The sequence below is a fragment of the Schistocerca cancellata genome, chromosome 1 (assembly GCF_023864275.1).
Source record: "Schistocerca cancellata isolate TAMUIC-IGC-003103 chromosome 1, iqSchCanc2.1, whole genome shotgun sequence".
In the NCBI taxonomy this organism is placed as follows: domain Eukaryota; kingdom Metazoa; phylum Arthropoda; class Insecta; order Orthoptera; family Acrididae; genus Schistocerca; species Schistocerca cancellata.
In genome coordinates, this window is record NC_064626.1 from 753,761,481 (window position 1) to 753,833,569 (window position 72,089).

The 72,089-nt window shown below is 43.0% G+C and overlaps 1 pseudogene; it reads left to right on the forward strand.

Moving 5' to 3' along the window:
- The first annotated feature begins 6,338 nt into the window (after positions 1-6,338).
- Positions 6,339-45,740, forward strand: LOC126100656 (uncharacterized; annotated as a pseudogene).
- Positions 45,741-72,089: the final 26,349 nt, after the last annotated feature.

A 72,089-nucleotide genomic window follows, 5' to 3' on the forward strand; every position in this document is an offset into this window, starting at 1 on the left:
CGAGGGAGACAAAAATGGGCTGATTTGGTGGTGTAGGAGATGAATGAGGTACAAGAGTTGGTCATTGGAGGAGAAATTTGGACGGAAGCCTAATTGATGGACAGGAATGCGTAGGTTGAGCACTTACTGCGAAATAATTCTTGTAAATTAGAACCCTGTTGATAAAATGTGAGAGAACGCACCTCAAACAAACTTTTTTCACAATTAATGAACACGTCCAGTTTTCTTTTTTCGATCCAATGCATTTTTTCTTGAGATAATACCGTTTTGGAACTCAATATTGTGCCACTTGTCGGTTACAGCGCTGACTGTTGCACAACGAAAAAAGTGTTACATACAAAAGTTACGTATTATTTCTCACAGAATCGGAACCTACAACAAAAATGAGACTTTCAACTAAAGATTTAAAAGCTGCTCTCTGTTGCCAGGTGCCAGGGGAGGGGGGGGGGGGGCAACATTGGTATGCCGGATAGCATTTTAAAAAATATTGAATATGTATTTTTCCACTTTTTATTCCGATACATAGGTTTTGAGATATTTCGTTGTCTCGAGATAAAAAATTCATTTGCATATTATAAAAATAGTTGTATATATGAATGTTCCACATCTCCTCCTAAACCACTGGATCGCTTTCAGTCAAACTTGGCATACATGCTGCTTATTGTCTCGAAAGAAGTACTGTTCCGCTAAGAATCACCTCCCTTTGGGGTGGGTGTGAAAATGGGGTGACGTTCGAGATGGATAGAGAGACTGTAACGAGGAGGCGATGGACAAAGTGTGGTGAGGAGGATATGGAGAGAGAGAGGAAGGAGGAGGAAGTGGACAGAGAGAGGGGGACAAGAGGATGGACAGGTAGAGGGGGAAGAGGAGATGTGTGCAATATATGTGACATATCTATATGCGGCCGAAGCTGCGGGTAAAACACTAGTCCAGGAATAAACTGCAGCCCCGTAAGAACCACGAAGACAAGATTAGACAAGTTACAGCAGGCACGGTGGCATCTAAACAGCCGTTCTTCCCGCGCTCAACAATCGAATGGAATGGGAGGAAACCTCAATATGTCATACAATAGGAAGTGCGTTTTTCTATGGACTTCAAAACTGTTTCAAAAGTAGTGACTTGGATGTAAATGGACTCGAAAATTGGTTGCCTGAGTGCAACAGCGCAGTGCTACATTAGCGACTGCGGACGTAGATATTTCCTGCGTGAAAACTCCAGTAACTGGGGGGTTCGTTGGCCACTTTTCCTGTTGTAGCTGTTGTCTTCAGCCGTCCACAATATCCTAGCTTGTGCAAGACTCTTCATCTCTGCATAATTATAGCAACCTACATCCACCGCAATCTGCTTCAATCCTTGGACTCCCTCTACCCAAGCTTACCCTCATTATCATATCGACGACTTCTTGACCACAGGATATGTCCTATCAAACGATCCCTTCTTTTAGTGAACTCGTGCCACAAATTTCTTTTGTTTCCCAGTTCGATTCACTGTGTTTTAACTACACTCCTGGAAATTGAAATAAGAACACCGTGAATTCATTGTCCCAGGAAGGGGAAACTTTATTGACACATTCCTGGGGTCAGATACATCACATGATCACACTGACAGAACCACAGGCACATAGACACAGGCAACAATGTCGGCACTAGTACAGTGTATATCCACCTTTCGCAGCAATGCAGGCTGCTATTCTCCCATGGAGACGATCGTAGAGATGCTGGATGTAGTCCTGTGGAACGGCTTGCCATGCCATTTCCACCTGGCGCCTCAGTTGGACCAGCGTTCGTGCTGGACGTGCAGACTGCGTGAGACGACGCTTCATCCAGTCCCAAACATGCTCAATGGGGGACAGATCCGGAGATCTTGCTGGCCAGGGTAGTTGACTTACACCTTCTAGAGCACGTTGGGTGGCACGGGATACATGCGGACGTGCATTGTCCTGTTGGAACAGCAAGTTCCCTTGCCGGTCTAGGAATGGTAGAACGACGGGTTCGATGACGGTTTGGATGTACCGTGCACTATTCAGTGTCCTCTCGACGATCACCAGTGGTGTACGGCCAGTGTAGGAGATCGCTCCCCACACCATGATGCCGGGTGTTGGCCCTGTGTGCCTCGGTCGTATGCAGTCCTGATTGTGGTGCTCACCTGCACGGCGCCAAACACGCATACGACCATCATTGGCACCAAGGCAGAAGCGACTCTCATCGCTGAAGACGACACGTCTCCATTCGTCCCTCCATTCACGCCTGTCGCGACACCACTGGAGGCGGGCTGCACGATGTTGGGGCGTGAGCGGAAGACGGCCTAACGGTGTGCGGGACCGTAGCCCAGCTTCATGGAGACGGTTGCGAATGGTCCTCGCCGATACCCCAGGAGCAACAGTGTCCCTAATTTGCTGGGAAGTGGCGGTGCGGTCACCTACGGCACTGCGTAGGATCCTACGGTCTTGGCGTGCATCCGTGCGTCGCTGCGGTCCGGTCCCAGGTCGACGGGCACGTGCACCTTCCGCCGACCACTGGCGACAACATCGATGTACTGTGGAGACCTCACGCCCCACGTGTTGAGCAATTCGGCGGTACGTCCACCCGGCCTCCCGCATGCCCACTATACGCCCTCGCTCAAAGTCCGTCAACTGCACATACGGTTCACGTCCACGCTGTCGCGGCATGCTACCAGTGTTAAAGACTGCGATGAATCTCCGTATGCCACGGCAAACTGGCTGACACTGACGGCGGCGGTGCACAAATGCTGCGCAGGTAGCGCCATTCGACGGCCAACACCGCGGTTCCTGGTGTGTCCGCTGTGCCGTGCGTGTGATCATTGCTTGTACAGCCCTCTCGCAGTGTCCGGAGCAAGTATGGTGGGTCTGACACACCGGTGTCAATGTGTTCTTTTTTCCATTTCCAGGAGTGTATTTATCCGCTCTACGAATCTAATCTTTCACTTCATTTCTTAGCTATTGCTGTACTGTCATAGTAACTTCGTCGCTCACTTTTCGCTTCTGTGAAAAGTTACACTCTAGACAAAAACCTTCAGAAAATACTCCCAAACATTTTGCTTTATATTCGATTACACTCGTAACAAATTTCTCTTTATCAGAAACGCTTTTTTTGCTATTATCAATCTGCTGTTTATATCCTCTCTACTTTAGCCATCTTACATCATTTTATTGTCCAAATAACAATACTAAACTACTACTGTGTTTCTTAATCTGATTCACTAGACATCGCGTGATTTAATTCGCCTGCACTACGTTACCCGTCGTTTTACTCTTCTTTTATCTTTATAAGACAGACTCTAGTCCTTACGATTGCTCTTGTAAGTCCTTTTCTGTCTCTATCAGAATTACATTATCATGGACAATCTTTAAAGATTTTTTTTTCTGACCGTTAATTCACTTTATAAATTTCTCTTTGTTTTCCTTTACTGCGTAGTCAAGGTATAGAATGAACGACATGGGGGAGGGGGAGGTAGGTTACAACCTTTGTAATTCGAAGATTCATTACTTTTTATACCTTTTTATTTGCTGGAAATGTAAAAAAAAATTCTGTTTAATTTTGTCGGAATATGAGCGCTTTAGCGTCTGCAGGGTATAGGTTCTCTGACTACTCGTATTTTTAGATACACCTGTTGCCTGCAGCCCATCCTTTCTGTCAGAACTATACAAAAATGGCTCTGAGCACTATGGGACTTAACTACTGAGGTCATCAGTCCCCTAGAACTTAGAACTACTTGAAACTAACTAACCTAAGGACATCACACACATCCATGCCCGAGGCAGGATTCGAACCTGAGACCGTAGCGGTTGCGTGGTTTCAGACTGCAGCGCCTAGACCATTTTCTTGTTGGAGTGCTATGGGATCCCTGATACGTCGACATACGACTCTGACAGGTGACACATACATAAGGATCCCGCATCCATTCATGTCCATTGTGCAATCGAACGAACTTGGGAAACTGCAGCAGGACAATGCGACACGCCACACGTCCAGAACTGCTACAGAGTGGCTCCAAGAAAACTCTTCTGAGTTTAAACACTTCCATTGGCTATCAAGCTCCCCTTGCAACTTGCTGTTCAGAAGAGATCTCCAGAACTACACATTTCGCCAGTTGTTGTAGGTTCTTGCACATTCACAAGTTCTTTGCTAATTTTGTTTGCATTTAGTGTCTAGCTTTTACGTTGGATATTTTCTTTCCTTAGTCAGTCACCTATATCTGTAAGTGATGATATCTGAAATGCGACACTAGGCATTACTGTTCTACATCCGCCCTGCATCACCGTGTCTTCCCTTATCGCCTCCAATCTACATCCTATCGCGCGCGCGCGTGTGTGTGTGTGTGTGTGTGTGTGTGTGTGTGTGTGTGTGTGTGTGTGTATGTGTGTGTGTTCATCTGTGTAAGATACTGCATACGCGCGTTTATTTTAAACTAGCTGTTCCCGATCATGCGTTGCTGTGACTCATTATGATTAAATGGAAAGAAAGAAAAGAGAAATCACGTGTTTCTAGTAAGTGTGGGAATTGGACATCCATCCTGATATTCTTCTCCTCCCCTGTGTCTGTCCATCACCTCCTCCTTCTCCCTCTCTCTCTGTCCATGTTCTCTCTCCCCCTCCCCCCCCCCCTCTCTCTGCATCTCCTCCTACCCAATCTCTCTGTCCGTCTCCTCCTTTCCACTTTTTATATCCATTTCTTCCCATCTCTCTGTCCATCTTCTCTTCCTCCTTCTCTCTCTCCTTGAGCTTTGTTTATTGTTATTGCAAATTCAGATTAAGTAGTGGTAGTAGTAGTAGTAGCAGTATTCTGATCATAAGCCAATAAGCCCGAAATACAAATTTCCTGTTTGTTAACAAAGTTTTACTATTATATACACACATCAAAAAAAGTTTTGCAGCACCTCAGTTCCCAGAACTTCTGAAGATAGACATTGACTGCGGATATTGTATCGCAGACACAGTCCCTTTTACTGTTCAGAGATGTCACTAAAACCGCCCAAAGATGTAAACAACTATGCATGAGCAGTGCCTCTCAGACGAAGGGGGTCCGACAGCCGATCAGTCATTCCACCAGGAAGGAGGTACACAGCTCCTGTTGTCTGCAGTTCAACGTGAATGCCATCCTCCAACCGATAGTCCAACCATATCGGCAGGATATTGGCGAGGCATTCGTCTTCATGGACGACAGCTCGCGTCCCCATCGTGCACATCTTGTGAATGGCTTCCTTCGCTCGGCTAGAGTGGCCAGCATGTTCTGCAGACATGAACCCTATCGAACATGCCTGGGATAGATTGAAAAGGGCTGTTGATGGACGACGTGTCCCGCCAACCACTCTGAGGGATCTACGCCGAAACGCCGTTGAGCAGTGGGACTATATGGACCAACAGTGCCTTGATGAACTTGTGGATAGTATGCCACGACGAATACAAGCATGCATCAATGCAAGAGGACGTGCTACTGGGTACTAGAGCTACTGGTGTGTACAGCAATCTGGAAAACCATCTCTGGAGGTCTCGCTGTATGGTGGTACAACATGCAATGTGTGGTTTTCATGCGCAATGAGAAGGGCGAAAATGATGTTTATGTTCATCTCTGTTCCAATTTTCTGTACACGTCCTGGAACTCTCGGAACCGAGATGATGCAAAACTTTTTATCACATATGTTAAAAATATATAGCCTACGTATGTCCAAACGTTAATTACGGTACCGTGTAAAAACTTGAAGTAAATCGGTCGAGTACTTTTTCTGATTTTTGGTAACATGTTTCTCTTTTATATATTACTTACATATTTGTATATTATATATGTTAAAGATATACAGCATTTGTACGTCCCAATGTTCATTAAAATACTGAGTAAAATTTGAAGTAAATCAGTCAAGAGCCCTTCGTGATTACGTTACATATTTATTTATATATTACACATCTTCAAAAAATGGTTATATAAACACACTCGTAATTGTGTCAAAATTTCGAAGCAACAGGTTAAGAACTTCCGTAGATTTAAGATTCTTAGCAAACGAACATTTACATTTTTATATAGATTTCCCCTGTAATCATTACATATATATTTGTATGTAAAATGTGGCTCTGCAGCAGTTGTATAAAAACGCGCACGTATTCGAATGCAACGTTGTGTCGAAATTTGAAAGCAATCGGTGAAGAACTTTCAGAGCCTTAAGATTTTGAACAAATGAACATTTACAAGTTTATTTACATAGATTATGTACGTTCAGCGTCTTTAATTCTAGTGTTTATCTGGTCATCAGCAGCTGTCCGTTGTGTGTTATTGGTCTGCGTATGCGGCTTCTGTGACGTTTTGTCGCGTAAATAGTACTGGGACATGAAGCTTGCAGGTTTGTTGGTGCAAGCTGTACTATGCACAGCCTCAGATCGCGGAGATCTCCTCCGCCCTGCGGCGCACGCCATTAATATGCAAAACAGCGCCAGCCATATCCAAGAAGCGGAGGCGGTTCTGGCAAGTGAAGCTGCGACGCGGTTCCTGCAGCAGGCTCACGTAATAAAGTATCCCAGCTACCCCGCACGACCCTCGAATAGCTCTGCTACCACATTCCGCGACCTAAATATTACAGACATCTGGTACTGATACATACTCTCTTCATTGGTCAATAGTCACAGAGGAAGAAAGAAACGTTACTTGCCAGTAAGTTCTGTGTCGTACGGATGTTCAGGTTGTTATGGATAAGTGTGGAAAAGGAAGGAAGGGAACCTTCGGGTAGTATTAATTTATTGTAAAGGCGTAGGCTTTTGCGGCTGGTGTCAATTTCAGTGAAATCCTTCTGGCTGTGTGACTGTGTAGTGATGTGATAAAACTACTAACATTGTTTCGGCTGCTATTGAAGACAGTCTTCAATAGGATGACTTTCCCTGATGAAGGTTGCTTGCGATAGCAGCAGACGTTAGCAGTTTTATTAGATATGACGCGGTCTCGTATCTACAGCAGAAAGCAGGAAAGTACTTGCAATAATGTTTTCTTATTTACAATACAGATATACGTAGTACAGTACTGTAGTACTTTTGTACCACATGTAACATTTCTACTTTATCTGCTGTAGTATACATTGCACTCACACTAATCTTCCACTGAAGAAAGTCGACTGCCCTAGTGTACATCGGCTCTGTGTACAGGAGAGTCAAAGTCAGTTTGGTATTACATACTATGATGTTTCTAACAAGTCTTGAGGAGAGTAAGTGGATTACGAAATAAAAAATTGCAAGGTGCTGCTCAAAAATGGCGAAATGCTGTTCATATCTCCATAACGAAAAAAGTTGCAAGAAAGGCAGTCACACCAGTTAATCTCTGCCTGCTAGTTAAACAACATTTGCTTGACATATTTTTATTTTGCTTCTGGGCAAAATGTTGTTTAGGTTGGTCTAGATAAATGGGACAACCTGTATATAATGGCAATCACTGAAATTTTGGGTAAAATAAGAGATGAATTAGTTTCACAAGAAATAGCTGGAATGTTGTAACAAGCAAAGCATACTACCACTATGTAATACCCTGTGCGTTTTTCTTATGAACATGGCAGCTATTACTGATAATTTAATTTGCATGACCAAATGTTGGGACACATGTTGTATTGCATCGTACACTCATGAGCCAACACACTTTTGTTTAAGTACCGTATTTCAGATTTTTCATTTTTAGTGTCACCCTAACGTTTTTGGTATATAAGGGTTAAGTCCAGCTCTGTTGTGTAAGTCATTGGATATTGTGAATATAATAATATGAGCATGTAATATAAGATTGCATAATCAAAAATAAAAATATACAAAGTAAAAAATAAATTAACATACAGAACAGAGTCACAAGTCATAGGCTATTTTAATTATTTTGTCCAGTTTTTTAGCCAGACGTGAGCGTGCTTAGATACTCATTGCCCTAGTGGGAACTTGTACACATTAAAAGCCACCATCGTCAACACAAACTACGTTAAAAGCGTCACTTGACAGCACTGTCGATACAAAGTGTTAAATGCAGCACTCACACCATCATCAAGACAAACTTGGTGAAAAACACCACTTGACACAACGCTCAACACAGAGTGTGTTAAAAACATCGTTCCACTTCTTCGTCAACACGAAGCATGTTAAGAGCTCTGCTTGACACCATCATCAACACAAGGTGCGTTAAAAGCACTAATCAACACCATCGTCAATACAAAGTCTGTTAAGGGGACCACACCGTGGTTTAGGTAAAAAAAAATGAATTTTCGGTTTTCATCATATTTCGATAGATTAAGGTTTTGTTTAAGTACTCTGAAAAAGGATTTTACTGAAAATTTTTTTTTCGAACAATTAAAGATCATTTTCCCACCACGTGTGCTTATGTGCCACGCCCACTTTTCTGTCACCCACTTTTTTGCATATATTTTAGATCTTTATATCCCCTACATTGCACGTTAGTGATTTTTTTTTTACTCCCGAGTATGTTGGCTATCCTTGGAATGCAACTGTCGGTATTGTTTTGTTTCTGCTGTTTGTAAACAACACGCTTTCAGAGAGATAACAATGTCGAAGTGTGATTTTTTTCAAGTGTGATTGCGAGTTGCTGTTATAGAAAACTTGCGGGTATACTATGGGCAGGCAATAAGGAGAAATAAAGAAAATCTGGAGGCAATGAAGAGAGATGTTTGGACCATATTCTTCCATAAGTCCTCTACTGATGATAAGCCATGTCCTGACAAACATCCAGGAAGGTGAAAAAGAAGCTGGATGACCTGCTAGAGGCCAAAGAAGGGCCATCTTATGCAGCAGGACAGTTTTAATTAACTGTAAGTAACAAATTTCAAAAGTTTTTTCCTTAAAGTCAATTTCCCACAAACTAAAATTTTCGGTACATATGTCCCATTATATCAGAAATGAAATTTTCAGAGACTCTGCAAAACATAAAAATCCACATCTGGTACTACATTCATTAATATTCCCCCATTAGGAAGTTCACAAAAAATATTTTCTGCAGCAAAAACACAATATTTTTTGTTAATAAATTTAAAAAAGTATTTCTTAAAAACTATAAAATGGATAAAGTATATTTTAGCACAGTTGACTCTATTAGCGTCATGTAACACACAGTAAAAATATTAAGGTCCTGCATCAAATAGTTTTTTTCAGTAATGGATCAAATACTTGTCTAAATTAACATGGGTTAGATAGGCAGGGTGTGGTGCCCTTAATCTCGACATCACTGTCAACACAATATGTGTTACAAATACAGCTTGACACGATCTTCAGCACAGAGTGTGTTAAAAGTACTCCTCGACGCCACTGTCAACACAAAGTTTGTTAAAAGCTCTGTTCAGCGTCATCATCAACACAAATTGTGTTAAAAACTCCACACCATCATCAAGGCAAAATATGTTAAAAGCAGTGTTCTACATCATTGTCAATACAAAGTGTGCTAAGAGCTCAACACCATCGTGAGCACAAAATGTGTTAAAAGTGCCGTCTTCAACAAAGAGTGCGTTAAGAACACCACTATCTTCAATACAAAGTGCGTTAAAAGCTCTGGTCGACACCACCTTTAACATAAAGTGTGTTAAAAGCACCATTCGATTATCAGCGCAAAATGTGTTTACAGCTTGACACTATCAACACGAGTGTGTTGAATGAATCAGTCAACACCATCTGCAACACAGAGTGTGTTAAAATCATCACTGGATACCCGAGAACACAAAGTGTGTTTAAAGTACCGTTTGACACAGTCTTCAACACAAAGTGTACTAAAAGCACCAATGGATACTCGCGTTAACACGAAGTGTGTTGGTAACGGTACTACTTTTAACTTGCAGTTTGTTGATACTAAGACAATAAATAACTGAGCATACTTACATTCGATGACTGTCACCAGTGAAAATGAATCAATTGATGCCCAACTAGTGGCTGTGTTCTCTACATTACTTAGATTGATCAGTAATCCCCCAGAGGTGATGGCCGTGTTTCTTTAAATTTATAAACCAATAACATAAATATGCATTTTGAGTATTTCCAAACTCATAGTCACATAAGAAATGGTTAGCTTAGAATTTTGTCCCTTTCTGATAAATTACTGTAGACGTCCACACCAGTACATTGTTCAGTCAGTGCTATTGATCGAGTTATTAAACTGTCTGCAACTGGCGCAGGCACATTTAGGAACGTCACGTCATGACTGCGATTTCCCTGATCGCTTTAGGTAACACATCACCGACAACATCACATACAAACAGAGTATAGAGTATAGTTTATTCTGTAGTTCTTCGAGCGAGGTGGCGCAGTGGTTAGCACACTGGACTCGCATTCGGGAGGACGACGGTTCAATCCCGTGTCCGGCCATCCTGATTTAGGTTTTCCGTGATTTCCCTAAATCGCTCCAGGCAAATGCCGGGATGGTTCCTTTGAAAGGGCACGGCCGACCTCCTTCCCCGTACATCCCTAAACCGATGAGACCGATGACCTCGCAGTTTGGTCTCTTCCCCCCAAAACAACCCAACCCAATTCTGTAGTTCTGCTGCCATTGGCCAACGTCATCATGTTATCACGAAGAGGGCAGTGTTGTCAAATACAGAATCTAGGAAGTAAAAGTGAGATCAGCGTTTAAGATACCATGGACGACAGTCATTAAATATGCAGCACCATCTCGGATAAGGGAAATAAATCGACAGTGTCGGTTTGAAAGGGACCTCATTCCGGAATTTACCTAAAACGATTCAGGGAAACCTAAATCTGAATGACCAGAATGTGAGGCTAGTGTTTTAACCCAAGTGCCACCTCGATTGCTAACAGAGGTCTGATGAATCTGCCCCCGCCCATTTCTTCTCCTCCTGCTCTTCGACATTGTTATCTCTCTGAAAATGGAAAACACTATGGAAGCGAAATTTCCCATCAGATGTTAGTTTACAGTGCATGGCGATTACTTCACACACTTTCAGTTCCCTGATGTCGTATAGAACAATATACAGTACAACTCATTTCAGAGAGAAATAATATTTTTGGGCCAAAATCGAGCCTTCTGGATCAACACGACGTTAAATCACAAAGTCCACGTAGGGCATCAGTTAACGAGCTGGTGATTCTTATACTGATATCACAGTACACAAACTCGCTTTTAAGATTTGTAATGGAAAGGAACATGTTTAAAAGGAAAGGAATACGGAGAAAAGATCATTATGTTGCATGTACACATTTAATTATTCTCCACAACATACATTTTCGATTCGCTTACACAATTGGTGACGGCTGATAGCCACAAATTGTAGGTTTCAAAACAAAATTGAAGGCTTTTCTTGTAGCAAATTCCTGAAGGAATACTATATAGTAGGTCTCTTAATTTCGTTGTGGGATGGAATTCACGGAAGTGAGTGAAATAAAATGTAAAGTAGTTTGCAACTCATTTATGTCTTTCGTAGCATTTTTTAAAAGAGAAACCTCTTTTTCAATACTGTTTGCAACAGAGACTCGGTGCAGTGGAGGTAAAACTAAACCTGCATCCTCAGAGCAGTTCAGTAGTATGCGCAGTGTCCTGTGAACGAGACACGGCGGCCTGTGTACTCTGCTGTCTGTTACTCACTCACTCTCATCTTATACTTTCCCCTCTTTGGGGAAGTGTGTGGGGCAGTTTGTAGCCTTTCGGCTTTTACTCCTCTGTGTACTTGTTTGTGTGTGATTTTATCTGTGATTTTTGAGTGTCTGTGAAATGTGAGGAATGTTCTGTATGTGTCTGGTTCTTGCCTGAGGTTGGCGAGATGATTGGTAGTATGTGGGAAGGAAAACAATTAGGGATTGGATATAGGGATTTTCTCTTCGACTTAATCTTCGAAGATCGTCATTGGGCGTTTGTGCTTATCGCGGGACATGTCCTACCGACCTAGGGAGTGGATGAGGACGTTTCCTGATGTGGAAGAGCTCTCAAAGAAAGCCCTTGCCAGATCTTTGAAACACTCTCTCAGGAGTGGGTTTTTAGCTGCTGCCTGCAGATCATCGGTAGGGAATCCGAGGGATAGGTGCAGTGCCCTCCTGAGGGCTCGGATTTGCAGCCTCTGGAGTTTGTCCAGGTGCTGCTTCGCCGCGTATCCCCAGACAGGTCGTGAATATTCCATTACTGGCCGGATCAGAGCCTGATACACGTTCACTCCTACAGAGCAGGGAAGGGAGCTGGTTGAGTTGAGGACTGGGTTCACGATGGACATTCTGACACAGAACTCAGTCTGTTAGAGGGCTGTTGAGAAAATATCGATACATTGATATGTCATTTTCCAAAAAGATATCGATAAGTGTCGGCGATATTTTATCGCCTGATATACCGATGTCAAAATTATCATAACGAGTACCGATATTCTTGTTTTATATTATATTCTTTTCACAATTTTCGGTACATGTTTTAAGCTGTTGTTTTGAAACTGTAGTAGAACATCATTTTACTTGAACTGTATGAAGCAGTCTTACTACTTTTTGAGATTTCATCATATGGAATCATTCACTTTGACCGTGTGAAGCAAGTATATGTGGTACAAAAGAAGAAGTCTGATTGCACTGGGCGGGTGAGGGGGGGGGGGCGGGGGCGGGGGCGGGGAGATGGGGATGGTGACGCTGTGAATGGAATAACAAGATTTCCGATGTGAAGATATTATTTTTCACATCGGCATTCTTCAAAAACAGTTGCTGAAAATGATAACCAAAAATCTAAATGACAAGATTTATCTTTGCGGTGGGCAGAGACGTGTGAGGGGAAATACTGACGTAATCGGCGCTTGGCGCTACCAACAGAAACTTCAACATGTACCTCCTCCACGCAAAAGTGGCGCTACAACTCCTAAGTCATTGGAGTTGGCAGAAATGAAAAAGCAGGGAAGCCAACATGAAGTGTTGTGGACAAAGCTGATATGAAACCGAGCGACAGACCCGTAGGACACCTTTCATTGTGCCACTTACATGCAGCTACCATTGTCAGCACAGTGGCTATCGCGAAGCGTGAACGTGCATCGTTTCCCTTTCAATTCTTGCCCTAAGGAGGATAAGCAGGTTTCTACTTTGTTGTGGACAGAATATCTTATCATTAATCAGTGCTTTAATCTACAGCTCTAAAACCAACAGTATATTTACAATGTGAAGCCGATATTTTTATGGGCCGAAACGTCGATAATTTTTCCGTCGATATGTCGACACCTTCTCGGTATATCGAGAAAAGTTGCACGCCAGAATTACGTACATCACACAGAAGTTATTTGAAAATTTAGTCACGGTAGTCGGACACAGACACTGAAATTGGTCGACCAGGGGCAGTGGCAAAGAAGTATCATATTACACTGGACAAAATGACTTTAGAAATCAGCGAATATATTACTTCAACAGATTCAATCATTTTTTTAATAATTATGTAGCAATATAGATTGCAATGTATTTGAAACACATTTTAACAAAAGAATAAGAGGGCAAATAGCTTACAATCTAATAAATATCATTTAACTTAAAATGGGCGTCTTATTATTTATTTATATACACTGGATGTATATTAATGTACGAGCACCACTTACAATATTCAAGAAAGCTAAATATGCCGGTATGCCTACCAACAATCAAATTGCTTACCTCAGACAAAAACTTGGAAATCGCCGGACATCTGGGTCAAATAGTATTATTGTCCTGGGCACACACATTCTGTAGACACGTTTTTACCCTGAACTCCAACACAGTTACCAAAAACTACTTGAAGCAACACCAAATTTTACCAATTTGTCGGTGGAGGACTCCATCTCTCCTTTTGTTAAGCGACAATGATGTTTAAATGCAACGGACCGAAAAAAAAACGCCTAACTGCCTTCATTCCCAGTTGGCCTACACTACCAGGTTTTAGTCAGTGAGTCGGAGCTTCGAGACCTGCATACGGCAGAGTCTCCAGCCATCTGGTAATCTTTCAGCCTCTGTGTTATTGTCTGACCATCAGAAATACGTGTGGCCTCCGTTGTGCTTCTGGAGTATAGCCGCTTCTCCATGTCTCCAGGCGTCTGCTTCAGCGTCTTCATCAAGAGTTCTACTTTCATGTTCTCTTCTAGAGTTTCCAAAAAATTCCATTTTTCCTCTCTGCTCTGCACAACATCAGCACAAAAGAAAACTCTAGCACTCTGAATGCTTTATTAAACATTGGTCAATGAGATATTTTTTTGAAACAACGATCCGACTTCCCACCTACGAAATATTTTATGAGTTCTCCAATGGGCTTCCTTCCGGGACATGCAAGTCTGAGAAATGCAAGCTCCAAACTCCCACTTTTCGGATATCTGTTTATCTCGCCCAGTATTCTATTTTCCGGAATCCAAAATTTCTAGAAAATGGCAGTCTGAACGCCGATTTACTGATATCTTTTTAAAGAACAGCCAAAGGGTTTTCCTGCCACATGTGAGAAACAGAAGTCTTTACATCACATAGAGTAGCGTCAGGTTGTTGCATTTCCTCTGTCATAAGGGGAGAAGGAGAAATGTTAACAATAAACAGCCACTGAGCTTCCCATGAGAAAGCAGGCCTGGAAATACCTCGACCAGTCTGGGGCCTTCCGTTTTTTTACGAAAGGCGTTACCAGCGAAAAACAAAGTTCCACCTGGATGCTCTTTGAGCAGAGGGACTGACTTGTAGAAATAATCTGCTCTGCACTGACTGGACATGCGACACAGTTCATTATCAACTTTTGTAGTCCTGTCTTCCTCAGTTATTGATAAAAAATTATATATATACACCACACCAAAACACACACACACACATATACATACACAAACGCACACACGAATGTATACACGAACAGATCACAGATACTTCAATAACTACACTCGAATGTTTGGCAATAACATTCGATCTTTGGCAAAACATTTGACAGTCTGCAATAGAAACCAAAACATTGCATTGAAACAAGCGTTCAGTTCATAGTGCTGTGGAATGTGGGGGAAAAAACCGCAAATTGGCATTCATAAGAAGAATAACAACACCAATAATGCAACAAGAGCGCAATATGTAAGAAATTGTCCACGAAACCTGTAAGTACCGTTCAAAACATTACTATTTAATAGGAAACACCAATCACCAGAACTGTTTATAACCTATAGGTACAGTGACAAAAATGTAAATTAAATAGTAAACGTATGTACATATTCCGGGCCACTGATGATGCCTTGCAGAAAATAAAGGCGAAACGCGTATGGCACTAAAATTGTGTTTTATTCAGTTGCTGTCAGACGGTCCATAAGTAAAAATTATCAATATACCGTAACAGTTCATTATATCAGCTTGTTTTACACAGGGTCTGCTACTCCACAGTGACCGGCTACATCCAACCCAATCTTGACTGCTGGCGCTATGCCAACGCGGGCTCGGGCAATACAGGATCTGTCAACTGCCTACGTGACGTCTATCGTCTGGGTCACTGCCCCTGTTCCCAGTGGCTCAGTTCTAATAATGTGCCTACCGTCCCTAGGAACCTCTCCGGGCTGGCCAGCAGTACCCTCTTGCTTCCCTCTTTTGTAAGGACCCAACCAAGACTTTGTCAAACTCATACAGCAGAAGAAGTATAAGTCATAGAATCAACTACAGAGACAGAGGGAAATTGAGAGATGTGTTGGCAGCTTGATCTTTCCAATTATCCATATCAGCAGCACCAAATATTCAACGACTGGGAGGAATATGATAAATGCCGATAAGATGAATCAAAAGCAATGTTATTCGAGACGTCTCATCCATCACTGACACGTTTCAGTTTTTCTTCTTCTAGGATGATTAGCGTTAACATGCGTCAGCGTTCTTACTATCCTACAATGAAGAAGATGGGAAAAAGATAACTAAGGATAGCAAGAGAGACTGAATTACTTGGTTCGGCCATCGTCTCTTGCTGGCAAGGAAAGTAAAGGGAATTGCATCTCCCACCACACACTTGATCTGACTCCTCAGCCAGGGCCTGTTCGGCATGGCTGACTCTACCAGTAGCTAAGCTCTAAGCTATCAGTTACGTAGCCCCCAGCCTCATCGGAGCAACCAAACCTCCTCGCTCGCACAGACAGTATTTCGTTCATTACATGTAACTCCATCCCCTGTCGAGGAGCATGGGACAGCGGCTGGTGGATGGTATGTAATAATGATGTACCAACAGCCATGACTGGAACGTCGAAACTGGTTGCCTAATAAAATAATATCAAAACAACGGCTGTTAGTACAGTATTCTTACGTACTTCGTTCAGGCGGTGTCCTCTTAAGAGGATTACACACTCGTGAGCCAAACATAATCACAACCCCCCGCAAGACTGAATGCCACCTGGTGGCGTTGTGGATACCTGACGGGGTATGGAAAGCTTATAAGAATGGGAAAACATTCTATTGACGATATGGGCAGCAAATGGGCAAATCGTCTGATGTAAGCGACTTTGACAAAGAGCATATGGCAGTTCATTTAGTACATCATGAGCATCTATCGAAAGTGGTTGAACGATGGTGAAACCATAAGTGACCTGACGCCTCTCCGTAGAAACTGAACGAGGTGGCGCAGTGGTTAACACACTGGACTCGGGGCGACAACGATTTGAACCCGCATCCGGCGATCCTGATTTAGGTTATCCATGATTTCCTTAAATCGCCTCAGGCAAACGCCAGGATGGTTCCTTTGAAAGGGCATGGTCGACTTCATTCCCCAAATCAACCAATCAACTCCATAGAATATGGAGGTCAGAGACTGCCCATTCTGTAATTAGCGCACGTTGTTGAACGTAGGGCTCCATTCCAGACGACCCCTACGTGTTCCCACAATGACCTAAAAACATCATCAGTTACGTTTTCATTGGGTATGGGAGCATCGAGATGGAACTGTGGATCAATGGAAACCTGACGCCTGGTCGGATAAATCAGTTTCTTGTTTTACTATATCAATGACCGTAACAGGATCGTAGTTAGCCAAGTGAATCACTGCTCGAAACATGCACTGTGATACGGATGCAGGCTGGGAAGGAGGGAGAGGACAGTATTATGCTTTTGGGGGACATTCACGTGGATTTCGTGGGACTTGTGATGGTAATCACAGATACCATAACAACTGAGGAGCTCGTAAACATTACTTCGCTTCTTGCTTGATGGCGCTGGTATCATCTGATAAGATTCATGTCACAAGGCCAGAATCGTGTTGCGGTGGATTAGGGAGCGTGATAGTGTACTTAGGTTGGTGTCTTGGTCATAAAACTCGCCTGATTTGAACCCGGTGGAACACATCTAGGTCGCTGTAGGGCGCCAGTTCCGCGCCTACAAAGCACCAGCCCACAATCTACGGTAATTCCGTGATCTACGCGTAGAGATAGGGTACCACGTAGCACTTGAAACCTGCAAAGGACTTACTGAACCCACGCCATTCAAGAATCACTTTTGTGTTGCATTCCAAAGGTGGAATGACATGCTGTCCAGCAAATGATCATGACATTTTGGCTCATCAGCGTATTCCCACCAGGCCGTGATGATTGTACACTTCCCACACTTTAGTTCAATAATAAAGGTCAGAATGTCTGCTGCTAAGCTACCGAGCCCACTACCAAGATGCTTGTCGCCCAGCACTGCAACTATAATGGGCAGTGAAATGAAAACAAGATAGATGGAAAGAAGTAAGTAAACTAACAGCTATAACTGTTAACAAATTTATCGCACTGTGAGACATGGTAAAAGCTTGTGGTTGACTATGGAACCGTTATTGTATCTCTTCGTCTGAAGTAAATCGACAGCCACGAATGTCTTTCTTCAGGGCTCCATAAATGTGGAAATAGCATGGGGAGAGATCAGGAGTATATGGAAGATCTGTAAGGGCTTTCCAGCGAAACTTCTGCGTGGTAGTCAAAACAACTTGCCAATAAAATTCCCGTCCACATGTTGCCAAGCTTGCTTCAGCTAGATGCTGGGAACCCCACATACACCATTCATAGTCATGAACTCTCCCCACGTGATTTCCATATTTCTGGGAGTCTGAAGAAAAACATTCGTGGCTGTCGATTCGCTTCGGGTGAAGAGGTGCACACCTCGGCACAAACATTTTGTTATGAAGGCATTGATCATATTGCCTCACAGTGCACTACCTTTATTAACAGCTATGGCGATTACTTTTGAAATAATGAACAGTTTACTTACTTTTTTTCATCTGTCCGTCTTTCGTTTGACTGCCCCATACACAGGGTGGTCAGAAACAGTCTGAATAGTTTGTAAGGGAGTTGCTAGGTAGGCTCTGCTGAGAAATAATTGTTAAAAAAATCTATACGTAGACCCGTGTTGCCGGCCGGCGTGGCCGTGCGGTTCTAGGCGCTACAGTCTGGAGCCGAGCGACCGCTACGGTCGCAGGTTCGAATCCTGCCTCGGGCATGGGTGTGTGTGATGTCCTTAGGCTAGTTAGGTTTCATTAGTTCTAAGTTCTAGGCGACTGATGACCTGAGAAGTTAAGTCGCATAGTGCTCAGAGCCACGACCCGTTTCCGAGTTAGCACTGAAGTTAGCCAATCAGGTCGTTGCACGCGCAGATTCAAGTGGCCCGCCAGAGACAGCGTCGTCAAACCATTTGAACCATCTACATGTGTACAAAGTGTCACGAATCTCTAGCGTCAAAATCAGAGACATAGTAGAGGATTCTGGGCGAAGTACGCTGAGATAATCGAAAATGAATGCTTAGTTTTTTTGTTGAAATAAACAAAGCACGCTTTATAGCAACAACTTTTGCTGACAGCAACTGTTAAAAGTACGAAGGCTACCCAGAAAGTAGCGGACGTTTTGAAATAAAAAGTTAGCAAATTGGTAAAACCATATTTTATTACATACAATATAAAGGTGAACTCTTACGTTATTTTTCGACACAATCTCTGTTTCTGTAGAAATCTGCCTCCTGCGGTTGCAACCACAGGTTTATACCGACACGAAGTGCGGCATCAGTATCGAAGTGTTGTGTGGCGATCCATGTCTTCATTTTTGGAAAGAGGTGGTAGTCGCTCAGTGCCAAATCCGGGCTGTACGGTCAATGACCAAACACCTCATATCCAAAACCCCACAGGAGATCTCGGGTACGAATGGCCATGTGTGGACGTGCGTTGTCATGAAAAGAAAAACAAACCTTTTGGGCTACGTTTACGTTTTCTCCGACGCTCGTTTTGTATCGCCCGCTTTAACTTTGTCGGTGTTTGACAATACCTCTCTGAGTTAACTGTTGTGCCATGTTCAAGGAAATCAACGATAATCACTCATTTAGCGTCCCAAAACGCAGTAGCATGATGTTCCTTGCTGACAGCGTTTGCAAACCCTTCCTTCGTTTCTTGGGAGAATTTGTGTGTCCCTATTCCAGCGATTGCCTTTTTGTTTCGCAATTAACGAGCTTCACCCAAGTCTCGTCCCCACTTACGATACGATCGGTAACTCTGTTATCATTTTTCTCGTGATCTTCGAGAAAGGTCAGTGCCACAGCCAGTCTCTCTTATTTGTGGTCTTCCTTTAGGCTTTCGGAGCCCACCTAGCATAAAATTTTTGGTAACCAAGCTCCTCCGCCACAATTTCGTGCACCAGACTCCGTGAAATTTGGGGAAAACTTTGCTAACGTTCCATAATCCTGAAACGACGATTTTCAAGATTTCTGTTGTTGATTTTCTTCGCCAGTTCCTCAGTCACAAAGCTAGGTCTCTCACAGCAGTTCGTATCGTGAACATTGGTACGGCCGTTTTTAAAATCAATGCACCACTGCCTTACTCGGCTTTCACTCATTATTGCGTTTCTGTTACACACCGCGAAGGTCGCGATAACTTTCACCTGGGTTGCAGTTGTTTGCCAACAAATTTTTCACAGAACGCATCTCACAGGTGCGGGAATTTCTATTGCAGCGCACATTTTATCACGTCACAAAAAAATGGAAATGAGCGTTGGGCGTCATTGGCCGGGAGGCCCCTGACGGGGCAGGTCCGGCCGCCTTGGTGCGGGTCTTATTACATTCGACGCCACACTGGGCGACCTGCGCGCCGGATGGGGATAAAATGATGATGTAGATAACACAACACCCAGTCCGTGAGCGGAGAAAATCCGCGACCCAACCGGGAATCGAGCCCGGGCCCGTAGGACGGCAATGCGTCACGCACGCCACTCTTTTTTTTTATCGTTGGGTTTGGTCGTTGCGGACGTCACATGACATCCGTTAAAGTTCGTTTGTTGATCCACTCAGTTTTTTTTTAATACAGAGGCTAACCAGCTCCCTGACCGAACACGCTGAGCTACCGTGACGACGTCCATTCAGCTATCGGAATGGACATCACGTCAGAGAAAGCAAAGTACAGTGACACAGACCACGCGCTACCACCGCTGGGTGTGTACAGAGTGTGGGAACATTTGGCACCAAGATGGTGGCTGTAGCCCCACTCACCGCAGCGATGGTCCAAAACGTCTGTTGTTTACTGACAGCCCTCGTACTTTCGCCTGTCTCATTATGTCGGTTACGATGCCACCTAAAATTTACAGCACTCTCACAAGTGTCACCTTTGCCTACTGCACAGTGAGACAGGCACTGGATCCTATTAACCAGTTACTGTTCTCATTTATTCTCATTCTTTTGGAGTGACATACACACCGACAATTCCATGTACTGCTTGTTCACAACGTCCTGAACCAGGGCCCAATATTTCTGGATCAGAAGGAGTCTGTCGACTTTCTCCCAAACATTGGTGATCTAACAGTATACTTACTCGTGCGTATCGCAAGCGCTACAAAGTGATTGTCCCCTCGTGCCGTGCGAAACCAGTTAGCACAGGGGCAGTACCAGCACTGAATGAAGGAAGCGCTGTTGTTGTTCCCCCCTCCCCCCCCCCCCCCCACTACCCGGCTGTCAAAGTGCTGGAAGTGCTGCTGTAGTAGACCGCGGTCGACCACCTCATCTCTCTCGGGCAGTAGCGTCTTTGGTTCGGAACGCTGCCCATGAACGCAAAACAATATTGTAAGCAAAATCATACTCCTGAGTTACACCCGACACATTGCGACCTTCTTTCAGTTTCCCGATGATTCTTTCCCACTTGAAGTCCTCCAAATGCTGTCTCCGGAACACGCTACACTGAAGACCACGGCCAAAATGCACCGTAACTGCTCACTGATTGGCACACACTATCGTTTCCCGTTCCTTGAACTGCCTCGTATTGCGGAGCCATCCCTCTGGCGCTGTAGTCACGCCTACCTCACACCACCTGACGCGTAAGACAGGCCATGGCGCGTACACCACGAAGGTAGTCCTGCGCTCGCTCGCTCGCTCAAATCAACAAACTACGTTTCTACACCTGTTAACTCGTATCTAGGCGTGTCCGTACAAACGAAAACTAAATATTCTGCTGGAATCCGCTGTTATGGAATCTTACTGTTATCAGTCCTATAATGATGAAAAGTCCATGGGCCTACTTATAATTTGTTACGGCTGTACTGGTGTACAATAAAATAAAATCATACTAAAATGATTATCAGTTGCATAAGGCACCACTTCCAGCATGTAATGACTACTGTTAAGCAGAAGAGATTAAATGCTATAAACAGCCGTTATACCATTTATATCGACTATTGATCTTAAATATTGCTGTAGTACTGTTAATCAGTAAGCATAATAGCAGATTCCAGTGGAAGATGCAATTTTCGTTAGTACTTACGCCTCGCTGCGAGTTAACACGTTAAGAAACGCATTTTATCTGCTGAGCTGAGCGAGTGAGCGAGTTCAGGACTACCTTCGTGATGTACGCTCCGCGGCCTTTCTTTCTCGTGGGCCTCGACCTGACATCTAAATTTCTGTTCGCGACTCAGAGACCACTGGCATCATCGCCCCATAGTTCATTCATTTCCACCGACTAGTTAGTATGTTATCTTACTTTATCTATCTCGTCTGTAAGCTATGTAAAACAGTGTACTATCAAAAATGTGTCCGAAATAGTGATGCAACAATGTAAAAATAATATTTAATTGCCACTACCATCAATCATTTTATTTTATTTTACCTGTTTTGTAAACGATTGTAATATGATTTTTGCTGCTGTAATAAATCCTAGAATCGCACATTAAAGTGTGTCGTTTGAACACCGTAGTACAGTCGTAATCATGTTACATTATCTGCCGGCCGCGGTGACGGAGCGGTTCTAGGCACGTCAGTCCGAAACCGCGCGACTTTTGCGGTCGCAGGTTCGAATCCTGCCTCGGGCATGGATGTGTGTGATGACCTTAGGTTAGTTAGGTTTAAGTAGTTCTAAGTTCCTGGGGACTGATGACCTCAGAAGTTAAGTCCCATAGTGCTCAGAGCCATGTTACATTATCTAGAGTGTAAGTGCAGATGTGGAAGGTATAAGACAGATATTTCGTGGCAAAACGAAGTTAATCATTAATACTTATTTATTTCACTTACCTTTCGGACATGTTTTCCCATAAACTGACTTTTTCGGTCGTTCTTGGAGGAATATGTTAATACATTTGTAAGTAGGCTGTTTATCTTTTCTTATTGGCAACGTTACGTAGCGCTCTGTATGAAAATCACTGGCTGTGCTGTGTGCAGTCTGTGGCTAGTTTGCATTGTTGTCTGCCATTGTAGTGTTGGGCAGCTGGATGTGAACAGCGCGCAGCGTTCCGCAGTCGGAGGTGAACCGCCAGCAGTGGTGGATGTGGGGAAGTGAGATGGCGGAGTTTTGAAATTTGTAAGACTGGATGTCATGAACTGCTATGTATATTATGATTTTTCAACACTATTAAGGTAAGTACATTGTTTGCTCTCTATTAAAATCTTTCATTTGCTAACTATGCCTATAAGTAGTTAATGCCTTCCGTAGTTTGAATCTTTTATTTAGCTGGCAGTAGTGGCGCTCGCTGTATTGCAGTAGTTCGAGTAACCAAGTTTTTGTGAGGTAAGTGATTTGTGAAAGGTATAGGTTAATGTTAGTCAGGGCCATTCTTTTGTAGGGATTTTTGAAAGTCAGATTGCGTTGCGCTAAAAATATTGTGTGTCAGTTTAAGGACAGTCATGTACAATTTTTCTAAGGGGACGTTTCATATGTTGACCCTTAGCCGAGGGTACCTCACTGGAATCTTCTGATTTTGTTCTTGTAGTTTGTGTAATTAGTGTAGCTATTGTTTATTGCTAGCGCGTAATCATAGAGAGAATTTCCTTTGTAGTTGTAGTTTTCATTCTTGTACAGTAAAACAGGTGTGGCATGCATGTAAATTTGCACCAAGTATTTCGCAGCTGTGCTTGCAATTAACTAGATATTATTTTCAGTGCTATGTTAATGTGTTCTCTTATTTTTGCTCTTCAAATTGTGTTTTTCTGTGTTGTCGTGTGAAATATTGCGACAATAATGGCGTGTGAAAAACGTAATACTAGGCTCCAAAGTAAACTGAGAAATGACAGTGAAGACGAAAGCAGTGTGTTAGCGCCACCGTGTAATAAATTAACTAATGTTCAAAGTAGTAATTTGGTAATTGTACATAGAGAAATGGAGCGGGCTGCAAATAATGGTATAGGCAGTGAAACAATTAGTGAACAGGGAAGCATTATCGATCGTTCGGTCGGCAACAGCTTGCCTCAGGAATCCGAAATGACAGGACACAATCTTGCAAATACTGTAGATTCAGGTTTTGCGTCCTCACCGTTTTCTCAAATAAATCAAGACACTTTTTCTGCTTTTCAAAATGCGAATATTTCTGGTTCAAATGCACTGCCGAATAGCACTGAGGAACATGTTTCAGACACCAGTGCACTGTTATTACAGTTAATGCAACAAATGGGACAAAGGCTACAAAAGTTAGACACAACGCTTGAACAAAATCAGAAACAAATGGGACAAAATCTTCAAAAGTTAGACACAATCGAACAAAATCTTCAAAAGTTAGACACAATGTAACAACACCAGAGACAAACACAGCAACAGTTAGACACAATGGAACAAAATCACGGAAGTTAGACACCACACTTGAACAAACACGTGAAGATTTAACTACTGAGTTACATAACATTGAATCGAAATGTCAAAAAGTCTGTAATGACGTAAAAACACAAATTTGTGAGCATTTTCAACCTATTTTTTCGCGGCATGAAAATGCATTACAGAATCACGAAGCAGCCATAAAAGAACTGCAAACCATTGTTCATGAAAATCATGAGACCTTGTGGGCTAAAATTGACTCAGTTGCATCTACCGATTCGGTTACACTACTTGCAAAAACTCAGGAAAACTTAAAGAACACAGTAGATACGATTTCAACATAAATGGACACTCTGAAACTTGGTTCAGAAAAACACACTGAGGAAATAAGGAGAAAGTAGCCGAACTTTCGGATCAGTTCACTAACTTATCTGCAAAGGTAGATGATGGTCTGAATGACACAAGACCTGTAGCCATCACTGACACAGAAGAGTATGAACAAATTAAGAAATTCAAACAAAATCAGAATCAAATTAATACGCAATTCGAAGAGAAATCCGGGAAGTACAAGATCAGTTGGCACAAGTAATACAAAAATTACATATTTCAGAGAACACTCGCGCTCCAACACGGGAAGAGGAACTTAGAAATACGCAAAAGCTATAAAATAATAACACAGGGCATTTCGGAAATTATGAAAGAAATTGGCAAGGTGCACCGAATTTTGAGATGGAACCGCCGACACGACGTAACAATGACCGACATGCGACCCGCCGACATGATGATTTTGACTATAAGCTGTTCATTACTACACGTAAATTCAAAACATTTAAGAATTCTGGCAATGACATTCATCCACAAGCGTGGCTCCATCAATTCTCTCATTGTTTTCCTTCCAACTGGTCATTAGAGCATAGATTAGAATTTATGTGTGGCTACTTAGAGAATGAACCAGCTGAAAGAATGCGATCGGTCATTCACGATTGTCACAGTGAAGGAGAATTTTACCATGCCTTCGTCTCAGCATATTGGTCTCAAGCTACACAAGACCGAGTAAAACATAGCATCATAATGATGAAACATTTCGAACAATCTGAGTTTTCAAGTCTTGTGAAATATTTTGAAGACATGTTGCACAAGAATCAGTACCTGTCAAACCCATACAGCCCCTCAGAACTCATCCGCATTTGCTTAATCAAATTACCTGAACATTTACGACATATTATTTTGGCAGGACGTTGCAAAGACGACACTGAAGTTTTTCAGGGACTCTTACTAGAATTAGAAATTGACCTTGACAATCGCAGAACGCGAAAATAGGAACACAACAATTACAGGTCACATCCGTCACAATTCCGCGACGAAAGAAATAATAACTGGACACGACAAGGCTATTCTTACAACGCAAATCATGAACAAAACAGACACCACCCATATGACAACCACTGGCAGAGTAATAGTTACAGAGAAAGATCGCATTTACGTAGTAACGAATATGACAGAGATAACCATAGAAACAGACAATATGGGAACGAAAATAATTATTATCAAGGGAGACAAAATGGCTCTGAGCACTATGGGACTCAACTGCTGTGGTCATCAGTCCCCTAGAACTTAGAACTACTTAAACCTAACTAACCTAAGGACATCACACACACCCATGCCCGAGGCAGGATTCGAACCTGCGACCGTAGCAGCAGTGCGGCTCCGGACTGGAGCCCTAGAACCCCACGGCCACCGCGGCCGGCTCAAGGGAGACAGAATAGCTTCAGACGCAACAGTCCGCCACACAGTTACGATTCCGGGAGAAATTCTCCACCACATGACCGACAAACAAGAAGATATGTAAACTACCGACAAAACAACAGACCTGAATTCCATCAGAAATGGCGAGCTTCAAACAGGGCAGGGCCTTCTCGACAAGGTGAATTTGCAAAAGTTAGGTCTCGTAATCCTAATAACGACGTGCGCCAACAAAGAGACAGACAACGACTTGCACCGCAGGCAGCCGCGTGCACTGGCTGGATCAGAGAAAAATAACATAGACGCTAACCTCAAGAAAAATTTAAGCATTCTTTACCGAAATACCATATACCACATGATAATTCCATTGAAGTTGAAACTCTGCGTTTACACCACATTTCACATGTAAAACCGTTCATTGAGAGATAATCTGCTTTTTAACTTAGTCTTTGCCATAAAATTTTCACTTCACGCTACTAGTACAATTTGTCACACTGAGAAACTGTTAACATGCAATAATGTTTTGAAGTTAAATATCCAGTCAAGAACCAAGAGAACTTATTTAAACAGAAATTACGAATCCATTGTTATAGTGAACCGACGTCACAGTGTTATTGTGTGTGTACATTCTTGCTTGTTCAAATGGGTCAAATGGCTCTAAGCACTATGGGACTCAACTGCTGAGGTCATTAGTCCCCTAGAACTTAGAACTAGTTAAACCTAACTAACCTAAGGACGTCACAAACATCCATGCCCGAGGCAGGATTCGAACCTGCGACCGTAGCGGTCTTGCGGTTCCAGACTGCAGCGCCTTTAACCGCACGGCCACTGCGGCCGGCTCTTGCTTGTTAGTTGCACGATTATGTAACGACTATAAGGCTCACATACTTAGAACATTTACCAGTACTGCTAATGAGATTTTAATGCAACATTTTGGTTTACTTGAAAATACATTCTGGATTTAAAGAACTTTCTGTGAGATACCAGATGACACAGTGGTTAGTTTATGTGACAGCTACATGATTTTATCACGACGCTACTAATGAGTGACAATTTACAATGTTGCTTTTGCAGTGTTTCTGTTTTATATCTGCACAGTTTTTCTGTATTATTCTGGAAAGTAAAAAATGTTTTAGTAGTAACTTTTGCGGTATAGCTTTTCCATAGCACAACAATATATTGTAGCACAGTACTTTCTTCATCACGGCAATAAGCGTAATAACTAAGATATCTATACACAAAGCATTTCACTTTTGTTTATCATGAGGTAAGTACATTGGCTTCTGCAGAACTTAGCTTTCGGAGGACAATAACTACGACACTTCCACAGAGATCATCTTACAGCAAGACCCACATTTAGCGCTACAGGACATGTATTTGAGTGATTAATTTTGTACTTAAATCATTTATTTTTAAAGATATTTGAAGTACAATGATACAAAGGTTTTCCGTGATACATTTCATTCCATTCCTGTAATCTGTAACACCTGAGGGTATAATTACATTAATCCTCAGGGGGTTCACGCTTACGTTGTGTACCATGTGTTTGGCAAGCACAAGGAGCCCTAGCTAATATGGTATTTGCTTATATAACTTTACACATCGGTACCATATTTCTCTAACACACAAATTACACAGCTATCTGATCATTTAACTGAGAAATAAACATTTTTTTTACTACATCAGTGACACATGTTTACACAATTACACAGTTGGGTAACTTTACACTTATGAAATTGTATTTTGTCTGTACTTTGTGAACTGTTCATATTTTTTGGAACCATTGTGATACTATGAGAGCTTTGAATGATGTATTTGGTAATGGAGCACGATTTTAAAGTACGTTTGAGGTAGATGACACTATTGAAATGAACAGAGAATTTTTTTTTTTGGGTTCTGACATTATTGCAGAAAGCTACGACGGTTTTGAGATTTGACTGAGGTGTTATGATGTTATTTTTACGTCGACAATGTGTATTATGCTGTTGAGGTATGTTTATGATCAATAAGCTGATGCTATATGAGGAATCTGATTATGCTACGTATTAATTATGATGAAATATTGAAGTGTCGACGCAAGATTGACGTGTCGACGAATATGTATATGTGTAATAAGGTAAGGAATAAGGAGTTGTGGTTAGGGACTCTGACTTGTGAAAAAGGATGATGGAAACCAAGAATCATGCTTTAAAGAGTTATGAAATGTGTGTAAATGCGTGAATGTATCACAATGCCGACGAAAATTTTTTGGACACTATTATATTTAAGGGATTTTGTTTCTACACATTTGTAACGCAAATTCTCGACCTGTGAAATTTTATATGAGACTGTCACTGAAGTGCCAACTGGTGTCGTAAATATTTCGGCAAGAAAGTTAAGTGACCACCTTCACGTAATGCGTCGTGGGCACCCAGCTGTGCGACAGTCACCTGGAAAAAAGCCATTAGTGTGTGCCTTTCAGAGGCACAGGTGGAGAAAAAAAAGGGGCCATTATCCTAGCTATTGACATTTCTTTGTCGAAAGCATCGCAAATACGACACCCTCAAACTTGAAAACATATGATTACACTGTGGAGCTCTTAATTTATGATATTTACTAAAATTCCTAATGAAATGATGAGAAACATTTTTACATCTATTGTCTTTCTAGTTGAGAGATTGCTCAATTTGTTTAATATCTAGTTTCTAGCTGCCCTGCAGCATTGGTTAAAATAAAATTTTATAGATGTACTAATATAAATATTTTATGCCTACAGACCCATTAAAGAATAACTTTATGATGTACGTCAGCCGGCCACGGTGGCCGTGCGGTTCTGGCGCTGCAGTCCGGAACCGCGGGGCTTCTACGGTCGCAGGTTCGAATCCTACCTCGGGCATGGGTGTGTGTGATAGTCTTAGGTTAGTTAGGTTTAAGTAGTTCTAAGTTCTAGGGGACTTATGACCTAAGCTGTTGAGTCCCATAGTGCTCAGAGCCATTTGAACCAATTTTGATGTACTTCAAAAAAACGAAGGAGCACAAAAAGACATTTCTCTTCACAGGAATTGCATACAGAATTTTCTTTTCAAGTACTTGGTAATTTCTTTTGTAGAATAAATTGTGATACATCACTCTAGTATTAAGATATGACATAGGTATTAGACATGGCCATCTTTAGTGTAATATTTTTTTTTTTTGCTTGAGCTTTGTCATGTTTAGATATAAGTTATTACATTTGCTGCTGCTGTTTGCCAGGCATAGTGCTACTAAATTTCACTTTATATTACTCTGTTAAGCTAGTTTTACTACTGGTTTATTTTTCTTGTTACTGCACATTGGCTCATATTAGTTGTAATGTTGCATTGCTTGGTAATTTAGATTTATTGCAGCTTGCTTTGACAGTTTCAACTTTTTTAATTGCTGTTTGTATTAACTGTTTTGTGCTGCTGCATTGCCTCGTCCCTTAGTTTAGCATCTGAGCTCAGTAGAATTAAGTTAGCTTAAGATGGGGTAGGCCATATACGAGAACGAGTTGTGATGACTTGGAAGAAATGCATTGAGAAGCTATAAGAAAATGGTTTGGCCAAAAAAGAATTTTGAAAGAGGATATGAACCAAAAAAGTAGTGCTTAGGGTCAACAGGTTTAGGTAGGATTTTCTTGGAAATAAATGATGCAGTAAGATAATGGAAAATAAATAATGAGGTAAGAAATGTGTGAACATATAAATACAGAAAACATGCTTGGATAGAATTTTTTTGGTGGAAACAAATGTTGAAATAAGAGGAAAGATATATGGAATGAAGTTTTGGGGTGGACTGCAGTACCAAATGTCATACTGAAAACAAACCCTGTCCTGTATTTTTGTGTTATTACACTATGTGAATTTGTGTTTTTCCTGTCTTAATGTGTTTAGCTAATAAGAGTTATGTTGTAGAATTTTTCTGATATTATGTTATTTTCTTTGTAAAGATGTCTAGACATTATTTATTCTGTTCTGTTTTAATGCTCATGTATGAAGTTGATGTTTCGAAAGTTATTCTGAAATTTATGTATGTACTCATGTCATAATTCCTGTAACACTGATGTATATGTTATTTCGATTCTTTTGTAAAGCCTGTGCTACAAATGTTATCTGTATTGTTATGTTCTTTAATGATGTATGTTGTACCTTTGTAATTGTATTCTTATGTTATAAAATTGTAATTGACACCAGTTCATCATATTATTAACTTGTAAGTTACATTTCACTGCACACGTTTCTGTTGGTCATAGTATATGGACGATGTGTAAGAAGTAGGGACTGTTAGTGTTTGCACGTGTGTTAATAATTCGGCAAGGGACTGGATAACAGCATTTCTCATTCTAAGGACAATTCCAAAAACTTTGTGAGTGCTTAAGTGGTGGTTATGGACTTGCTATATTGTCCGCAACACTCTTCGATGGTGATTGTGCACCTGCACAGTCGCAGCAGATGGCTGCTGGTCATCTCTACAAGGACTACAGTGGGTCTACACCTTTGATGATCCATCAATACCATTATTTCTACAAGGACTGCAGTGGGTCTGCATCTTTGGTGGCCCACCAATACCATACTCTCTACCAAGACTATAGTGGGTCTGCTCTGTGATGACCTACCTACCAATATTCTTCAAAACGTCGGAAGACTCTGCTGTGGGTTTGCTCTGTTGTGGCCCATTACCTGTCTGCATGTCGAGAGTCAGCACTGTCTTTCCGTTGGAAGGACAACACTACTTCTTCAAGACTGCATGGAAATCCACTACTTCCATGTGCATTTTCTTTTACTGTTCAGCCTTTGAGAAAAACACTGCAAATTTACTGTGATGAATGATTAGGACTGTCTTTATGGACTGTGAGAAAATTTTAGCTTTTGACCAACATTGTATCAATAAGTGTGTGCATTTGATATCTTTGTTACTGTAATTATGAAAAATTTTATCAAATAATTATTGGCCACTGCCCAAAACAATTTGTAAAAATTTTTGTGGCGTGCATGGGGGCTATGTAAGTAGGCTGTTTATGTTTTCTTATTGGCAACGTTACGTAGCGCTCTGTATGAAAATCACTGGCTGTGCTGTGTGCAGTCTGTGGCTAGTTTGCATTGTTGTCTGCCATTGTAGTGTTGGGCAGCTGGATGTGAACAGCGCGTAGCGTTGCGCAGTTGGAGGTGAACCGCCAGCAGTGGTGGATGTGGGGAGAGAAATGGCGGAGTTTTGAAATTTGTAATACTGGATGTCATGAACTCTGCTATATACATTATGACTTTTGAACACTATTGAGGTAAATACATTGTTTCTTCTCTATTAAAATCTTTCATTTGCTAACTATGCCCATCAGTAGTTAGTGCCTTCCGTAGTTTGAATCTGTTATTTAGCTGGCAGTAGTGGCGCTCGCTGTATTGCGGTAAGATGAGTAACGAAGATTTTTGTGAGGTAAGTGATTTGTGAAAGGTATAGGTTAATGTTAGTCAGGGCCATTCTTTTGTAGGGATTTTTGAAAGTCAGATTGCGTTGCGCTAAAAATATTGTGTGTCAGTTTAAGGACAGTCATGTATAATTTTTCTAAGGGGACGTTTCACATTGTGCATGAAAAAAACCGGACACGAGCGAGTAGGACTCGCATTCTGAGGGTTCCGAACAAACTTAATTATGTACGAGGTGTTCGTTATAAAAGTTCTGCTGTATCGGCCGCTATCCCGTCGGCCGTACTTTCAAATACGCACGATGACAGTTACGCCGCCAAGTTTCTATAGCGACGCAGCGAACTATTACGCCGCTGCCAATGAGATGCTTCAGTGGCGGGAGTACGTAAGTTCGAACATTCATATACTGGGCGCATTGTGTGTGTTTGGCAGTTGAACAACATTTACAGACTTTCATAGCGATCAGGACTCGACTTCTTCTGAATATACATTTTATTGAAGAGTGACAGATTTACGCTGAAGCGCCAAAGAAACTGGTACACCTGCCTAATATCGTGTAGGGCCCCTGAGAGCACGCAGAAGTGCCGCATCACGACGTGGCATGGACTCGACTAATGTCTAAAGTACTGGAGGGAACTGACACCACGAATCTTGCAGGGGTGTACATAAATCCGTAAGAGTACGAGAGGCTGGAGATCTCTTCTGAACAGCTCGTCGCAAGATATCCCAGATCAATAATGTTCATGTCTTTGGAGTCTGGTGGCCAGCGGAAGTGTTTAAACTCAGAAGAGTATTCCTGGATCTACACTATGTGATCAAAAGTATCCGGACACCTGACTGAAAATGAATTACAAGTTCATGGCGCCCTCAGTCGGTAATATTGGAATTCAAAATATGGTGTTGGCCCACCCTTAACCTTGGTGTCAGCTTCCACTCTCGCAGGCATACGCCCAGTCAGTTGTTGGAAAGTTTCTTGGGGAATGGCAGCCCATTCTTCACAGAGTGCTGCGCTGAGGAGAGGTATCGATGCCGGTCGGTGAGGCCTGGCACCAAGTCGGCGTTCCAAAACATCTCAAAGCTGTTCTATAGGATTCAGGTCAGGACTCTATGCAGGCCAGTCCATTACAGGGATGTTATTGCCTTGTAACCAATCCGCCACAGGCCGTGCATTATGAACAAGTGCTCGATCGTGTTGAAAGATGCGATCGCCATCCCCGTATTGCTCTTCGACAGTGGTAAACAAGAAGGTGCTTAAAACATCAATGTACGCCTGTGCTGTTATAGTGCCACCCAAAACAACAAGGTGTGCAAGCCCGCTCCATGAAAAACACGACCACAGCATAACACCACCGCCTCCGAATTTTACTGTTGGCACTACTCACGCTGGCAGATGACGTTCACCGGGTATTAGCCATACCCACACCCTGCCATCGGATCGCCACATTGTGTACCATGATTCGTCACTCCACACAACGTTTTACCACTGTTCAATCGTCCAATGTTTACGCTCCTTGCACCGAGCGAGGCGTCGTTTCGTATTTACCGGTGTGATGCGTGGTTTATGAGCAGCCGCTCGACCATTAAATCTCCTGCCTGTCATAGCACTTGCAGTGGTCCTGATGTAGTTTGGAATTCCTGCGTGATGGTCTGGATAGATGTCTGCTCATTACACATTACGACCCACTTTAACTATCGGCGGTCTCTGTCAGTCAACAGGCGGAGTCGGCCTGCACGCTTTTGTGCTGTACGTATCCCTTCACGTTTTCACTTCACTATCACAGCGGAAACAATTTACCTGGGCATGTTTAGCAGTGTGGAAATCTCGCATACAGACGTATGACACAAATGACACCCAGTCAACTGACCATGTTCGAAGTCCGCGAGTTCTGCGGTGCGCCCCATTCTGCTCTCTCACGATGTCTAATAACTACGGAGATCGCTGATATGGAGTACCTGACAATAGGTGGCAGCACAATGCACATAATATGAGAAACGTGTCTTTTCGGGGTGCCCGGATACTTTTGATCACATATTGTACTTCGTAGCAACTCTGGATGTGTGGGGTGTTGCATTGTCCTGCTGGAACTGCCCACATCCGTCACAATGCACAATGAACATGAATGGCTGCAGGTGATCACACAGGATGCTTACGTACTTGTCAGCTGCCAGAGTCGTATCTAGACGTATCAGGGGCCCCATATCACTCCAAATGCTCACGGCCCACACCTTTAGAGTGCCTCCATCAGCTTGAACAGTCCTCTGCTGGCATGCAGGGTCCATGGATTTGTAATGCTGTGTCCATACCCATACATGTCCATCCGCTCGATACAATCTGAAACAATACTCGTCCGACTAGGCAACATATTTCGAATCATGAACAGTCCAATGTCGGTGTTGATGGACCCTGGCGAGGCGTAAAGCTGTGTGTCGTGCAGTCATCAAGGGTACACGAGTGGGCCTTCGACTCCGAAAGCCCATGATGTTTCGTTGAATGGTTCGCACACTGACACATGTTGATGTCCCAGCATTGAAATCTGTAGCAATTTGCAGAAGGGTTGCACCTCTGTCACGCTGAACGATTCTCTTCAATCGTCGTTGGTTCCGTTCTTGCAGGATCCTATTCCGGCCTCAGCGATGTCGGAGATTTGATGTTTTACCGGGTTCCTGATATTCACGGTACACTCGTGAAATCGTCGTACGGGAAAATCCCCACTTCATCGCTATCTCGGTGATGCCATGTCCCATCGCTCGTGCGCCGACTATAACACCACGTTCAAACTCACTTAAATCTAGTGCCCGTTGGACACTATAGACCGGCAGCACACCCGTGGATATTTTGATCACTTAAATCTTGATAACCTGCCATTGCAGCATCAGTAACCGATCTAACAAGTGCGCCAGACACTTGTTGTCTAATATAGGCGTTAGCGACCGCAGCGCTATATTCTACCTGTTCAATATCTCTGTAATTCAATACGCATGCCTATACCAGTTTCTGTGGCGCTTCATTGTATAAATCATTTGTATCTGTACATATTTCTACATTCAAAGCTACTATCAGCACCTGACGTGCCGCTACAGGACAAAGCTATGTATTATTTTTATTATTTGATGTTAGATGTAAAATAAATTAATATCTTAATTCTCTCTTCCTGAACGGTGTCTGTTCCTCGCTCTTGTACCCACTAAAGAACCACACTGCGTGCAAAGGTAGTCATAACAAGTTCCAGGTTCCAAACGCTGTGGAAAGAAAACCGCTGCCCAGATGGACGTCAAATTTGTACGTTACGTTATTGTCTCAGGGAGAAATGTCATGGGACATGAAAAAAGAACAGCTTGATACCTCTACTCATTCCTGAGAAAACTGGATCTTAACAGTCAGTCAAAAAGACAAAGGGACAACAAATTGGTCCTATAAGGGAACTTTTTTCCGACTGAGGCACGGAACCCTAAAAATGCACAATACCGGTGTAGTAATCTGTGATATTTATAATTTTACAAACCGATTTTCGGCTGTTATCCGTCCTCAGGCACAAAGAACAGTATGTGTGGTTGTAAAATTTTTGTAGGATCAAAATTTTTGAACTAGATTCATGTACAGAATATCTTAGCTGGTTTTCGAAGATGACAATAGTTAATGTCTGATTTAGGCCTAGAAAGAGAGGAATTATTTCAGTTAAATAGTTTTACTTCGCATTTTACTGTAATAATGCCCTCGTTTTAGTCCTAAATCAAATATTAACAATAGCGTTCTTTGGAAACAATCTGCTCTGTAGAAGAATGTAGTTTAACAACACTGGTACCACGAGAATTTCGCAGCCATACATCTCTGTGCCTGACGATGACGTAACAGCCGAAAACTGGCTTCTAAAACAATAAACACTGTACAATGTTGCATCAGAGTCGGGTGTTTTTTCATTCATAAAGACACTGTTTTGTCGCGTAAACTAATGTATCGTTCGTTTACTCCTAGGTGAGAAGTTGAAGCAGATGTAACGCCCAAAAAACGACAGCGTATTGCTCGAGTAGGAAGTTGGACTGAAACAGGAAAATAAAATATTGTTACTGAATACGAAGTATTTACTGATACAACTATCCATCATTTATAAGTCAGGTACAGCCTTTGACAAAATGTCTCGCCCTAAAGGTATGGGACACATCGTCAATGTACAGTGATGGAAAAAAGTTTTCATTAACCCGTTGTGCATATATAATAACTTTATTCACTAGAACAAAAACATCACAACCAGGAGTGTTATGTATGGGGTTTCCTTCCTAATTTGTATGTATAAAAAATTAACTAAATTAGCCTTCTGAAAAAAGTAAATAAATCTTCTATACCAAGTGGCTTCTCACAGTGGGGGAAAAAGTATTCATACATTCAAAGAAAATTACACTGTACATAAATATAATGACAATGTTTTTGATGATCTCTGATGTAATATTTTCCATTCTCGTTGTATATATTGTTTCAGAATAGTGTTACTTGGCATTTAATGCTTTTTGGCCATTCTTTCAAGCGTATCCTAATAATTTCTGCACTCTGTGCTGAAAACTTGAGAATATAGGTAGTATGGTAAAATAATCACAAACTACTTTTTATAACAATTTAAGCTGTATGCTTCGGGTCATTGTCTTGTAGAAAGTAGTAATTTGAGCTAAACCAAAGCTATCAACACTTCTTTCATATTTTCCTTTAGGGTATTTAAATACTGAAAGCTGTCCACGTTACTCGCAACAAAAAATGTGCTCAACACCAGATGTAGCCATACATTCCTATTCCCTCAACCACCGTGCTTCACAGTGGACTGAATGCGTTTGAGACCCAGCTCAGTATTTGGTCGTCTCCCCAACAAATTTCTGCCATCATTTACAAATATGTTAAATTTACTTTCATCTGTCAACAGTAGCTTGTTCCAGAAACTTGTGTTATTGCTTATATGCTCTCGAGCAAGTCTCAACTTCTTGTTGTTATTGCTAAAGTATGATTTTCTTGTAGGTACCCTGGCTGCATAACCTGAACAACATAAAATATAGCGAACACCCGTTGGTGTGCTTTCCTTGCAGAACTGATCACTAGCATGCGCAGACAATTACCTTATTGTGTTCTCTTTGCATTAGCTTCTGCGGTCGACAACTTCTTTCGGTATTAATGAGAGTATTTCTTTCTGTACGTAGTGATATTATGGACTCCACAGTGCCCCAGCTTCTTTCACTAACATCAGCTGTTTCTGAATATGGTTTTCCCTTTTCGTATTAGGAGATAACCACTTGTCTTTCCTCTACAGTTGTTCCTTCTCTTTCCGGCCCAATTTGCTATTGCACGGCATCAGAACACGAGGTGCAGTTTGCGACTGAAGATGTTCCTTGTTTCAAATGGTTCGTTATGAATGCTTTTTTTCCCCACCGTGTGATGCCAGCCGGTACAGACTTTGTATTTACTTTTTGCAGAAGGCTAATTTAGTTAATCGTTTTACATATACAGATTAGGAAGGAAGCCCCATACTGTTTCGTTACCAAACAACATCTCTGGTTGTGACCTTTAGTTCTAACAAGTAAAGTTATTCTACATGAACGGCGGTGTATCAATACTTTTCTACCATTACTGTATGACTCACACGTCCTTTCTTGCTTCATAAATCAAAACTAGCATTCTACATCTACATCTACGTGATTACTCTGCTATTCACAATAAAGTGCCTGGCAGAGGGTTCCACTCTCGAACGGCACGCGAGAAAAACGAGCACTTAAATTTTTCTGTGCCCAGATTTCTCTTATTTATCATGATAATCATTTCTCCCTATGTATGTGGGTACCAACAGAGTGTTTTCGCAATCGGAGGAGAAAACTGGTGATTGAAATTTCATGAGAACATCCCGTCGCAACGAAAAACGCCTTTCTTTTAATGATTGCCACCCCAATTCACGTATCATGTCTGTGTCACTATCTCCCCTATTTCGCGATAGTACAAAACGAGCTGCCCTTCTTTGTACTTTTTCGCTGTCATCTGTCAGTCCCACCTAATGCGGATTCCACATCGCACAGCAGTACTCCAGAATAGGGCGGACAAGCGTAGTCTAAGCAGTCTGTTGCACCTTCTAAGTGTTCTGCCAATGAATCGCAGTCTTTGGTTTGCTCTACCCACAATATTATCTATGTGATCGTTCCAATTTAGGGTATTTGTAATTGTAATCCCTAGGTATTTAGTTGAATTTACAGCCCTCAGATTTGTGTGACTTATCGCGTAATCGAAATTTAGCAGATTTCTTTTAGTAATCATGTGAATAACTTCGCACTTTTCTTTATTCAGGGTCGATTGCCACTTTTCGCACCATACAGATATCTTCTATAAATCGTTTTGATCATCTGATGACTTTACAAGACAGTAAATGACAGCATCATCTGCAAACAATCTAAGACGGCTACTCAGATTGTCTCCTATGTCGTTAATATAAATCAGGAACAATAGAGGACTTATAACACTTCCTTGGGGAACGCCGGATATTACTTCTGTTTCACTCGATGACTTTCCGTCTATTACTACGAACTGTGACTTTTCTGACAGGAAATCACGAATCCAGTCGCACAACTGAGACGATATTCCATAGGCACGCAGTTTGATTAGAAGACGCTTATGAGGAACGGTGTATAAAGCCTTCTGGAAATCTAAAAATATGGAATCAATTTGACATCCCCTGTCGATAACACTTATTACTTCATAAGTATAAAGAGCTAGTTGTGTTTCACAAAAACAATATTTTCTGAATCCGTGCTGACTATGTGTCAATAAATCGTTTCCTTCGAGGTACTTCGTAATGTTCGAATACAGTATATCTTCCAAAACCCTACTGCACAGTGACGTTAGTGATATAGGCCTGTAATTCAGTGGATTACTCCTATTTCCCTTTTTGGGTATTGGTGTGACTTAGGAATTTTCCAGTCTTTAGGTACGGATCTTTCTGTGAGCGAGTGGTTGTATATAATTGCTAAATATGGAGCTATTTTATCAGCATACTGTGAGAGGAACCTCACTGGTATACAATCTGGACCGGAGGCCTTGCCTTTATTAAGTGATTGAAGCTGCTTTGTTACACCGAGGATATCTACTTCTATGTTTCTCATCTTGGCAGTTGTTCTTGATTGGAATTCAGGAATATTTACTTCGTCTTCTTTGGCATTGACGAAACACTTAGACAGACTAGCATTTGTCGGACTAACCAGCGGCAAAAGAAACTTGACGGTAAATGTCCAGCTGTAATCTGGAGAGAGTGTTATTTGTGCGTGAGTTTCTGCCCTTCCGTTGGTCACCCAGACGGATGAACGATAAGCTGCCAGTCCGCGGGTCCACGGGCAGGTCACAGAGCGCCCCTGTGACGCAACAGCCGGCAGACACACAGACCGCGTCATCGCCGCCGTGGGCGCTTCGCTCACAATCTGAAACCTTTCAACTGCCGCCTGGCCAGTGCTGCTAAGTAGCGCGGCGTGCTGCGCACTAGCGGGAAACCACGTGGTCTTTCCGGTTCCGCACCACAAGCTGAGCGCAGCATCTGGCAGCGAGCACTTCACAGTAGAGTTGGGCAACACGATTCTTTTTCCCGATTCGATTCCTACGATTCAATCTCACATTGCGAATCGATTCCTACGATTCGTTCACGATTCATTCTAGTCTGCGATGGCACAATTCTTACGGAATGCAAAAAGTTCTACATCTTACTGACAGATGGCAGGACATGTCTGAGATTGTCAATGGGGTTAGAATCGAACTGTGTCATGATAATATATGCCGTAAGTAGTTTATGAGTAAACATGCAAATGACGTTACAAGTGTGATTCTCGATTTATACGTGACGTTAGATTTGATTGCATCTATTGTTTTATTTCAGTATGCCAGGAAAGAGGAGTCGATTTGTGCGAAAGGTGGTGCAAAATTACGTGGTATGCCAGTTTGGTTGTGTGGCTTGAACGTATCTAACTACGGACGTCTGTTTTATAGTAACAAAATCTAGCAGTGAGGCAGACGTGATTTGGCTCATATCATCCTATGTTTTTCTGTGCTAAGATGTCTTTCCAAGTCCACATCACTCTTGCAATTCATAACGCAGCTGACAGCCCTTCCACAAGGCAAATTTAGCTTAACTTTCATTTCCTCTAAATACGAAGCATAGGTATTTTGCTTTTAATTTGTCTGAGAACTTGCCACTGGCACAACTATTTACATGAGAAGACGACACTGCCAACTGTCAGCTTGGTTTTCACGCGTAATATTACGGTCCAGGAACTTCGTTTGTTCGTTTCGAGCTTCCTTTGTTGACAGTTGACACGCGCCCTCCACTTGACTGCCATCTGGCGGCCGTAATCATTCGGCACGACTCGGCACGATTCGGAAGTTGCCTTCGAAGCATAGCGTACTAAGAATCGATGAATCGTTGGAACTTGGAATCGTCACGACTCGGAAACACACAATCGTTCTTACGATTCTTTTGAACGACGATTCGTCAGTATCACGATTCGATTCTTACGATTCTTTATTTAGAGTCGTTCAAATGAACGCCACAACTCTACTTCACAGTTCACACTGTCGAGGCAAGTGCCATCACCCGATTTCCCGGGAACTTCGCTCAGTGGACGAGGAATCAAAATAAGCGAACGTGTGGCTCGACCGTTTCTGAAAAAAGTGACGGTCAACGTTTTCGAGGTACTTCATGTGCATCTTACCGCATGATTTGCTCAAATGAAATGGTGTCTCAGTGGTTAGCGTGGCGCTCCGTGTTTGAAACCCGATTGTTGTTCTTATTTTATTTTTATTGTTTTTATTCATCACCCATGTCCGTAGAAGTTTACTACAGGAATGTTTCTTATCAAATTAGGTGGTACAAGGACGATACATTAATTGTAAAATTACAACTGGGTATCACAATAAATGTCCCATTTATTATATAAGGTGTGTGTGTGTGTGTGTGTGTGTGTGTGTGTGTGTGTGTGGTACGTTGAGAGGTTATATACCGTTTTTAATTCTCATAGTCTGGTATTTTAGCTCATACCAACTCTTACATTATTTCTTATATCTTATTTATATCTTTATTCTTCAGGAAGAGTTGGTGATTTGCCTTCGATGATACCGATCTTAGAAACATTCGGAACACAGATATTCCGAACGCCAAGATCATCGCGTGAAGGCAGCTTCGACACAGTAATAATTCGTCGTATGAATCTCACTCGGGAAAGAAATGTCGTTAATAATGGTGAAGACTTGGCGCGTTGGCAATAATTACGCCGCAGACCTTTCATTAACATCACTTTTCCGAAAACTGGTGCTTGCAACTGATTATGAATCAAGATGCATTACAGGAATTTCACTGAAAACAATTTCAAATAATTTTCTAATTTTTTTTATTCATTTAACTGACGTACAATTAGTAGACGAATAAGGACATCATATCAATAATAACTGGAAAGCATTCTTGTAGAAATCTTCTACAGATACGGATAAATAAACGAAACACAAAAATAAAAGTAATAATCTGGTTTCGAACGTGGGGCGCAAGATTAAAAACAACCACGACCCTATCCACAATCTCACCATTTCACCTAACTCTGCTGTGCGGTGAAAGGCTCATAAGCTACCTGAATAATACCTCGAAAACTCTGACCGTCGTTTTTTCAGAAATGGTCGAATATTTACGGATAAATCGAGCGCTTGTTTTGACTCCTCTCCACTGAGCGAAGTTTTTGGGAAATCAGGTTATGAGATTTGCCGTGTTCTCCTCGTGAGCGGACTAGTGTCGCACCGGAAAGTACTTTGCTTAAAGGCTTTTAGCACATAGAACGTGGTCAGCCTCGGCGGGCAGCGATCTCTGCCCGCCGCTATCCAGCGATACGTTTGTATGACGCAACACTGCATTAGCCGCGTCACACACGTGGCCGTATGTCGCGGTGAAACAGTTTTGACCGCGGCGGCACGTGATACGTTTGTACAAAATCAGAAAAGTATCGCGCGATCCAGACTATCTACATCAGTTCGTCGAGAGGCATTTTCAAGATGGGAGATGAAACGAAACGTGTGATAGAAACCGCGAGAAAGCACATGAATTTGTTCGACACTTCACATCAGTTCTACAAAAATGTGGTGAAGAAAGCAGAAGCATGGACCATGATTGCAGACAAGCTGAATGTTACTAGTGAGTACGAACGTACACTGAAGAGCCAAAGAAACTGGTACACCTGCGTAATATCGTGTAGGGCCCCGGTGAGCACTCAGAAGTGCCGCAACACGACGTGGCATCAACTCTACTAATGTCTGAAATAGTGCTGGAGGGAGCTGACACTATGAATCCTACAGGGCTGTACAAGGGGCTGGAGATCTCTTCTGGACAGCGCGTTGCAAGGCATCACAGATATCCTATATAATGTTCATGTCTGGGAAGTGTGGTGGCCTGTGGAGCTGTTTAAACTCAGAAGAGTGTTTCTGGAGCCACCCTGGAGCAATTCTGGACATGTGGCGTGTCACATTGTCGTGCTGCAATTGCCCAAGTCCGCTGGAATTCACAATGAGCATGAATGGATGCAGGTGATCGGACAGAATGCTTACGTATGTGTCACCTGTCGGAATCGTATCTAGATGTATCAGGGGGCCCATATCACTCTACCTGCAAATGCCCCACACCATTACATAGCCTCCACCAGCTTGAACAGTCTTCTGCTACATGCGGGGTACATGGATTCATGAGGCTGTCTCCACACCCGTACACGCTCATCCGCTCGATACAACAGGGTGAGTCACCTAACGTTACCGCTGGATATATTTCGTAAACCACATCAAATACTGACGAATCGATTCCACAGACCGAACGTGAGGAGAGGGGCTAGTGTAATTGGTTAATACAAACCATAAAAAATGCTTGGAAGTATGTTTTTTAACACAAACCTACGTTTTTTTAAAGGGAACCCTGTTAGTTTTGTTAGCACATCTGAACACATAAACAAATACGTAATCAGTGCCGTTTGTTGCATTGTAAAATGTTAATTACATCCGGAGATATTGTAACCTAAAGTTGACGCTTGAGTACCACTCCTCCGCTGTTCGATCGCGTGTATCGGAGAGCACCGAATTACGTATGGATCCAAAGGGAACGGTGATGGACCTTAGGTACAGAAGAGACTGGAACAGCACATTACGTCCACATGCTAACACTTTTTTATTGGTCTTTTTCACTGACGCACATGTACATTACCATGAGGGGTGAGGTAAACGTACACACGTGGTTTCCGTTTTCAATTACGAAGTGGAATAGAGTGTGTCCCACTGAAAACGCGTGGACGTATGTGGTATCAGCATGATGGTGCACCTGCACATTCCGCAATTAACACTAGGCTGACCCTCGACAGGATGTTCGACGGGCGTTTCATAGGACGTGGAGGACGCATAAATTGGCCAGCCCGTTCTCCTGATCTTACACCTCTGGACTTCTTTCTGTGGGGCACGTTAAAGGAGAATGTGTACCGTGATGTGCCTACAACCCCAGAGGATATGAAACACCGTATTGTGGCAGCCTGTGGCGACATTACACCAGATGTACTGCGGCGTGTACGACATTCATTACTCCAGAGATTGCAATTGTGTGCAGCAAATCATGGCCACCACATTGAACATCTATTGGCCTGACATGTCGGGACACACTCTATTCCACTCCGTAATTGAAAACGGAAACTACGTGTGTACGTGTACCTCACCCCTCATGGTAACGTACATGTGCGTCAGTGAAAAAGACCAATAAAAAGGTGTTAGCATGTGGACGTAATGTGCTGTTCGAGTCTCTTCTGTACCTAAGGTCCATCACCGTTCCCTTTGGATCCCTACGTAATTCGGTGCTCTCCGATACACACGATCGAACAGCGGAGGAGTGGTACTCAAGCGTCAACTTTAGGTTACAATATCTCCGGATGTAATTAACATTTTACAATGCAACAAACGGCACAGATTACGTATTTGTTTATATGTTCAGATGTGCTAACAAAACTAACGGGGTTCCATTTAAAAAAACGTAGGTTTGTGTTAAAAAACATACTTCCGTGCATTTTTTTATGGTTTGTATTAACCAATTACACTAGCCCCTCTCCTCACGTTCGGTCTGTGGAATCGATTCGTCAGTATTTGATGTGGTTTACGAAATATATCCAGCCGTAATGTTAGGTGACTCACCCTGCAATTTGAAACGAGACTAATCTGACCAGGCAACATGTTTCCAGTCATCAACAGTCCAATGTCGGTGTTGACGGGCCCATGCGAGGCGTAAAGCTTTGTCTCGTGCAGTCATCAAGGGTACACGAGTGGGCCTTCAGTTCCGAAAGCCCATATCGATGATGTTTCGTTGAATGGTTCGCTCGCTGACACTTGTTGATGGCCCAGCATTGAAATCTGCAGCAATTTGCAGAAGGGTTGCACTTCAGTCACGTTGAACGATTCTCTTCAGTCGTCGTTCGTCACGTTCTTGCAGGTTCTCTTCCCGGCCGCAGCGATGTCGGAGATCTGATGCTTTGCCGGATTCCTAAAATTCACGGTACATTCGTAAAATGGTCGTACGGTAAAATCCCCACTTCATCGCTACCTCGAAGATGCTGTGTCCCATCGCTCGTGCGCCGACTATAACGCCCCTTTCAAACTCAAATCTTGCTAACCTGCCATTATAGCAGCGGTAATCGATCTAACAAGTGCGCCAGACACTTGTCTTTTATAGCCGTTGCCGACCGCAACGCCGTATTCTGCCTGTTTAATATCGCATTCACTGTCATTCTTCATTATAAAGAGGTTATGCGAACAGGAAGTTGCTTTAACGATGCAGTCTGCAGTTGATTCATCTGTATCTATGGTTTTTGAAAATCTCTTCGGGTTTGCTGCCGGATCCTAAAATCGCCGGGAAAGCCTTTGTATCTATGGTTCTCAGAAATACGCGCCATTTCTTAGCCAATATACCGAAAGTGTTTTCAACGACACGGCGTGCTCGAGGGAGCTGTGCACTGAAATATTTTTTTCTGGCATCGGAGATCATTCCGTCTTTTGGATACGGTCTCATTATCTACGTCGGAAGCGCAAAACCTTCGTCACCTGTTATAACGTGACGAACGGGGATATGTGTGCCAGGTGGTGACTTTGGAGACAAATTGTTTTTCCATCAATATATTGTCGGTAGAATGCTGAATTGTCAAAAATAGTACTGTCGCTGTGTCGTCCATAACTTCCTATATCAACGACCATAAACTTGTAGAGTGTGTCCAGCAACCCTAAAAGAACGAGTGAAAAATGATTTTTGTAGCAATAGTTGTCAGGTCCACTACTCGTGGGACGTTTTGATTTGATTTTTTTGCCATCTATTCTTCCAACACAGTTCGGAAAGCACCATAATTGTGAAAAACCGTCCTCAACTTTTTTTTCACATGTGACGCGGGAGGAGGCAAAGAGATTGGCTGTAAAATATTCCATATGTCTCGACAAACTTCTCTATCTTAGAAACAATTGAACGCCCCAAGCGTAAAGAGAAAGCGATGGCTTGGAAACTGTTGCCTGCAGCCGAAGACCTGCAAAGATACTGAAAGTTCCAATCTACTATACAAATAAAGAAAAAAGGAAGAAATGGATGAAAAAATAGCTACATACGTTGATACATGTGATATACGTTATTTCTCACGTTGGGAAGAAAATATTTCGTTTTATTAAAAAGTTTTTAAAATTAAATGTATGAATATTGGTTTTTGACTTCTCGATTAGAAATGAAGAAATATGTGTTAGGGGATGAAAGTTCTATGGAAATATCACCACTTAACTCAAGAGGCAGGATTAACAAAACCCGCGATAGATTGTAAAATCTGTGCATTACTCTCCATCCACTCATTTTTTTGAAATTTTGTTATTATAGTCTTACATTGTCTCTTGTTCCTGAAGCCGTGCAATGGTTTAATAATAATCATCATGTAATTTACATTCAAATTTCTTGTAGGTGATGTAGCCAAATCAAAGTGGAAAAATTTACAGGACAGTTACTTGAGACACAAGGAAAGCTTAAAAGCTCTAACGGGACAGCCAAAAAGTATCACGACCGTCCGTGGAGTGAACACAAGCAATTTTTGAATGATACACTTCGATTCCGTTCCAAGATCAGCAAAATACCAAATATCGACACTGAAGACTCCAGATCACTTGTTAATGAAATTCCTGAACCTAAAAGTGAAAGTGAGCTATGTCGATCCATCCCAAAACTTTGCAGTTGACAGAGTCATTGCTTATTTGCAAAGCAAGCCTGATAAACGCGACTTTAATTGCATAGATCACTTGTTTCTCAGTTATGCTGACACATTCAGAAAATTCCAGCCAACAACACAAGCAATACTGAAGACAGAGCCAGCTACACTCTTCGCAAGAACAGAAATGAGAGGTCCTGGCACACCAGATCACTCACCTGGAGGACCCACGCTCCGCTCTCCATTGCAATCTGATAATTCTTTCTGTTCCTCAACGAATAATAATACGGCATTTGGCTCAGCAGATACGTCTCCGGCTTATCACTGTATGAATCCCATTGGCTCATCAATCAATGATTCGTGTGAAAATGAACGTCACTTCTGTGACAATTATGGGCCCCATTCTCAGTCTCATCAGGTAATAGTATTTTCAAATAATAACTAATGTTTGTAATGTATATTACTTATTATTATGTTCGTAATGTTACCTGACATACTGAAATGGATTACTGATCATATAACATAGGTGTGAGTATAGTTTTAATTAGCTTATCTCGAAGGAACGACTAATCTTTCCCGAGTTTAAATGGTTCTTCTGCAGTTCGTGTTGGTGATCTTCTCAGTGTTCTGTTGCAGTAGTTCATGTAGTTTCTCGAAACTTTGTCTCGACGCAAGAAAATATACAAAAAATCTGTCTTCATGTGACTAAAGTTTCCTACAGAGACGATGGTATTCATCAAGTGGTTTTCTTATTTCATTAATTGCGTGCACCCAATAATGTCGTGCTAAACGCAGCAGGAACTGCTCCTCATTGGAACTACTCATTTTCCAAGAAAATCCTGAAAAACACTTTAACCAGTGCAAAACGCCACTGTGAACCGTCCCTGTGGGAAACTACAAGACTGGGTGGTTCACACAGGTATTGCTCTGTATGTGACCCAGCCACATCGCCGACCACTGAGGAGATCACGCGATTGTTGCCCGCCATGACAGACTGCATCCTGAGCGGTTAAAGTCACACTACGCATGTACTCGAAAGCATACTAACCACAGTTCAGTTCCTTTCCGTTTACATCGTATAGGCATCAAGGACAATGATTTCTGTGACTGTGGGAAGAAAGAGTGAGATGGAATAGCATGTCCATTTCACTACTATCACAAAAGGGGGACATTTTAAAAATTTTGGAAAAAACTTGGGACAGTTAAGGAAAAAAGGGGACACAAATTGTATTGACAAAAATTAATGGACATAGAAGTTTATCTTTTCGTCATGCACTCAGTTGATGTGAAATGACTTATTACAATTGCTCTGCCGTACTGTCACCGTACCTTTCACATTTATGTATTTCATCAAGAAGTGCACGTTCTTTTGACATTTTCTCATAAAAGTCAGCACAGCATGCATTATGTAATTTCTCCAGTTCCCCTCTAACACAATAAACAAAATTTTGTAGAACAGACATTTTTTGTATTATTCCAAACAGAAAATGTAGCACTCCAAGAGTTTACATGAGAAAAGGTAGGAAAATAATTTTAAAAGTAATAAGAGTAATGTTATTTAAAAGAAACCAACAATACTGTACGTTTTTATGTAACCTCTGTACTAGTAGTATATAAGCCATAGTTTAGAAGATTTGTGTTCTTGTTCTTGTTCGCACGGGTTCACTGGATGATTTTTTCATGTAAATGTTGATTCCTTTTAAAGTATATGCGTATAAAAAAAAAGTATAGGCGTATAAAAAGGACTTCATATTATTTGTTGTGGACCATCAATGGTCGAACCGAGGACTCCAGATGGCCGAGCTGAAGCCGGGACCTACCGCAACGTATTTTGTCAGGAGGCTGAGCAAGTTCAATAGTGTCAAGGGGCAGAGCAGAGTGTACAGCGGTATTTGGAAGTATTCCTTTATTCAGCTAGTTTACAGAAGCGTAATGTCGGCGCGCCGCCTGCACGCTGTTCCGCGAGTCTTGCCATCTCAGCACTCCTGGACTGCTGACACCGCTGCTGCAGTTATCAAGGCCGCCCGATGATGTAAGTCAGCCATGCTCACCCGCTCGCCAACTGCCGAGGCGTCGCGTCTTGCGCCGCTTAGCTGCCCGCGATTCCAGAGATTGCTGGTCCTCACCGCCCTCCATCCTGTTTCGCCTGCTCTGTCCGACCATGGGATGATGGTGGATGTACTGGTCACCCGTGGCCCTTGGGCCGCCACTGCTCCCAATACAGGCCCACTCAATCCCGCGCGCCGGCCGCTGGTGGCCGAACAGTTCTTGGCGCTTCAGTCTGGAACTGCGCGACCGCTACGGTCGCAGGTTCGAATCCTGCCCCGGGCATGGATGTGTGTGATGTCCTTAGGTTAGTTAGGTTTAAGTAGTTCTAAGTTCTAGGGGACTGATGACCTGAGATGTTAAGTCCCATAGTGCTCAGAGCCATTTGAACAATCAATCCCGCGCCCTCCTGGATGTGGTGCCGCTAGTGGTGCTTGCCAGATGGCGACACCCGCCGCCGTCTCCGGCGCTGCTGCAACGCTGCCATGCCTCCCGCGGCGTATGCCTCGCCCGCACCCGGTATGCCAGGTGGGAAGCGAACGTGGTCCATCCTGGACCCACTGCAGACTGCTGTCACTGCCCTCCTTCAGGCAGACTGTGCAATCTTCAAGTACCCGGCCGCTGTTCTGTTCTGCCCTCGTGTTGTTTCCCTGGAGGTGGAATACAACCCAAACAAGTACATAGAAACAAAGTACAGGCTTACACAGAATATTTACAACATCGCTGCCGGACTGGCCCCTAAAAGCGTAGCTCCAGACTTCATTGCCCAACTGCACCTTTACTGAATTTTTAACAAAATTCCCCTTTCCTACGATTACGACTAATACTAGTGCAGCATATTATTTCATACGTGAGTATGACCCTGACACGCTCATTTTTCATGCGCTTAACACTGACTAGCCAAAATTGTTGCTTAACATAAAAAAGGAGACTGAACTTCCTACAACATTTTACATGAGAGAATTAATTACTGTTTTCATACTGTCATAACTGGTAGAATTCAAACTCTAAATACCAGCGACAGTGTTAAAAGTAAACTCACTTTTTAAAATTACAGTTTCATTTTGGCGACATGAAAGAATGAACATGAATGGTTACTACCAATAGTGCAAAACGTTAACAGTAAATAAACACAAAGGTATAGAGTAAGTCACACAAGTGATGCTTCCCAGCGTATACATTTGCGTAGTAAATCGTACATCCTGTATCATAAAATATTTTAGCCCAGCGGAATTACAAAAATGTGGACATTTGACTGTCCCCAAAAAAACTTGCGGGACAGCAGGACATTTTGGAAGGAAATGTGACAGTGTCACGAAGAACGGGACGAATGGACACCTTGAGATGGAACCACTCGCTATTTTCCTGCAGTTTCTTCGAAACACTAACAAAATCACTTCAAAACCTTGTCTATATGTATCATGAAGCTATTCATTCAGATGCACAAAGCTCTTTTTGATTTTATACGGGATACAAGATGTGTTCAATAAATAGCGCAACACTTTTTTTTCTCCACCGATTCCGGTTCAAAAAATGTAGGGTTGTTGTGGGACGTCGTGGAAAGCCCCCACCCTTACATTTCCATGAATTTCCGTTAGTTGGCGGCCGTATACGTAGCCTTCAAAAAGGGGTCTGTAACGGAGCTGTGTTCCAAACTGACAGCCGTCATTGAATTTTTCACTGCCAGTGAAACATTTTGTGTTATTGGGCAAATGATCAAAATTTTTGTTGCTGCGTATTGAACCCCTTTCAGCCACTGACGGCTGAAATAATAGGCGGTAAAGGTTATTTTTTCCCTCTAGCGTTGTAAGTATGGACATCAGCACTTTTCTCAAATTTTGATTGGTTACTTATGACGAATTTCAATAGCGAGTACACACTGATAAGCCAAAACATTATGACCACTGCCCACCACGACGTTTGATGGCATCTGATGGTGTTGCAGGCACGTGACGCGGCAACGAAAGTATGTAAGCGGAGCAGACAGGTCGGGGGAGCACCCTAGCGAAGATATGCTGCAAATGGGGAAATCCTTTGGGATAAGCGACTTTGACAAAGGGCAGGTTATTATTACACAGAGCCTGTGAACGAGTATCTCGAAAACGGCGAAACTGGACGGATGTTCACGTTCTACTGTCGTGAGACTCTACGGAAAGAGGTAGAAGGACAGTGAAACTACCACTAGGCGCTAAATGGTTGGATGTCCACGACATTTCACAGAACTTAGAGTTCGGAGGCTTGTCTGATGTGTAAAGTAGGATCTATGGTTATTTGTGACATCTCTACCGAAAGAGCACAATGCTGGTGCACGCACAAGTGTTTCTGAGAACACTTTTCATCGTAAATTGTTGAACATGGAACTCCACAGCAGACCATCCTTACGTTTTGACATTTTGATACAACAACATTGTCAATTACAATTGTAGGGGGAACGAGACCACCAGGATTCGACGTCGATCAATGGAAACGTGTCAGCTCTTCCGGTGAATCACATTTTTGCTGCACTAGGTTGATGGTCGTCTCCACAACCGCTATCATCGAGGTGAACGGCGACTCTAAACGTGCAGCGCGCCACGGACGCAGGCTGGCGGGAGCAATATTGTGCTGTGGGAGACAGTCTCCTGCGCTTGCATGGGACGTGTGGTAGTAATCGAAGACACGCTGACAGTTACGAATGCTGTCTTCCCCGTCTTTCATCAGTATAATTGCCCGTGTCTCGGAGCCAGAACCGTGCTTCACTGGTTTGAGGGGCATTATAGTGAACTCACGTGGATGTCTCTGTGACTAAATTCGCCTGACGCAAATCCTATAGAGCCCATCTGGATCGCTATCGGCCGCCATCATCGCGTACGCAAATCAGCGGCCCGTTATTTACGCGAATTACACGATCTGTGCGTAGACATCTAACGCCACATACCTCCACTATCCTGCCGGTGATGGCACCACCAGTGCAGACGTCGACACCATCTGCGACAGCACAGCGTAATTATCGACCAATCAGAAGCCGTGGGTGTGCTATGTAAGGCCACTAGAGCAGCAGTGCCGAAGATGAAGGAGATAATCGTTGAAAACTCGAGGTTTTACAGTGCCGTCGCAAAAGACTTCGCTCTGCTACTTGTACCTATGTTTTCACTCTCCTCCTTTATTCTCTTTACTGTGCAAGTGGGGTAGCGAGCACTGCAGCCATCTGAAGCACACTTTTAATGAGGTTTCTATTTCCTTGTTTGCCTCTCCTGACATAAATTTAATAGAACTGCATATAATCACACACCCCTGACTACGATGAACGTTCTTTGGACTTTTGGTGCACAGTCTGTGGTGGAATAATTTGTAGGAAAGCAAAAGCAAAGAGAACGCTCGGTCGGCGCAGGTCGGTAGGCGACAGTCAACAGAGGTGGCCCCTTCTTTGGAACAGAGTGGTGGACTCACCCAGCGCTCAAGACGAGAACGCGTTTCTGCACAGGCGCCACGTTATTTTGTGCGAGCTCTACTGGGATCTGGCGATGGACTCAACGTGATGCTGCTGCTGCTCTCGTTACTTCCAGCAGCTCGACGAGAGCCGTACGAGGAAGCGACTGAGAATAGATTGAGGCTGTGGCAGCACATGCAAAATTATGTCAGTGTGCTACAGTGTCAGTGTGGCCTACAGTCTTCTTTTGACGGAAAAGCGTAGTAATCGTTACTGACTTGAATATATTAAGTTTATGTACATCAACTGAGTTGTTTAAATATATTTAAATTTTATAGTTCATACTTTAACATTGTGAGGAATAAAATTAAATGAAAAAAGGTATTGGGATCAGCTGGAATCGAACCCAGGTTGGCAAGCTGCCATTATTGGCTTTGATCACTCACTCACAGCACCATCATGGCAGCAGCACTTTAAAAATACTTTATACTGTATACTTGTATAATACGTTACATGCAATTAAAAAAAATAATGACCCTTTGAATTTAGTAATCTGTGGCAGAGGATAGACTTTAAATTAAATATTTGTTCAGAATATGATCTGCCCTTTCTACAACCACCTTGATATTCACCTAAATTACTCTTAAGTGTTGTTTCTACTCTCTTCACAATCTCGTAAAATATACTATATGCAACTAGTTGCAAAGAAATTCTATGTAGTTGTTATCATCTTGCTTACAGCGTCCCTTATGGAGTAGATTTATCAAGGCCACCTTAAATCTCCTATGAATTTTTCTGTTTCCCAAATTCTTTTATTTTTGGTAGAGATCATTTCTGAAATTCTGCTGTAATAGAATCTTCTCCACTAGCTTTATAAGTTTATAAGGTTTTAATAACTTCTTCAACTTCTTTGGCAGATGTGAGGGGGTGGGGGGTAAATCTTCTTCTAGATTTTCGTGAGTGTTTGAAAATTCGAGCTTATGGATTGATTCTGGGTACTTAAGAAACTGATTAAAATGTTTTACAATTATTTCGAAGCCAAACCAGTGAGCCTCGTCCAGTGGCGCTCTCTTGTTAGATTTACATTTTAAATACATCTACATACATCTTTAAATCTCAATTTCTCTTCCAAAGATCTACTGGAAAAGGGGCACCTTAGTAAACATCAACAGATCATCTGCAGAAAACACTTTCATACAAATTTTCCTCTATACTCGCTTGTTTTATCACCATCTAGCCTTTTGACTTACAAGGGTAGTAATCACCCGCCTCCATGGCTGAGGTCGCTAAGGCAACTGGGGGTAAGCCGGTTCGAATCCTGGTGGTAGAAAAAATTTTCACTGCCAGTATTTGGCCGGCAAGGGGAGGAGAGGTTTGGCGTAATGTTTCTGATCACCGGAGTTTGCGCCAACGTCCTGGTTTAAATACCAAACCTCTCTGCAGTGCCTCGCGAGTTGAGGGCATGTGCACTGTTGAATGGTGATCCCACCATCGGATGGAGACATTAAGCTTGGTGGCGCTAGTAGCAAGAAGAAGGCAAAATGCTGGCACCGGGTTTCACCTTCTCCCTTCTCTCATCATCATCATCATCATCATCATCATCATTATACAACCCAAACATTGCAGTACAACACACACGCGTGTAGTAATACAATTGGTGTGTAATGGAGCATGTCGTAAATAAACAAACTAACAGTTAAAAAAGATAGTAATCGCAACTAAACCGAATATATTATTTTCGCACATATAATCTGAGCTGTTTAAATATATTTAAATGAAAAAAGACAGTGGAAATCGAGACCTGTCCCATGAATTGCCACTCTGTTGTCAAGACCAGTCAGTCACTGTGCTGTCACTACAGTGGGACTGTACAAATTCCTCGTACTGCATACTTGCACAATTCGTAACATGCAATTTCAGCGAAAAATACTGATCTGGCGCTGTGAGCAAACGCAGCACTCGTAGTGGCAGAAGGAATGACATCACATGGGAGCCAGAAAACAGGCAGTTACGTCGCTTCTCTGAGCTGGTCGTAGTGCGACTGATCATTTCAGCACTCAACACCGGTTTCTAGTTATTGCGGAGAGAGCGCTACAGAGTATGTTTTCGTCCATTTTATTTCCATACCAGCACGCATTCGAAGGAAAATGACGTAATTTTAGTGCGATTTCCAGACCGCATAAGAAGAGAAGTGGCGTAATTTTAGTATGATTTGTAGCTCACATTCGAAGTGAAATGGCGCAATTTTAGTGCGATTTCCAGCTCGCATTTGAAGCGGAATGGCGTAAATTTATTGCGATTTCTGGCTCACATTCGAAGCGAAAGAGCGTAATTTTAGTGCGATATTTACAGCGTGCTGTAGCACAGTAACACACGATATCCAGCTGCCACTGGACTGAGGGACTCCATTCTGTCATTCTTCTGTAAACACTCACACACACACACACACACACACACACACACACACACACACACACACCTTGACTGGAGGACAGCATAGAAAGTGCTGTTATGCAAAGAGAACGGCATAATTTCCCATCGGTAGCCAGGCAAGCAAACAAATCAAAGGTTCACTGCCACGACAGTGCTGAACGCGACGTAGTGGGCTCACAGATTGCAATTTCTAAAAATGTTGAAAATTCTATAGTAAATAAAAAAGCCTATCCTAGGGGCCACGTAGAGTCCGCGCAGAATACGGTGACATGCGCAGTGATCAATTGTCGTCGAATGCACTGGGCACGTTCATTCGTTTATTTGGAAGGGGAGGCCGGCAAGTGTTCGCCACCTCTTTCGGCCGGTTGGCGATGACAGAATCGTGACGCATGCCCTACAATCTTTCTCAAACGATTTTGCAGAAACTATTCGGTAAAAAAAAAAATTCGTTTTCGCTTAAACTTACGACTTTATATGTTAGGTTCATGATGATGTGCCCATAATTTCGTTAATTTTCATAGTTATTGTGATATTTACGTGGAAGTAAGACACTGCGGTAAATACGGAAATGTTTGCAATCAAAAGTAGAGGTCGCTATGATTTTGCATTTGGTGCACAATATATGATATGTTCCTTCCTGCACCCGCCAGGATAGCCGAGAGCATTAACGCGCTACTTCCTGGACTCAGGTGAGCGCACCGGCTCCGGATCGAATCCGACCGGCGGATTAACGACGACGGCCAGTGTGCCGGCTAGCCTGGATGTGGTTTTTAGACGGTTTTTCACATCCTCCTAGGTGAGTACCGGGCTGGTCCCCACGTCCCGCCTCAGCTACACGACTCGCAGACATTTGAAACACATTCACATTATTTCACGATTTACACTAGACGCAGACAGCTGGGGTACACTGATTCCGTCCCTGGGAGGGTATGGGGTGGCGGCAGGAAGGGCATCTGGCCACCCCCTAAACTTAACCATGCCAAATCCGTACTTAACCCTGCCGACCCTGCGCACAATGCGGGATAAAGGTAGTAGCAAAAGAAAGAAAGAATATGATATGTTCCAGTGTATGAAATGTCCATCTGTCACCAGTCTTGAGAAAATTGATCTGTTGTAGCAAACTCAATTGCGATCGCACTGCGCCAGTGATAAAGCCAGAATTAACTATCCATAACATTCCTCATATTTCATAAACAGTTTCAGATATTGAAAAGAGATTTTGGCAAACGATAACACGCAAAGAGGACAGTATTTTGCCATATCGTCATTACGCAAAACTTCATTACCTACCATGTTACTACACTAACTACAGACTTTTTGATGAAAGAATGTAATTTTTAAGGGCCATCGATAGCTGGTAAAACGAGAAACACAACGGGTTTTGGATCAACATAAAAGAAGATATTACACGTTTTTTTGTACCGAGGATGTGCTTTCTCATAAACTACTGACCTTACTTTTGCTCAGTTTCTCACTTAAGAAATGTAGTAAACGACTTTCTCAGAATTCTCTCACAATTGTATCTGTACAACATTTTACTGAGGTGTAAATCCTGCTGTGTTTTTCCAGAAGAAGCAAATTTTAACATGGCAACCAGAGAAATATGAAGGTTTTACTCAAAATTCGCCACTCATGACGCATCTCTGAGAGTTATAAATACACTCCTGGAAATTGAAAAAAGAACACATTGACACCGGTGTGGCAGACCCACCATACTTGCTCCGGACACTGCGAGAGGGCTGTACAAACAATGATCACACGCACGGCACAGCGGACACACCAGGAACCGCGGTGTTGGCCGTCGAATGGCGCTAGCTGCGCAGCATTTGTGCACCGCCGCCGTCAGTGTCAGCCAGTTTGCCGTGGCATACGGAGCTCCATCGCAGTCTTTAACACTGGTAGCATGCCGCGACAGCGTGGACGTGAACCGTATGTGCAGTTGACGGACTTTGAGCGAGGGCGTATAGTGGGCATGCGGGAGGCCGGGTGGACGTACCGCCGAATTGCTCAACACGTGGGGCGTGAGGTCTCCACAGTACATCGATGTTGTCGCCAGTGGTCGGCGGAAGGTGCACGTGCCCGTCGACCTGGGACCGGACCGCAGCGACGCACGGATGCACGCCAAGACCGTAGGATCCTACGCAGTGCCGTAGGGGACCGCACCGCCACTTCCCAGCAAATTAGGGACACTGTTGCTCCTGGGGTATCGGCGAGGACCATTCGCAACCGTCTCCATGAAGCTGGGCTACGGTGCCGCACACCGTTAGGCCGTCTTCCGCTCACGCCCCAACATCGTGCAGCCCGCCTCCAGTGGTGTCGCGACAGGCGTGAATGGAGGGACGAATGGAGACGTGTCGTCTTCAGCGATGAGAGTCGCTTCTGCCTTGGTGCCAATGATGGTCGTATGCGTGTTTGGCGCCGTGCAGGTGAGCGCCACAATCAGGTCTGCATACGACCGAGGCACACAGGGCCAACACCCGGCATCATGGTGTGGGGAGCGATCTCCTACACTGGCCGTACACCACTGGTGATCGTCGAGGGGACACTGAATAGTGCACGGTACATCCAAACCGTCATCGAACCCATCGTTCTACCATTCCTAGACCGGCAAGGGAACTTGCTGTTCCAACAGGACAATGCACGTCCGCATGTATCCCGTGCCACCCAACGTGCTCTAGAAGGTGTAAGTCAACTACCCTGGCCAGCAAGATCTCCGGATCTGTCCCCCATTGAGCATGTTTGGGACTGGATGAAGCGTCGTCTCACGCGGTCTGCACGTCCAGCACGAACGCTGGTCCAACTGAGGCGCCAGGTGGAAATGGCATGGCAAGCCGTTCCACAGGACTACATCCAGCATCTCTACGATCGTCTCCATGGGAGAATAGCAGCCTGCATTGCTGCGAAAGGTGGATATACACTGTACTAGTGCCGACATTGTGCATGCTCTGTTGCCTGTGTCTATGTGCCTGTGGTTCTGTCAGTGTGATCATGTGATGTATCTGACCCCAGGAATGTGTCAATAAAGTTTCCCCTTCCTGGGACAATGAATTCACGGTGTTCTTATTTCAATTTCCAGGAGTGTAGTTAACAAGCCAGGCGAAAATTAATCGCTGCATTTTCGGCGGTATTCTTTTTAGATACTAACCAAAGCAGAGGTGACAGATCTTTTTGAATGGTCGCTAAGCAGGTACGAGTGTGGAGGAGCCCCACTTAATATTTACAAATAATGTGAGTGTAGGCTTCAGTTTAGAATGGCACTTCCTCTCCAGTGCTCCACGTTTCTCCTACAGTGCCTTCCCCCCATCACTACCGTTCTTCCCGCGCGTGCCCTGCCATCTGTCATCCTGCCCGCCATGGTACTGTGCGCGGACCGTACTGCATGTTACTTTCCGCTCCCCCTCTTTTCATGTCAAAGTCCATGAATCGCACTCATCTGTAAGTATGGACACTCTCTGAGAGAGATTGGAGAGATTCCCACAGCAAACTAAACCTGTTAACTGACGAAATATGGGGATTGCACCCTACCACCATTCTCCATACCCACAAAGCGTCGGTGGCAGGTACTTGAAGAACTAGGCCGGCCCCCTTGAGTATATCAGTTTGAGCCCTCCGATGGGAAAACATAAAGGTGTTTCAAGTAGGTAGTTCACGTAAACAGCTTGTTGACAAGAATAGTGTACAGAAGATTGGAAAAAATGAGGATCTGTGAGACCAATATTAGTTTCTTGAAGTAAACCAAAGGAAGACCAGAGTAAATAATAATATTAGTGATAAACAAAACATCCAAATTGGGTCCACATAGTAGATGAAGTAAAGAGTAAATTTTTCATCAAAACTGAGAACTACGTTATAGAGAAATTGATGGGACATTGCTGATCTATATTAACGACATAGGAGACAATCTGAGTAGCCGTCTTAAATTATTTGCAGATGATGCTGTCATTTGCCGTCTTGTAAAGTCATCAGATGATCAAAACAACTTGCAAAATGATTTAGATAAGATATGCGTATGGTGAGAAAAGTGGCACTTGACCCTTAATAAAGAAAAGTGTGAAGCTATTCACATGAATACTACAAGAAATCAGCTAAATTTCGACTACGTGACGAGTCACACAAATCTGAGGGCTGTAAATTCAACTAAATACTTGGGGACTACAATTATAAATAACCTAAATTGGAACGATCGCATAGATAATATTGTGGGTAGAACAAACCAAAGACTGCTATCCATTGGCAGAACGCTTAGAGGGTGCAACAGGTCTACCAAAGAGACTGCTTACACTACGCGTGCCTGCCCTGTTCTGGAGTATTGCTGTGCGGTGTGGGATCCGCATCAGGTGGTACTGACGGATTACATCAGAAAGTACAAAGAAGGGCAGCTCGTTTTGTATTATCGCGAGCCGGCCAGTGTGGCCGAGCGGTTCTAGGCGCTACAGTCTGGATCCGCGCGACCGCTACGGTCGCAGGTTCGAATCCTACCACGGGCATGGATGTTTGTGATGTCGTTAGGTTAGTTAGGTTTAAGTAGTTCTAAGTTCTAGGGGACTGATGACCTCAGAAATTAAGTCCCATAGTGCTCAGAGCCATTTGAACCATTTTATTATCGCAAAATAGGGGAGATAGTGTCACAGACATGATACGTGAATTGGAGTGGCAATCATTAAAACAAAGGCGTTTTTCGTTGCGACGGGATCTTCTCATGAAATTTCAATCACCAGTTTTCTCCTCCGATTGCGAAAACATTCTGTTGGCACCCCCCTACATAGGGAGAAATGATCATGACGATAAAATAAGAGAAATCAGGGCTCGTACAGAAAAATGTAAGTGCTCGTTTCTCCCGCGTGCCGTTCGAGAGTGGAACGGTAGAGAGACAGCTTCAAGGTGGTTCATTGAACCCTCTGCCAGGCACTTTATTGCGAATAGCAGAGTAATCACGTAGATGTAGATGTAGATGCTGCTTAGGATGCAGAATACGTCACAGAAGAAGCAAGGAGGATATAGTATTCGTTGCTAGAAGAAATCTTCTCGTACCAAATATAAGTGTTAATGTGAGAAAGACGTTTCTGAGAGGCGCCACCACGTCAGCTGGAACTCGCCACTGTGTTTCTTAAACCTCTCCATTACACTCCTGGCCGTATGACATGACGCACTGTCTTGTTGAAAAATGACTTGAGCCTCATGAAGGGGTGTACGTGGTCTGCAACCAGTACACGATACTCCTTGGCCATCATGGTGCTTCGCACGAGCTTCACTGGACCCACGGATGCCCATATGAATGTCTCCAGAGCATAATGGAGCCGCCGCCAGCTTGACTCCATCCCACAGTGCAGGTCTCTAGGAGCTGTTCCCCTGGAAGACGACGGATTCGTGCTCTCCCATAGGCATGATGAAGAAGGTGTCGGGATTGATCAGATCATGCAGCGCTCTGCCACTGCGCCAACGTCCAGAGCCGATGTTCACGTGCCCATTTCAGTCGTAATTGCCAATGTCGTGGTGCTAACATTGGCACATGTATGGGTCGTCGGCTGCGGAGGCTCACGGTTATAAGTGTTGGGTGCACTGTGTGTTCAGACACACTTGTACCCTGCCCAGCATTAAAGTCTGATGTTAGCTACGCCACAGTTAGCCGCCTGTCCTGTTTTACCAGTCTGCCAAGCCTACGACGTCCGACATCTGCAATGAGGGGTGTGATCGCCCAGTCACACGACGTCTGGACGTGGTTTCACTTTGCTTTTTTTTTTTTGCTATATGTTGAAGACACTTACCACAGCACTCCTCGACACCCCACAAGTCGTGCAGGTTCAGAAATGCTCATGCCGAACCTCCACACTGGACTCGCATTCGGGAGGACGATGGTTCAATCCCGCGTCCGGCCATCCTGATTTAGGTTTTCCGTGATTTCCCTAAATCGCTCCAGGCAAATGCCGGGATGGTTCCTCTGAAAGGGCACGGCCGACTTCCTTCCCAATCCTTCCCTAATCTAATGAGACCGATGACCACGCTGTCTGGTCTCCTTCCCCAAACCAACCAACCAACCGAGCCTCCAGGCCATCACAATCTGCTCACGGACAGCGTGTATCTGACTAGCAGTCATTCCTCGCCAGGTGACGCTATCGCCTGGATGGTTTCATATCGACAGTACATCTACATCTACATCTACATCCATACTCCGCAAGCCACCTGACGGTGTGTGGCGGAGGGTACCTTGAGTACCTCTATCGGTTCTCCCTTCTATTCCAGTCTCGTATTGTTCGTGGAAAGAAGGATTGTCGGTATGCCTCTGTGTGGGCTCTAATCTCTCTGACTTTATCCTCATGGTCTCTTCGCGAGATATACGTAGGAGGGAGCAATATACTGCTTGACTCTTCGGTGAAGGTATGTTCTCGAAACTTTAACAAAAGCCCGTACCGAGCTACTGAGCGTCTCTCCTGCAGAGTCTTCCACTGCAATTTATCTATCATCTCCGTAACGCTTTCGCGATTACTAAATGATCCTGTAACGAAGCGCGCTGCTCTCCGTTGGATCTTCTATCAACCCTATCTGGTACGGATCCCACACTGCTGAGCAGTATTCAAGCAGTGGGCGAACAAGCGTACTGTAACCTACTTCCTTTATTTTCGGATTGCATTTCCTTAGGATTCTTCCAATGAATCTCAGTCTGGCATCTGCTTTACCGACGATCAACTTTATATGATCATTCCATTTTAAATCACTCCTAATGCGTACTCCCAGATAATTTATGGTATTAACTGCTTCCAGTTGCTGACCTGCTATTTTGTAGCTAAATGATAAAGGATCTATCTTTCTGTGTATTCGCAGCACATTACACTTGTCTACATTGAGATTCAATTGCCATTCCCTGCACCATGCGTCAATTCGCTGCAGATCCTCCTGCATATACGTCGGTGACCATAATATTCTGGCTGATCCGTGTACCTTGAACTTTGTCAGTAGCTTTTTCTGGAGGCAGTATTGACACCCGCACTGCAGCAAGTCTTCCTAGTCCTTTCTACACAGCCAGTAATGTTGTAAGTAGGCTGTTTAGGCTTTTATGTTGGTAACGTCACGTAGTGCTCTGTATGAAAATCACTGACTGTGCTGTGTGCAGTCTGTGACTGGTTTGCATTGCTGGAATATTTGCCATTGTAGTGTTGGGCATTTGGATGTGAACAGCGCATAGCGCTGCGTAGTTGGAGGTGAGCCGCCAGCAGTGTTGGATGTGAGGAGAAAGTATTCCTATCAGTAATTAGTGCCTTCAGTAGTCAGAATCTTTTATTCAGCTGGCAGTATTGGCGCTCGCTGTATTTCAGTAGTTCGAGTAACGAACATTTTTGTGAGGTAAGTGATTCATGAAAGGTGTAGGTTATTGTTAATCACGGCCATTCTTTTGTAGGGATTATTGAAAGTCAGATTGCGTTGCGTTAAAAATATTGTGTGTCAGTTCAGTGAATGTCTGAGTACGTTCAGTTTTGCTCAGCTGTTTGAAAAATCAAATAACGTAGAGGTTTTCCAGCACTGTCATTTATAAAATTTTTCTAACGGGGATGTTTCAATGTAATCGCATCCAGGGTTACCCAGAAGAGTTGAAGGGGAGGGGCCAGGGTATAAGAGGTTCCACCCTTCGTTTACATAGCAAAGTTTTTAATGAATTACTTTAATGAGTGCTTACTGTCCTAATCTGGTAAACTCCTTAAGTATTAGGTTGATGCATAAGTTCACAGCGTTTCTGTTTTGCGTTTTTGTATTCCGGTTGCTGTGGATTAATTTATCGGCTGTCAATTGCTATTTGTAGTTCACTACTGATATTCGAGTTTACATATTGTCATTTTGTCATTTGGAGATAGTGAGCGGAGCTGTGAAGCTAGGAAATGAAATACAAAGTTACTACATATTCTTCTGGTCGAGCTCAGTAGAGGGGTGACAGCAGCGGAGGTAGCCAGTAACATTCGCACCGTGTATGCGGACAATGCCATTGAACAGATTACAACAAGAAAATTGTTTCCTAGTTTTAAGGAGGATCGTTTCGACATTTGTGACTCTCCACGTTCAGGAAGACCTTCGGGATTTCGTGAAGATCCTTTAAATGCATTGATACATAATGTTCTACGACCGTGTACTTGAGACCTGGCAAATGTGAGGAACTGTATTCATTCCATCACCGTACGACATGTGCACGCGCTGGAGAAGGTTCAAAAATCGGGTGTATGGGTGCCGCATGCCCTAAGCTAAAATCACAGAAATCAGTGGATGGCCATAACTGCATCTTTGCTTTCTCGTCATCAATTGGCTCGTCAACAATACCTAACATTACTATCCTGTATCTTTACTGGTGACCATAAATGGTGTCTTTATGCTAACATAAGGAAAAGAAAGGATTGGTTGAGCCCAAATAAAGCAACAAATCCCGGTACAAAGACCTGTGCACATCCACAAAAGACAGTGTTATGGACCTGGCGGAACAGTGACGGTGTAGTGTGCTACGAATTGCTTCCTCGATGTCTAATCACTCCTGACATTTATTCTCAACAACTGAGACATCTTGCAGACGCAGTCCAAGGACAACTACCGTGAAGACTGCGGGAAATGATGCTTCTACACGATAACGCCCGCTGGCATTCTGCTAGACTGACAAAAAGCGCTATACACGAGTTGGGTTGTGAAGTCTTTTCGCACTCACCTTATTCACCTGATTTTGCGCTCTCAGGTTTCCACCTCTACCGCTCTCTATCGAACAATCTTCACCGGAATTTCCTTTCTGGATGAAAACACGTCCCGAACGTGGCTCGACGAGTTCTTCACCTCAAAACCACGTGATTTCTACAGTTGCGAAGTCGAAAAGTTAGCCGCGCGGAGTGGCCGCTTGGTTTGAGGGGTCATGTCACGAACTGCGCGGCCCCTCCCGCCGGAGGTTCGAGTCCTCCCTCGGGCATGGGTTTGTGTGTTGTTCGAAGCATAAGTTAGCTTAGCTACTGTGCAAGTCTAGGGACCGATGACCTCAGCAGTTTAGTCCCTTCGGAATTCGCACCCATTTGAATATTTTTTCGAAAAGTTGCCCCAGCGTTGGCAAACTGTTGTAAATAGTGAAGGAGAACGTATTATTGATGATTAAAGTCTCTATTACGTGTATCTCTTGTGTTTATTAAACCTATAGAAAAACTTCTTGCTACCATTTGAAACCCTAATTTTACAATTGTCTAATTGCTTCTGTTGCAATCACACTTCATAATAGGACTTCATGTACCCACGCTGCAAAATCTTTCAATCATTTTACGTGCACGCGGCCCAGAAAGCTACGGCAACATATTCGCCACTAGAGCTACATCTCGGCTAACGCTCGTTTTTCTGCAAACTTTTGAACCGGTTTGGGAGCTGACGCTCTATTCAGTCCCATACTTTACTGCAAGTAGCACTGCATTTTATATCACAAGTTTTACTTTTACCTTTGCTGACTGGTACTACTTATACAACATTCTTCATTCGTATGATCCCTTGATCTTAATTGTGGCAGTAACGTGATAAATAAAAAGTACTTTAGCCAATATAGGTAGTCCATTCGCAGAAATAACACTGAATTACACTAGTGGCTATTAAAATTGCTACACCACGAAGATGACGTGTTACAGACGCGAAATTTAACCGACAGGAAGAAGATGCTGTGATATGCAAATGATTAGTTTTTCGGAGCATTCACACAAGGTTGGTGCCGGTGGCGACACCTACAATGTGCTGACAAGAGGAAAGTTTCCAACGGATTTCTCATACAAAAACAACAGTTGACGGCGTTGCCTGGTGAAAAGTTGTTGTGATGCCTCGTGTAAGGAGGAGAAATGCGTTCCATCACGCTTCCGAGTTTGATAAAGCTCGGATTGTGGCCTATGGCGATTGCGGTTTATCGTATCGCGACATTGCTGCTCGCGTTGGTCGAGATCCAATGACTGTTAGCACAATATGGAATCGGTGGGTTCAGGAGGGTAATACGGAACGCCGTGCTGGATCCCCAAGGCCTCGTATCACTAGCAGTCGAGATGACAGGCGTCTTATCCGCATGGCTGTAACGGATCGTGCAGCCACGTCTCGATCCCTGAGTCAACAGATGGGGACGTTGCAAGACAACAACCATCTGCACGAACAGTTCGACGACGTTTGCAGCAGCGTGGACTATCAGCTCGGAGACCATGGCTGCAGTTACCCTTGACGCTGCATCACAGACAGGAGAACCTGCGATGATGTACTCAACGACGAACCTGGGTGCACGAATGGCAAAACGTCAGTTTTACGGATGAATCCAGTTTCTGTTTACAGCATCATGATGGTCGCATGCGTGTTTGGCGACATCGCGGTGAACGCACATTCGAAGCGTGTATTCGTCATCGCCATACTGGCGTATCACCCGGCGTGATGGTATGGGGTGCCATCGGTTACACGTCTCGGTCACCTCTTGTTCACATTGACGGCGCTTTGAAAAGTGGACGTTACATTTAAGATGTGTTACGACTCGTGGCTCTACCCTTTATTCGATCCCTGCGATACCCTACATTTCAGCAGGATAATGCACGACCGCATGTTGCAGGTCCTGTACGGGCCTTTCTGGATACAGAAAATGTTCGACCGCTGCCCTGGCCAGCACATTCTCCAGATCTCTCACCAATTGAAAACGTCTGGTCAATGGTGGCTGAGCAACTGGCTCGTCTCAATACGTCAGTCACTACTCTTGATGAACTGTGGTATCGTGTTGAAGCTACATGGGCAGCTGTACCTGCACACGCCATCCAAGCTCTGTTCGACTCAATGCCCAGGCGTATCAAGGTCGTTATTATGGCCAGAGGTGATTGTTGTCGGTACTGATTTCTCGGGATCTATGCACCCAAAATGCGTGATAATGTAATCACATGTCAGTTGTAGTATAATATATTTGTCCAATGAATACCCGTTTATCATCTGCATTTCTTCTTGGTGTAGCAATTTTAATGGCCAGTAGTGTATCTGCATCTCTTTGGTTAATCCCGTGTGACTTCCCGTTTCCTTTAGGCGTCAGAATATGTTATACACTTTGCTCTAATAACAAACTTGTGATGTATAAATTCATGGTTGTCTTCATGCGCTCGGTGAAGGAGAGCACTCAGTCTTAGCAAGGACGGCTGAGTTGGCTACCTACAATATCGCTGTTTCCTGGAAGACTATCGGCCGTACGGTGCTGCTGCAGTGTGATAAGGCCCCTTCATAATTACTAATGCCCAGATAACGCCGCCGACGGAGAAGAACATGTAGCAGTCACACATTACAGCGGCTCCGCCTACAGAAACACCATCTTAAGCGTAGTCTTTGGCGGGGATCTTATTATACACTGAGCTGACAAAAGTCATAGCATACCTCCTCATAATGTGTAGCACCTCATTTTGCAGGCGTAGTGGAGAAGCTAGAGGCGGCATGGACTCAGCAACTGGCTGGAAGTCCCCTGCGGAAATAATGGGCCATGCTGCCTCTGTAACCGTCCATAATTGCGAAAGTGCTGCCGATGCAGGATCTTGTGCACGAACTGAACTCTCGATTATGATCCATAAATGTTCGATGGGATTCATGTCGGGCAATCTGGGTCGCCAGCCATTCTCTCAAATTGAATGAGATTTTCGCTCTGCAGCGGAGTGTGCGCTGATGTGAAACTTCCTGGCAGATTAAAACTGTGTGCCGGACCGAGACTCGAACTCGGGACCTTTGCCTTCCGCGGGCAAGTGCTCTACCATCTGAGCTACCCAAGCACGACTCACGCCCCGTCCTCACAACTTTACTTCCGACAGTACCTCGTCTCCAACTTTCCAAAATTCACAGAAGTTCTCCTGCGAAAATCTCATTCTGGAAACATTCCCCAGGCTGTGGCTAAGCCATGTCTCCACAATATCCTTTCCTCCAAGGAGTGCTAGTTCTGAAAGTTTCGCAGTTCGAGTCTCGGTCTGGCACACAGTTTTAATTTGCCAGGAAGTTTCATTCTCTCGAATTGTCTAGATGTTCTTCAAACCAGTCACACACAACTTTGAAACCAGGCCGCGATTTTCCAGTCCTCTAGTGTCCAACTGATACGGTCACGATCCCCGGAGAGGCGCTGTAGGCGGTGTCGTGCTGTTAGCAGAGGCACTCGCGTCAGTTGTCTGCAGCCACAGCCCATTAACGCCAGATTTCGCCGCACTGTCGTAACGGATACGTTCACTGTACGTCCCACATTGATTTCTGCAGCTATTTAACGCAGTGTTGTTTATCTACACAAACGAAGCTGCTCTCGGCCTTTAACTAAAGGCCATCGGCAACGGTGTTGCCCGTAGTAAAAGATAATGCCTGAAATTTAGTGTTCCCACGACACTCTTGACATTGCGGATCTCAGAACATCGAATTCCGTAACGTTTTCCGAAATGGACGCGTCTAGCTCCGACTGCCATTCCGCATTAAAAGCCTGCTACTTCCCTCCGTGCAGTCATAACCACGTCTAAAACATTTTTGCATACATTACCTGAGCTCAGATGTCAGCTCTGCCATTGCACCGCCGTTTTATACCTTGTGTACGCGTTACTACCGCCATATGAATATGTGCAAATGTTCAAATCTGTGTGAATTCCTAACGGATCCAATTGCTGAGGTCATCAGTCCCTAGACTTTTTGTTTGGTCATCAGTCTTCTGACTGGTTTGAACCGGCCCGCCACGAATTGCTCTCCTGTGCTAACCTCTTTATCTCAGAGTAGCACTTGCAACCTACATCCTCAACTATTTGCTGGATGTATTCCAGTCTCTGTCTTCCTCCACAGTTTTTGCCCTCTACAGCTCCCTCTAGTACCATGGAAGTCATTCCGTCATGTCTTAACAGATGTCCTACCATCCGGTCCCTTCTCTTTATCAGTGTTCTCCACATGTTCCTTTCCTCTCCAATTCTGCGCAGAACCTCCTCATCCCTTACCTTATCAGTCCACCTGATTTTCAACATTCGTCTGTAGCACCACTTCTCAAATGCTTCTAATTTCTTCTGTTCCGGTTTTCCCACAGTCCATGTGTAAGTAGGCTGTTTATGTTTTCTTATTGGCAACGTTACGTAGCGCTCTGTATGAAAATCACTGGCTGTGCTGTGTGCAGTCTGTGGCCAGTTTGCATTGTTGTCAGCCATTGTAGTGTTGGGCAGCTGGATGTGAACAGTGCGTAGCGTTGCGCAGTTGGAGGTCAGCCGCCAGCAGTGGTGGATGTGAGGAGAGAGATGGCGGAGTTTTGAAACTTGTAATACTGGATATCATGAACTGCTATATACATTATGACTTTTGAACACTATTGAGGTAAACACATTGTTTGTTCTCTATTAATATCTTTAATTTGCTAACTACGCCTATCAGTAGTTAGGGCCTTCCGCAGTTTGAATCTTTTATTTAGCTGGCAGTAGTGGCGCTCGCTGTATTGCAGTAGTTCGAGTAACAAAGATTTTTGGTGAGGTAAGTGATTTGTGAAACGTATAGGTTAATGTTAGTCAGGGCCATTCTTTTGTAGGGATTTTTGAAAGTCAGATTGCGTTGCGCTAAAAACATTGTGTGTCAGTTTAAGCACAGTCATGTATAATTTTTGTAAAGGGACATTTCATATGTCGACCCTTAGCCGAGGATACCTCACTGGAATCTTCTGATTTTTTCTTGTAGTTTGTGGAATTAGTGTAGATTTTGTTTATTGCTAGAGCGTAATTGTAGAGAGAATCTCCTTTGTAGCTGCAGTCTTTCATTGTTGTGCAGTAAAACAGGTGTGGCACGTATGTAAATTTGCACCAAGTATTTCGCAGCTGCGCTTGCAATTAACTAGATATTATTTTCAGTGTTATGTTAATGTGTTCTCTTATTTTTGCTCTTCAAATTGTGTTTTTCTGTGTTGTCGTGTGAAATATTGCGACAATAATGGCGTGTGAAAAACGTAACACTAGGCTCCAAAGTAAACTGAGAAATAATAGTGACGACGAGCGTAGCTTACCAGCACCACTGTGTAATGAATTAACAGACATTCAAAGTAGCAATTTGGTAATTGTGCATAGGGAAATGGAGCGGGCGTCAAATAATGGTGTAGACAGTGAAACAGGTATCGATCGATCGGTCGGCAACAGCTCGCCTCAGGAATCAGGAATGACAGAACACAATATTGCAAATACTGTAGACTCAGGTTTTGGGTTCTCACCGTTTTCTCAAATGAGTCAAGACACATTTTCCGCTTGTCAAAATGTGAATGTTGCCGGTGCAAATTCACTGCAGAAAAGCATAGAGGAACAGATTCCAGACACAAATACATTAGTACTGCAATTAATGCAGCAAATGAAACAAAATCAGAGACAAACACAGCAATAGTTAGACACAATGGAACAAAATCTTCAAAAGTTAGACGCAATGGAACAACACCAGAGACAAACACAGCAACAGTTAGACGCAATGGAACAAAAGCTTGAAAAGTTAGACTCAGTGGAACATAAGCTTGAACAAACACTTGAAGATTTAACTACTGAGCTACACAACATTGAATCGAAATGTCAAAAAGTCTGTAATGATGTAAAAACACAAATTTGTGAGCATTTTCAACCTATTTTTTCGCGGCGTGAAAATGCATTACAGAATCACGAAGCAGCCATAAAAGAACTGCAAACTATTGTTCATGAAAATCATGAGACCTTGCAAGCTAAAATTGACTCAGTTGCATCTACCGATTCGGTTACGCAACTTGCAAAAACTCAGGAAAACTTAAAGGACACAGTAGATACTCTAAAAATTGGTTCAGAAAGACACATGGAGGAAATTAGTTCATTATCAGAGAAAGTAGTTGAACTTTCGGATCAGCTAAATAATTTATCTACGAAGGTAGATGATAATCTGAATGACACAAAACCGGTAGTCTTTAATGACACAGAAGAGTGCGAACAAATTAGGAAATTCAAACAAAATCAGAATCAAATTAATACGCAACACCAAAGAGAAATCCGGGAAGTACAAGATCAGCTGACACAGGTAATAAAAGAATTATGTATTTCAGAGGACACTCGCGCCCCAGTACAGGAAGACGGACATAGAAATACGGAACAGCCACAAAATAATAACACAGCGCATTTCGGAAATTATGAAAGAAATTGGCAAGGTGCACCAAATTTTGAAATGGAACCGCAGAAACGACGTAACAATGACCGATATGCGACTCGCCGAAATGATGATTTTGACTATAAGCTGTTTATTACTACACGTAAATTCAAAACATTTAAGAATTCCGGCAACGACATTCATCCACAAGCGTGGCTTCATCAATTATCTCATTGTTTTCCTACCAACTGGTCATTAGAGCACAGATTAGAATTTATGTGTGGCTATTTAGAGAATGAACCAGCTGTAAGAATGCGATCTGTCATTCACGATTGTCACAGTGAAGGAGAATTTTACCATGCCATCCTCTCAGCATATTGGTCTCAAACTACACAAGACCGAGTAAAACATAGCATCATAATGATGAAACATTTCGAACAATCTGAATTTTCCAGTCTTGTGAAATATTTTGAAGACATGTTGCACAAGAATCAGTACCTGTCAAACCCATACAGCCCCTCAGAACTCATCCGCATTTGCTTAATCAAATTACGTGAACATTTACGACATATTATTTTGGCAGGACGCTGCAAAGACTACATTGAAGCGTTTCAGGGACTCTTACAAGAATTAGAAATTGACACTGACAATCGCAGAACGCAAAAACAGGAACACAACAATTACAGGTCACATCCGTCGCAATTCCGCGATGAAAGAAATAATAACTGGACACGACAAGACTATTCTCACAACACAAATCGTGACCAAAACAGACACCACCCGTATGTCAACGGTTGGCAGAGTAGTAATAATTACAGGGAAAGATCACCTCTCCGCAGTAGTGACTATCACAGAGACAATCAGAGAAACAGACAATATGGGAACCAAAATAATTATTATCAAGGGAGACAGAATAACTTTAGACGCAACGGTCCAGCGCGCAGTTACGATTCAGGGAGAAATTCTCCACCACGTGACCGACAAGAAAGAAACTATGGAATCTACCGACATGACGACAGACGATATGATTGTAACGACAGAGCTGAATTGCATTAGAACTGGCGGAATACAAACAGAGCAGGGCCCTCTCGACAAGACGAATTTGTAGAAGTTAGGTCTCCAAATCCAAATAACGACGCGTGCCAACAAAGACACATTAGGCAATGACTCATACCGCTGGCAGCCACAAAACGTACTTATGAAACTGACGACGCAGCTGCTGTAGCTAGTAATTACATAAAAATGGAAGACATTAGGGACATCTTACTCCAGGAGCACGACGTAAAACATAACAACATTGCATACTCTGTGATTCACATTACAGTAAATGACGTAAAATTTACGGCAGTACTTGACTCTGGCAGTCCCATTTCAGTAATTAGTGAAACAGCCTGTAGCAAATGCAACAAATCGAATGATTGTCCCACACTTCCGTTACGTAAGATTAAATTACAAGGTGCAATCTTTGGAAAAAGTGTAGATGTGCGCCAACAAACCAACCTGAGAATTCTTTTGTCAAAGCCACAGCTTCTCTATGAACTTTCTTATTGTTCCATTATTGTCGACGGAAATTATATTGGGAGTAGACTTTGTGAATGAATACAAAGTAATCTTAAACTTTCACGATGCTGAAATAAGTTTAGAAAAAGAAGGTACGTCAGTAGCTTTGAAATTTGAAGATTGGCTCTCAAACCATGACGAAGAAATTAATCGGCTTTACCTCCTGTTAGACAACAGTTCGGAATTTTCGACGGAACTTGACACTAACAATCACTCTGCAAGTACTGACAGGGATGATATCGACGGCGCATTTGATACTAATGAGTTAATTCAGAATAAAATTCAAACAATTGAGAATTGTAATGACAGTGATAGGCAAGACCTTTTTGAGATTTTACAAGCACATTCCACAGTTTTTACTCACAAAACAGGAACAATCAAGGGATTTCAATACCAACTTCGTGTTCGTGAGCATACTAAATTTTGTGTTAGACCATACGTAATTCCAGCACATTATAGGGACCGTGTTAGAACAGAAATACAATCTATGCTTGACGAGGGCATTATTGAGCCTGCAGTAAGCTCATACAGCAATCCATTACATGTTGTTGAGAAGAAAAATGGATTGATCAGGCTTGTCTTAGATTCGAGACAAATCAATACTATCATCATTCCTGAAACAGACAGGCCGCAAACGTTAGAAGAACTTCTTCAAAATTTTACTGGTGTAAAAGTGTTGTCTTCTATTGATCTCAGATCCAGCTTTTATCAGATCGAACTTCATCCAGAATGTAGAAAATACACAGCTTTCCTTTGTTTCGGCGTTTGTTATCAGTTTCGGAAACTTCCTTTTGGTTTGAAAATTTCTTCGGCAGCATTCATTCGCGGGCTAAATTCCATATTACCTGAGTTCTTAAAACGTCACATCACCTTATATGTGGACGATATTCTGATAGCAGAAGCCTCATGGGAACAACACAATCGCATCCTCAACAGCGTGTTACATATTTTTGCAAAATCTGGAATTACAGTTAACTTGGAAAAGTCTGAATTCGGTAGGACAAAGGTGAAGTTTTTGGGACATATTATTTCTTCTGAAGGCATTCAGCCGGATCCTGAAACGTTAGAAGCAATCAGAGCCATTCCAGTTCCATCCACAAAAAAACAAGTCCGCAGTTTTCTAGGTCTCGTAAATTTTTACCGTCGTTTCCTGAATATGCAAATTCTTGTTACACCAAAACTTTGTTCTCTCACTGGAAACAATACTATTTGGAACTGGGACGAACAAGCACAGTTGGAATTCAATTCTTTGAAAGAATCGCTACTTAACGCGCCAATACTAGCTCATCCAGATCTGTCACAAGATTTCTGCCTTACCACGGATTCTTCTAAAGTCGGTCTTGGTGCCCATTTATTTCAAGAAGCCACAGAAAATGACACTACTGTTTAGAAAACCATTGCTTTTGCTAGCCGAGTGCTAACAAAATCTGAAAAAAATTATTCCGTTACTGAATTAGAAGCTTTAGCTATCGTTTGGGCATTTAACAAATTCCGTTTCTTTCTTTCTGGTAAGCACGTAAAAGTATACAGTGATCATCGTGCATTACAATTTCTTATGTCTTCAAAATTAAATCATGACAGGTTAAAACGTTGGGCATTGTTTCTGCAAGAATTCCACTTCACAGTAGTCTACATTCCCGGCAAGGAGAACATTGTTGCGGACGCACTGTCACGCGCACCGGCTGGGCTTGAGAAAAGTAACACAGAAGGCAACCTCGAGAAAAATTTCAGTATTCTTTACATTCAGAAAGTCGCCTTTGAAAACTTCATCACCACATCTTTAAAGGACATTGCTCGCGAACAAGATAAAGATCCGATTTGGAAAGACATCAAAAGTAAATGGCATGAAAAGACACACACTCAGATTCGGCATTATTACCTGGTTAGAAACAACATACTCTTCAAACGCTGCACTGTTGATGACAAGCTATGGGTACTTTGCATTCCAGACGATTTTGTTAATAAGCTCATTTGGTACATTCATTTCAGCTACGCACATTTTGGTCCACGAAAATGTTATCATATTCTTCGAACGACTTGTTATTTTAACAATATGGAAAAGAGAATTCGAAGAGTCTTGTCTATTTGTAAACTTTGTCAAAAGGCGAAACCATCTACTATCTCACATCGTGCTCCGTTGTTTCCTATTATTCCTTCTAAATTAAAAGAATTTGCTGCTGTTGGTCTCTTGGGACCACTTGTCAGAACATCGAATGGATTTTCGTACGTTCTAGTCGCTGTTGAACTTACTTCAAAATTTGTTTCTTTCACTCCATT